The sequence below is a fragment of the Curcuma longa genome, chromosome 20 (genome assembly GCF_044706935.1).
Source record: "Curcuma longa cultivar G26 ecotype Majalengka, Jawa Barat chromosome 20, ITB_CL_G26_1.1, whole genome shotgun sequence".
In the NCBI taxonomy this organism is placed as follows: Eukaryota; Viridiplantae; Streptophyta; class Magnoliopsida; order Zingiberales; family Zingiberaceae; genus Curcuma; species Curcuma longa.
In genome coordinates this window covers 6,719,662-6,773,470 of record NC_133880.1, presented here as the reverse complement: position 1 = coordinate 6,773,470, position 53,809 = coordinate 6,719,662, and the positions used below count along the sequence as shown (strand labels likewise).

The window sequence follows — 53,809 nt, the reverse complement described above, 5'->3', positions numbered from 1 at the left end:
ATTTTCAAATAGAGTTTAAATTCGAGTCAAATTTGAATTGAAATTTTTTTATAATATTTTTTATTAATCATCCATCTGAATTGATACCTCTAATTATGAGCTCAAACAAGTAAAAAGTTCTAGATATATTAGTCAAGGTTATATAATAAAAATATATTTTATTTTTAAATATAAATATTAAATTTGTATGATTCAATTAATTCAATCAACGTGATTAACTAGCTCCATATAAATTTATCATCATCTATTAAAATAAATTTAGAAATATAAATATTTTTAAAATGATCAATTTAATTTTATATATATTTTTTATCGCCCATCAAAATAAATCTGAACCATCACATCGTAGCGGGGACAATCAAATATTCAAGAAGAGAAAAGTAAGATCAGAGTTAAACAATGGAGGATTAGATGACCGTACAATTGTCCATCTTAATATTTATAGAGGATTATTATCTAAGAATTAAGTATTTATTTTTAATTTTGGATAACAAAAGCCAGCGCCAAGCCTACATAAATGGACGCCACGAACTCATTGCGCTTCCCACGTCTTTCTTCCCGCCCTTCCTTTCCTCCCTCCACGATTTCCTTCTCCCTCCCCTCCATGAACTTAGCTATGGATTCTCTCCTGGTTCCCTCGTCGTCTGTCTCCGCCTTCATTTCCCTATTTCAAGAGTTCTCCCTCTTCGCTCAAGCGGAGATCCACGGACCCTCCGATTCTCTGAAAATAAAAAGACCGATGGATTCGGCAGGGAGATGGAAACTTAGGGCTTCGTGCTGACTATTTCCTGCTGGACCGGGTTGAAAGTCGGATCTTGGAAGCATATCTCCTTTCTTTGATTTCGCCATGTCGGTCAGTATCAATCTCCTTTCTTTGTTTTCAAACAATCATTATATTTTTTGGAGGGCCGTATCTATTGAAAATCTACCCTAAGCATTAGGGTTTATGCTTCTTCTCTTGCATCAGATGCTGCAATTAAATTGACACCGCATTATTATTTATTTTTGTCATATTATCGGGCTTCTGACTGAATTGTGCTCTATGTTTGATTGGACAATATGGTTTTTTGTTAAACATTGTTGTGCGTTGCTGATTGCATGCCTATGCTGGTTTAGTTTTTTAGTTTTTACTATTTTGTTTGAAAAAGAGTCAGATAATTAATACCTAAAAGAGTTATACTTTCAAATAGGAGTAAAGTGTTCAAAAGCTCAAAAAAGTTGTAATTAACATCAGAATTAGAGAAAGAAAAACAGATTAAATCTAATTAAGATTCTCACTCAAAGGAGTAGACTCTCACATCTGAGCATCAGTTTGCAGATTGAAGATGGAAAAAAAAAATCTAAATTGGATCCCAATTAAATAATTTCCATAGGATCTTCAAAAAATAGCTAATAAATTTCACATCCCTGTCTAATACTATAGATATGGGTAGTTCTTGCAACCAAACGATTTCCCTAAAAATTTACTTGGCTATTTATGATGCATCATTTGTTTTATTGTATGAAATAAATATGCAATTTCTAAAAACAATCTACTACTACTAAAATCAATTCATGGCTTTGGTTGGTCCTATATATGTAATCTTAAGATAAAGCCCATGCTAATGTCTTTCAATTCATTGCTAATGCTGATTTTAATTTGGTGATATCTACTATTTAAGTCAAGTTCTTGTTGGACTATCTTTGTTGGAGATACAAGAAAAATTTATTAAATTTGAAATTACAGAATCAAAATGCAGCCTTATCTGTTAAGATAACCCAAGCTGATAATCTCAGACTGTCAAGTTTTGCATTGCTTGGTTATCCAGGTGAGTGGTTGAGTTTGAGTGGGTTGCTGCCTTGTATGGCCTAGTTGACTTGGTCGAGTGTTGAGGTTGAGTGTCGAGTCAGTTGAGTACTGAGGCCGAGTGCTGAGTTAGCTGAATGTCGAGGCTAAGTGCTGAGTCTATCGAGTGCCGAGTACCGAGTCAGCTGAGTGCCAAGTCAGCCTAGTGCCGAGATCGAGTCAGTCGAGCTAGTTGAGTCCAAGTGCCTTGGCCGAGCTGTTGAGTATCGAGTTGAGTCAAGGTCGAGTGCCTAGTCAGTCTAGTACTGAGTCGTCGAGTGCCGAGGTTGAGTAAGCCAGGCTACCCGAGTTCGAGCTGTTGAGTCAGCCGAGTGAGGCTGAGTTGTAGGGTCATTGAGCGTCAAGGCCTGCGTGATGCAATTTTCTTAAAATAGATTCATCCTCTTTGGCAGTGCTTAGAGGTTACAATGGGCATCTGTTTTCCAGGATACAACGGCGGACCGTGATCACCACTAAGCACAGGTCAGTTGTGGTAAATTGAAATTGTACTCGAATGCTATCATGGGTTCTGCTTAGCGAAAAAGCATGACAGAGAGGAAAATTTTGGGAGAATGAAGGTGGATGTAGATAATTTGCTTGCCCTCTCCTTCTCAAGATCATGGTCTCCTCTTTTATTGGAGCTTTGACCTTATGAGTTAATGGCCATTTACTACTTTTACTCACTCGGATTAAAACGTTAGTCGTAGTTGGCTATTTGACTTGGGAGGTTACAGATACGCCATTAACATTAGTTAATGCATCCGTTATGCAATTGAGCATATAACAAAATTTATTTGAGTGACAAAATATTAGTTCATTCACTTGGAAATTTTTTTTCCCAACTAATCCGGCATTCGACGTGCGTAGGTCGTGCTCGCACACAAGTTAATTTATGTTAGTGCAATCTGGACTTTGGATTTGCATCCCTTGCACACCCATGAGTGAAAGAGAGCTTCTCTCCTATGCATATGTTCATAACATCAATGCATGTGATGCAATATAAACCAACAATGAAGCCATGAGATTTCCAATGTCGGACTAAAAATCCATGCACAATGGAATCCCCTTCATCTACGTCTTCTTGTTTCCATTCAAATTTCCAACACTCCTACCATCATGGAAAACCTATATTTAATTATAATCTTATTTATGGCATGATTATTTATACATATTCTTCAATAGTCATCTTTTTTCGGAACTAATAAGACAACGATGGTATATTGACTTAACCGAGTGTTGAATACTGAGTCAACTGAGTGCCAAGTCAACCGAGTGTCGAGGTCAAGTCAGTCGAACTAGTCGAGTCTGAGCTACCTTGGCTGAGCTACCGAGTCAGCTGAGTGTTGAATGTTAAGTCAACTGAGTGTCGAGTCAACCGAGTGTCGAGGTCGAGTCAGCCAAACTAGCCGAGTCCAAGCTGCCTTGGCCGAGCTACCGAGTCAACCGAGTGTCGAGGTTGAGTGCCGAGTCAGTCAAGTATCGGTTGTCGAGTGTCGAGGCTGAGTCAGCCAAGCTGGCCGAGTCCGAGTTGCCTTGGCCGAGTTACCGAGCCAACCGAGTGAGGCTGAGCTGCTGAGTCATCGAGTGCCAAGATCTACGTGATGCAATTTCCTTAAAACAAATTCATCTTCTCCTGCGGTGCTTAGAGGTCACGATGGACGTTTGTTTAATTTCCCAGGATACAATAACGAACTGCGATCACTACCAAACACAGGTCGGTCGCAGCGAACTGAAATTGTATCTGAATGCTATCATGGATTTTTCTTAGCGAAAAAGCACGAGAGAGGAAAAATTTGAGAGAATGAAGGTGAATGTAAATAATTTGCTTGCACTCTCCTTCTCAAGATCATGGTCTCCTCTTTTATTAGAGCTCCGACCTTAGGAGTTAATGACCATTTACTACCTTTACTCACTCGGATTAAAGCACCAATCCTAATAAAATCCTTTTGTAAGGGTCCTCTATTCATTTCAATACACTCTAGAAGATTCATATGATAATATGGTAGGTCAGTCAACCAAGGTTTAAAATATCGAGCCGTGCCGGAGTTTCGGTCCCGGACCGGAATGATACAGTTTCGGTATCGTATCGTACCGTACCGATATAGTTTCGGTATTTTTAAAATATAAAATATATTAATTAAAATAAAAAATTTAATCTAAATATTTAAAAATAAAAAATAAATTTTTTTGATAATTTATAGGTTTTAATAAAGTCTATTTAAATTATCCCGAATTATAACTTTGAACTATAGCTAGGAGTTGATTATTAAACCTTAATTAAAACCTAAGTTTTAAAAACAAAAAATGGAAAAATCGTGCGCTGCGCGATCGATGCGCCCGCGTGGAGTGTTACAGAGCCTCGGCAGCGTCGCCGGCCTCGGGCGGCGCCTCCGACGACGCCGTCGGCCCCGAGCGGGGCCTCCGGCGGCGGCGTCGAGGCCCCGAGCAGGGCCTCCGGAGGCGTCGCCGAGGCCGCGCGACGCCTCCGGAGGCGTTCCCCGGTCGGAATTTGTGTGCCGGTGCCGCGGCGGAACGAAATTTTTCGTGCGTATCGAGCGATACGGCACGAGATTTCAATCCCTGCAATCAACTATAATCTTGAGATCAGATCAATGACGTATTAGATCATGCATGTAGATGGGAATTTATTGGGTAATTCTTTATTGATTATATCTTGGAACTCATTTAAAATCTTTTTGACTTTAGGGGAAGGGCGTTAATGAGATCAACCTGACTAATCGAGCTTGACTATTTCTTCCAAATAGCTACCGAGATGATTTCTCTGCAATTCCATAAAACATGTGGTACTAATCGAATTCTTTTGGTTAAGAACTATCTTAGTATTCCTTCTGTTGCTTATTGATAACCAACAGAAAGTATGTATCTTAAGTGGGCCTTTAGATAATTTTAAAGAGAGATTATTTATGCCATTATATTTTAGTAGCATACAATGAAAGAACTTGTAAATCCTAAGCCGCACAAATTTAATAAACTGAATAAGAACTCAGATAATCGGAAATATATGACTATAACTTCAGTTGATATCAAATTCTATGGGTATAAAATATCCTTGTAAACAATCTGGTCTATTAACTTTATTGGTATAAGACTAAAGAGGTCATAATTACTATATATATACTTGTAACAAACCCTAACAATAATCACAATACCAGTGTCATTAATGACATTGGTGAAAATATGGATATGTAGTATAGAAATTATATGAAATGTAATCAGTACATATCAATTTCCAATTGGTCATGAATGATCCAAAAGGGTCTGATCATATTTGTAAATAGTTTATGCTAAATTGCAACAGTAAATCATAATTCAAGTTTTATGATTCCTAAAGGAATTTGTATCATATTTACAAACATCAAATGTTAAACTGCAGTAGTAAATCATGATATTTTATTTTAGAGTGCCAAACAATTATATAAATATCCATTAATATTTTAAACTTTAAGTACGTACAATAATTAAAATAAAATATTTGTCTTTATTAACAAATATAGAGCAATAAAATGTATATAGATTCCTACTAGATGAATTCTTCTTCTATCAGAAGAACTTTCATATTCACAACATGAGCATGAAACACCTTAGGCACCAAGTCCTTGGTGAGTGGATCTGCTAATATGAAATCTGTACTGAAGTGCTCTATCATCATTTGACGATTCTGAACTCTTTCTTTAACCGCTAGAAATTTATTGTCGATGTGCTTGGACTTCGATGAACTGTGGTTGTTTTTGGCATAATGTTTTGCGGCTTTATTATCATAGTTAATCCTCAATGATCAGTCAATACCATCAACGATATGCACCGTTGTGATGAAATTCCGCAATCAAATTTCATGATTATATGCTTTGTAGTATGTTATCAACTCTGCCTCCATAGTAGAAGTAGCTCCTAATGTCTTCTTGACGCTCTTCTAAGATATAGCCCTTTTAGCGAATAAGAAAATATAGCCTGAAATGGACATCTTGCTATCTAAGCATCCAGCAAAATTGATGTCTAAATATCTAATCACCTTCAGATGATTTGACCTCCGATACGTGAGCATATGTTCTTTAGTTCTTTGCAAATATCGCATTACTCTCTTTATTGCTTTCCAGTGCGATGGCCCTGGGTTAACTACAAATCTTAATAACATTCCGACTTTAATTGGTTCTAATTTTGCCGAATAGAAAGAGTATGTTATCGTAGTCTTGGGTCGCATAGACTTCACCGCTGACTAGTGCTAGCACTAAAGAGCAGAGGGTTGAATTTGAAAAGTGGAAGCGATCAAGCATGTGTCTCAGTATTATGAAGCTTTCTATACTGAGACTAACTAAAAACTCTATTCTTAAAGGAGAAGATGTTAGAAGTTTCCTTAGCCAATTAGTAGACCTTTTTGTTGCAAACGAAAAGGTCGAGACTACTACACTTCTTTCAAAGTTGGTAATTATGCGGTATAACAACAAAGGAAATATCAAGGAGTACATTATGGAGATGTCCAATATCACGACAAGTTTGAAAACACTCAAACTCGAAATGTCTGAGTCTATGTTAGTGTATTTACCAATGGAATCACATATCTCTAAAATAGTGTGATATTGTTCACTTTAAGCCTAAGCCCGTATGGTTTGATTTTTGGACTCTACCCAAAAGGTCTCATACCAATGGAGATATTTTTCATCTTATAAACCCATGATCTTTTTCATGTATTTCCAATGTGAAACTTTGATTGTATCCCAACAATCCTCCCCTCATAAAAAGACCACTCGGAGCCCTTACTATTATCCCTATGGTCAGGATCTGAGTCTCCCCTATCTCCTTCACTTTTCCTAAGGGTTCCTCAAACAAAGATCCATTGAAAGCCCCCCTATCATTATCCTCATGGTCCGGGTCCGAGTCTACCCTACCTCTTTCATTTTTTCTGAGGGCCCTCATATAGCTCTACATGGACCATGACTCTGATACCAATTGAAAGAACTTGTAAATTCTAAGCCGCATAAATTCTATAAACTGAATAAAAACTTGGATAATTGGAAATACAAGAACAAGGATTTAGTTTCAACGATTAATATGACCTAACATATTAATATACATAAACAACGACAATGAATTTGATTGGAAAGTCATTGTCCTTGTTCTGCAACATTAACTGCTCAATTCTTGTGGAAGAATATAAAGCGGAAGCAAGAGGATGGTCTTTCAAAGGAATTAGGATGACGATACTGTAAAACTTTCATCAATGGGGAACGAAGGTAAGATGTCAGGAAATCCTAAACCCTCAGGGATCAACCCTATATATAAAAATCTGATTTGTTATCAACTCATAGATAATAACGGATCGGACTAACGTATTCTACATATTGAATCCATATCCGATAATCTGAAACCCAATAAACCTTAGTTAGATCATTTAAAAGGATTCGGTTCGTATCTGTATATATAAATTACAATTAAGCTCTTATTAAGAGATTAAATCCAATATACAAATGCTTGAATGAAATCATATACATTGGAATGCTAGCAAGTGGCCACCCCATTTTCCTTTTGATTGTCAAAGTTGAAGGGGATAAGTCATTCGACATTGATGAGATTGTTCTCTATAAGTCACAACTCATGACAGGGACAATATCCTGTAGTATGGTCAGGTTCCAAAATAGAGATACAAGCTGAGAGAATTTAAGATTAGACCAACAAGATAAGTTCCAAGTTGATGAACATGGATTTCAGTTCGTACTGCAGATGGAGCAGCAAGCGTCAATTAATAGTCACATTCGTCTCTGTTCTTTTTGTCGTCCAGATGTCAAGAAACTGTCAATCTTGTGTACAGTTGAAAGCTTTTTGGTTGTTTCATTTGTTTGATTGAATTTACAAAAATATTTGAAAGAATTAGCTGTTTCTGCTTATTCATATGAACATTGAAGCATCTCTATTATCCATCTCCGTATTTTATTATCCTCTAAAGCAAATAAATAAAGTTGTTAGTTTGAATTTCAGATGAATGCTGAAGCATCATCCAGGAGTAAAAATGCTGTCCCAACTTTCAGTTTCAGGAGAAATGATGACACAATTAGAAGTCAAAGTGGGGGACCTGGAGATGGTCTATCCCGTTTTGCATGTCAAAGTCCTCCTGCTTCAAATACAAAGAAAGCATTTGAGAACTTGCCAAAACACAAGAAAAAAACAAATATCATTTCCAAAGATGACACCAGTTTGACAATGGACTTATGGCCAAGCTCAGGTGTTCATCCTAGCTGGTTGTCCAATTCAAAAGTAGTAAGAGCAGAGGCAATGCCTACCTCAGCATCTACTTCATCCTCGACAAGATCACCATCATGTATGAGGTCAAAGGAGATGAAGTTCAGTGATTCCGAGTGTAACAGTCAAGGTAAATACAGTAGCACAAGGGACGATGTCTTAGATATCAACTCTACTGCATCCACTAGGCGACATACAGGAGAAGATTTTCGCTGGGAAGCTATTCAGAAAGTTAATTCCAAAGGTTCCCCAATTAGCCTAAGCCACTTCAAGCTTGTTAAACGGATTGGTCATGGAGATATTGGCTCTGTTTATCTTTCTGAATTGAAGGGAACTAATACCTTTTTTGCGATCAAAGTGATGGACAAATCTTCCCTTGTTAGTAGAAATAAGCTACTACGGGCACAAAATGAGAGGGAAATTCTTAGCCTTCTTGACCATCCCTTCCTGCCTTCCCTCTACTCTCATTTTGAGACAGAAAAATTATATTGCTTAGTCATGGAATACTGCAATGGTGGTAACCTTCACTCTCTTCGTCAGAAGCAGATCAATAAACACTTCACAGAAAAGAATGCTCGGTAACCTTTTAATTTACTTTCCTTCTTACCAAATTATTTGTACTAAGCATGTAGTGTTTAAATTGATTAAATGACTATCTAAAGTTAGGCAATGCCACTTTTCCTAATACATTTTTCTATTTTTCTGATGGCCTAACAGCTTTTATGCTTCAGAAGTGTTGCTTGCAATTGAATATTTGCACATGCTTGGGGTAGTATATAGAGACTTGAAGCCAGAGAACGTCCTTGTTAGAGATGATGGTCATATTATGCTGTCGGATTTCGACTTGTCATTACGGTGTTCCTTCAACCCAACACTGATCCATGCCTCATCCTCTGATGTAGATGACAGTTCTAGCCCACAAGAATTACAATGGAGTGACAATCTTATCCGTGGTTGCATCCAGCCAACTTTGTTTCTCCCACGCATACTACCTAAGAAGATTCACAAATCCAAATTAAGCTTTGGTTTGAGACACAAATCTCTTGTGGAATTGATGGCTGAGCCAGTAGATGCACGTTCTATGTCATTCGTTGGGACACATGAGTATCTGGCTCCTGAAATTATTCGTGGGGAAGGCCATGGGAGTGCAGTAGATTGGTGGACCTTTGGTGTGTTTCTGTTTGAGCTTCTGTATGGCACAACACCTTTCAAAGGTTCAGGAAATCGAGCTACACTTTTTAACATAATAGGGCAGCCATTGATGTTACCAGACACACCAGCTGTGAGCTTCGCTGCACGAGACCTTATCCATGGCCTACTTGTGAAGGAACCTCACAAAAGAGTTGGATACAGAAGGGGGGCTGCTGAGATCAAACAACACCCATTCTTTGAGGGTGTTAATTGGGCACTGGTGAGAACTGCCACACCACCTCACCTACCTGAACCAGTCGACATGAGTCAATTTTCTCGCAAGGAAGCCATTGATCCAGTGAAGAATGGTGTCACACTCACTGGTGGCAATCCAAGCAGCAAGTGTAAACCAAGTGATTCTTCTTATCCCAACTTCGATTTTTTCTAGTCAGTAAATTTATTAGATTGCATAATCAATGTGCTAAAGTAGTGATATTTGTGCCAAGATAATACCCTCTTTCGTTGTGGTCAACTGCAGCTTCTCAATTTACTTTCTCACAGATGATCTGAGACCACTAAAGTGACGGATTTCATTTTTTTGCAAAAGAATAGAATAGTGATATTTGTATATTAGATTGCTTAAAGATGTTTTGTATTGAATTGCTACTCTTTTTGGATTCTCTTTGTGCAATCTTTAGTTCTTGTGAGTGTGCTGTTATTTAAAGGAACCCTAATGACAATCTATCTTGTGCTGAATGCTCCTCCTAGAATCATCAAGCTTCCTTCCTAGCCCTTTGAACTGATGCAAAGACCTGCTTGCAGATAGCTTCAGCTGTTTGAAAAAGGGAACTGAATTGGTAGGTTTGAGCCTTTCATAGTTTTCATATGGTCCGGTTGAACCGAATGTTGTCCTGATCGAACTAGAATCAATTCATAGATCAGTCTTCTTTGAGTTTGAACTTGCTCCCTAAAATACTTTAAATCAAATGGAATCAATTTTTTCTTACTAAACTGAACTAGAAAATCGTCTGTTCTCTCTTTTCATCACAATGCAATCTATTCTTGATCTCTAGGTTTAATCTTGTGTTAGTGCAACATCGACCATTTGACCCCTCTCGACGATTCTCCGAACCCAATTTAAATGAGACCCAATAAAATCACAAACCCATCTCAAATGCAAGATTATCAAAAAAATGGAAAGTTCCTGCATCGTGATTTACTGTAATTTTTCGATTTATCTCTTCATATATATAGTTGTGGGATGTGAGGTCGATGATGGATTCCACCTTTTGTCCAAGAAATGGAAAGTTCGATTTTTTAACTTGCAATCTACTGTAGGACTTTTTCGGCTGTTGCTGACGCAGACGACACACGTCACTTGACACGTCATCATCCGTCATAGATGACGTGGTCTTCCTAATTGTTTTCATAATTTTCGATGAAAATAACGAAATTAAGGAGACGATGAAAACAAAAAATAATTCTGTCGGGGCATCTCGCACGTGCGTCGTCGATTATGTTTCGAGATTCGTGCTCCTGCATGATTGGTGCCTTTTAAATCATCTCCCCTTTCATCCGTCGACAAAGCCAAAGCCACCGTCGCTGGGGGGAGATAACGACGACACCGCCGCCTCGTCGGCTTCGGTTCAGTGGCTTCTTATCCTGACGCGGTTAGGATTTTTCTGTGAGGTATTTTTCTTCGTTTTTTTTCTTTCTGCGATCTATGGATACCTTGGTGCTGTGCGATTAGGTTAGGGTTCTTTCGGTTGGGAGGGAGAGCTTCGTGATACAGGTCGATAGTTTACACTGATGTGGAATTATTGGGGGAGGGGGAGGGCATATGTAGTTAAAGCTGTCGCCTTTGGTTGAAGCCATGATGATTCGCTGCAAATAGAGGTGGTTCTTAGTGAACAGAGGGGGCTGCGTTTATTTAATGTTTTGGTGGATTGTCTTCTGATCGATGCTTGGGCTTTTGATAGATCTATGAATGTTGTTTTCTCGGAGTGATTGCCAAAGTATATAACTTGCAAGCATACTAACCTTGCAGATGCCTCTTTGTTACTTACTAATTTGATGCTATGATCCACTAATCGCGTTCTTCTTCCCCCTTTGATAGATAGTCTTGAAAATTATGTAAAAGACTTGAAAAAGTGGTTTTGAGGGGCTGTTTGCAACTTTTATTTTCTTGATGACTGATGATTGATTGCCATTATTTGTGATCTATGTATGTAGTTGGTTCTTTTAGAGATTCATCTGCACTGGTAAAGATATTGTTCTCAACAACTCGCAATGTGTAAGAATGATTTTCAGTTCCAAATGAAAGATTCCTATTTATTTGCAAAGAGTTCAATTTTCATGGGGTTCAAGTTTTTTTACTTTCGTATTTCTTTTTTGTTGTCTTTAGTTTGTGTGTTCTCATATAATAATTCTTCTTCTTGTTTTGCTCTTAATTTTGCATTTTAAGAATTTTTGAATTGGTAATCTGTAGAAGTTCCTCAAGTTTCCTGCTTTCCATTTTTAGATGTATATTCTCTTGTAGATATTTTTCCTGAATAATGTTAACTTTGCAGATCCATCAATCTACAGAATAACAATGTATAAAGTATCAAAATAAGCAAAGATAGTTAGTACTTGTTTATTATAATGGAGGATGACAATGAGCTTGAGCTTAGCTTGGGTCTTTCGTTTGGAGGATCTTCTGGCAAACTTAAAGGCAGAGCCATCACTTCAGATTTTAAAGCCGAGGAAGGAAGTACAAATCAAGCAATAGGCAGAGTTGTGACAGTTTCTGATGTTCCATTCAAGAACTTCCTCCAGAATAATGTTGGAATTCCAGACCAAAGTGGGAAACAAGCTCTGTCACCACCACAAGAGAACTTCTGGACTGACATTGGCAAGTCTTCAGAAGGTTATGATATGTCACAGGCTAGTCAGTTGATGTTCACTAAGCACAAAGAGCTTTGGAGTGGAAATAAAAGAGTCGATGAAGTTGAGGAAGAGAATTCATGTTCCAAGAAACCAAGATCATCTGAGATAAATTTTCAGAATCTAGAGAATGTAGTTAACCGTGCTGAGGTAACAGGCAAGAGCTCTAAGGATCACCCCATGAAGAAGTCACATCTTTCAGTTGCTACTGGTGATGGTTCAACTGGTGAAAATGAGGGAGTTGCAGAATCTGAGGCAGAAGTTTCAAGCTCTTGGTTAGTTTCACAGTCTGTCAAGCGCACAGATCTACACAAAGGAACCTCTAAGCATGCCTTAAATGATCCAACTGGAATTGGTTTCCAAGGGCAGAAACAACAATTTTTTTCAGGAACTACATCCAGTGATTTTGTGAAAGCAACATTTGGGGCTTCATCGCCTCTTCAAACTCATACTGCCTTAAATGTAGATTATTCAGTACCTCCTAAGCCAACTTCTGTTGGCACTCCTGCTCCTACAAGCTCTCCTTCACCATGCATCATGCAGCCAACACTTCCATCAAATGGAGATCCTTCTATTTCCAAAGGGACAGATTTTGATGCCGAGAAGCTTGTTTTTGGATACTCAGCAATCCAACTTCCAACACTTGAGACAAGTTCTTCATGGGCATTTGGTTCTCAGCTTCAGGCTGTGTCTTCCCTAGGTCTTGGAACATCGAACTCACAGCTTGCTGAAGATGATGCAAAGAGATCAAACGGTCATACTCTCCTTAAACACCTTTGTTTCTGCTTTTGTTATTGCCATTGCCTTTACAAAATTTCTGTTCTCTTAGTAGTTATCAGTACTATAGTATTTATTATCTATTATCTTATTTTGTATGTTGTGAAGGCAGAAGCTGCTCTTGCCTTCTGCACTGACCATCTTAAATCATCCAAGAAATTTACTTTTGGGTTTCTTATTAATGTGTAAATGCTCTTCTTGAACTGTCACTATAAGTTTTGAGACACTTAAACAATTTTTCTTTTAATTGTATGGTTACAGATCTAGATTGTATGCAAGTAACATCTTCTATCTATTATCTTATTTTGTATGTTGTGAAGGCAGAAGCTGCTCTTGCCTTCTGCACTGACCATCTTAAATCATCCAAGAAATTTACTTTTGGGTTTCTTATTAATGTGTAAATGCTCTTCTTGAACTGTCACTATAAGTTTTGAGACACTTAAACAATTTTTCTTTTAATTGTATGGTCTTTTGTATGCAAGTAACATCTTCTATCTATTATCTTATTTTGTATGTTGTGAAATATTAATGTGTAAATGCTCTTCTTGAACTGTCACTATAAGTTTTGAGACAAGTAACATCTTCTTGTATCTCAATATTACCAGCTTAAATTTAAGGAGGTGCGATATTTGTTTAAATGAATTAGTACTTGTATGCGGATGATCTAAATTCGGTTAATTGTCAAATTTGCTTTAATACGTGGATTTCAAGTAAAGTTCACGTATGAGCCTACATCTATAAATTAAAGAGATAGTTTTATCTTAGTTAGAGTGGATTAATCATTTTTGGTATGCATTAACATCCTTGCCAACATTTTAACATCAGTGGTTGATTACACATTTAACATCCTTGCCAAGTTTATTCTGAGAGGTCCTAAATCTAGTTGCTTGATTATGCATTTATCATCATTTCCAACATTAGTTAAAAAATATAACTTAAGTCACTAACATGTTGCACCTCACTTTCTGAGAGATGCTGCATGCCAAATTATCGTGATATCCCTTTCTTCTAACTTTAAACTTGTTAAGTTATTGTTATTTATAAAGTTTATTCACATGCTTCAAATTCCATCTCATGTCTATGCAGTCCCTCTTCAGATCCATCCATCAAAAGGGAATGGTAAACATATTGTGGAGACTGGAACATCATTCTCATTTCGTGCTGAGGAAGTTATGGGTACCACTACTTTACGGCAGAAGGAGAACACAACCTCTTCTATCGGAGGCTTTTTTCACGAAGGATCCACCATAAAACCTGGTGTCGCATCGAACGTGAGATTTGGAGGTTCTGGCTCATGCCCTGACCTTCCATGGGTCTCGACAAATGGGCCTGGCCCTAAAGGTAAGACCATATCTGGTGTCACCTACAAGTATAACCAAAATGAAATCAAGATTGTTTGCGCCTGCCATGGGTCTCACATGTCCCCCGATGAGTTCATTCAACATGCAAGTGCAGATGCTGCTAACCCTGAAAATAACACAAGCTTGACATCATTCACCAGCACCCCATAAGGTTCAGCACAGAACTAGTGTTGTTGGCACTAAAGTTGAGGAATGTTGTCTCATAAGAACAGGTACAACTTGATTGATAGCAAACAATCGAAGAGGTTGACATTGGGTGATTGTAGTATCATCTCATTACTTTGTTATCTAATGTTCTTTTCGAGTCAGTTCTGCTATGTATTATTTTAAAAAATATATACATCTTGAATTTAATGCAGAGACTTTGTACTGTTATTTCTGTATGTCTTTTTCCTCTACATGCCTATAACTCCCAAAAGTGATCCAAGGTAGGTCTTTTTACTCTGAAGACCCTTTTTTCATGAAAAGTATCTTGAATTATATTGAGAGAATTTGTATATATCATCCTTTCTATATGTTTCTTAGAACTGTATTATCTTTCTAACATTTTGTTTGCTTTCCTATTTTCTTTTCTCATAGGTTTCCTCATGGAAAGCATGCTTTTGAAGTGTTTCAAGGTAGGCTTTTTAGTCTCAAAAGGACATGATTCCTGTTGATGTTATTTATATATTTGGCTTTACTTTTCAAGCTTGGAAGGGAGGTTGGATTGTTGGGAGAGATAAGAGTAGGAGAGACTGGTTGAAGGTTATGTTTTTGGATGAAGAGAAGAGAGGATAATGAATGATTTCATCTCTAGTACTCTTCTACTTCAACTTTAGTTTCATCTCTAGTCATGATTCAATGATGGTTGCCAGTGGTCAGTCGTAGTGGTTCAGTTATTGTTCACCTATTCTCGTAGCGGTCTGATCATGGTTTGGTAACTATCGTTGTCGGTTTGATGGTTGGATCCGGTAGGAGCCTACGGTGGGTCGATGGAAAGGAGAGGAGAGAAGGGGAGGAGGAGAGGAGGTTAGAAGGGTGTGTTTTGGTTGAGCTGAACAATTTCATCTCTACTCTTCCACTTTAACTTTAGTTGCACTTTTGTGGAAAGGTGTTGTAGTGTGGAATGGTGACGGTGGTATTATCGCGATTCAATGATGATGGATGGTCGTCCAAAGATGGCCGGTAGTGGTCCTATCTTGGTTTCGAGTCTAGTATTCAGTGGTAGGTCGGTCGTAAACCAATGAGGGAGTGAATTGCTCGTTTGTTTGTCGTCAATTTTATAGATTTGGATGTGTTAAACTTTGTAGGAAAACAAAGGTTAAAAGGTTTGCTTGGTTTGTAAAAAGTTTTGAAAGTTTCAATTTCTCTTCCTCTTAGTATTTAGAAAATAATTTTCACAAAAATATAAAAAAATTGTCAAACATAAATAGGAAATTGTTATGAAATTATTTTAAGTTACTATAATTGTAACTAAATTCATCAAAGTTACAAGCATATTGTCAATCAACTTTGAACCCTAAAAAATAATAATAAATAAAAATGTTTGTGAACCAACTACCAAGCAAAACTACCAATCTAAATTAAAAGACAATCCCTTGCTATAAAACCCTGATATTTTACATGTTTTTAAGACCATTTTGTAGTTGAATGCTCAATTGCAATTTCTCTCCCTTGCTACTCCATTTGTCATTTGCGATATCTACATTCTACGGTTCTTGCCATTTTAATACTATTTTTTGATAAAAATTTATTATATACTTATTCTCTATCTAGCAATATTTGTCATTTCAATTTTTTAAAATAATAAATAATTTGATAAATTAAATCATCAAAAATATGTTTACGTCTCTGTTTAAAATAAGAAATAATAATAATTCTAATATTTTAAAGTTGCAAGTGAGTGAGTTTTTAAGAAATCCTAATGTAAATATATTTATACAATTATCCTCCTGTAATAATAATATTAGTCATTTAAAAACTTTAAATTCACATTATATTGATGTGGAATATATATATATTTTTTCATTCAAAGCCAAATCGAGAGAAACAAGATTAAATTCATAGCATCCTTATAATATTTAATAAATTAAATTGATAAGTATTGCACTTTTACATATGGGGGAAAAAATAGAAAACTAGTTGATCAAACATTTATATTTAGTTAATTATCTATAAATTTATGTTGTACAAAGTATGTATGATATACTGAAATTTTACAATAAAAAAATACAACTTATTGGGAGATGCCAATATTATCAAAAAATATTATGCAATCTATACTCCCAACAACCATTCAATATTTATATGCATAAGTATGTTTTGATGAATGTATAATGCACTCTTCTGCAAAAAAAAAAAAATGGAATCTGCCACCTTCAGATGAAAACAAATAACTCGAGTGTCAAAATTAGTCGCGATCATATTCCAAGATCTGAACAACCATTCAAGGTTGTCAAGACACCTTATCACTTTAACTCAATGCTAGTAAGCATTTGGCATCCACTTCTACATTAAGTCAATATGTAACAAATGAAATAATTTAACGCTAAACCCTGAAAGTTCAATGGCAGTGACAAAATTGAGTGATCTAAACCTAAAGAACACAGGGAGAAGACACACCATGGAGCAAAAAGATCACAAGAACTTGGGAACTTCATGGTAGCATGGCAGTGACAGTTAAGTTCGTTGAGTCCATGGATGCTTCACTCGAAGCCACAGTCAGTTCCATGGTGATGATGTCAACTGTCATTCAACCCTAACAGTCTCCCATTGCACCCTCATGTTGGTGCTCAACCCTTCCCTTCTATTTGCATGATTTAATTTCTCCTTCGCCATGTTTCATCTTCTTCGACTTCCCTCTCTCAGCAGCAGCAGCATGACCACCTTGGCACTCTCCCTCTCCCTTGTAAGCACTCCTTTACTCGCGTAGACTAGAAACTTTGGTGTGTTTCATGAAAATTATAACACCTCCAATAGGCAGGTGTGTTCAGGAACAGTGCCTCGGAAGCCTCTGAGCCAGAGGAAGGAGACAAAGGAAGCAGCAGAGCTGGAGCAGGTACCAGTGGTGAGAATTCAGGGCCAGCCGACCGGTTGCATCCCGGGTGGAACACATTCACCTACTACATCAAGCTCTGCAGGAACTGAACAAAAGAGTTCATTAAATAGCTACAATGGATTCTTGGGTCTAGAGAAATCAAGAATTCTAGAGAGTTATCAGTGCCGTTGATGAGCTAACCAAGATGTGCACTACCTGTGAACCCTCTGTGGGTTCGAAGTGTCGAAACTGGAAGGGAGATATTAAACTACGATGAGTATGTCAAGGAGTTCTCACATGATAGTCTGAAGAATGGGTGCATTAGGAACATTGAGGCTTCCAGAGAGATTGGTGCTGTCTTCTTCGATGTTTTAAAGCGTGTACAAGCTTTCATGGACTTGGTAAGTTCATCAAGAACTTGTGATTCATTGAAATTACCTTTTTCTTTTCTCAGATAACAAAATGGATTCAGCAAAATTACAGTAGCACTAAATCTGGATTTGCATGCTGTTCATATATTTACCATACGAAAAGAATGAGTGTTTCGATATCAATATGTGCCCTAATATCAATCTACTCCTTTCTTGTTTAGAACCAATGGAAGGAAATGTTTCCTTGCCTTAACTCTGATGGTTCCATCATCAAGGTGATTTGCAGTGGACAGGGTGACAGTAAAGAAGGAACAACACAACTGGTAAGTTCCTCAAACATTCAGATTATGAGGACTCAGAGTTCCTATTTGACATGTTTGCTGGAAATGAACGATGCTAACTTAGACCTGTTCTTTGAGTTCCAGTGGGACACCATGCTTACATCTGGCCGGACAAAAACAATGGTCAACTTAGCAAAGGGCCAAGATCGTGGAAACTCCATTACGGTACATGTAAGTACTTGTTCATACTGCCAGTTCGTTCACAAACATATTTGCTTATGTGTGTATTCTTTGATACACTGCTTGATGTTCCTATACGGGAAACCGCCAACATCTCCCACTCGTCCAAGTGAAGCCACAAAGGCAAATGGTCACAAAAACCATTAAGAGGTATCTAGTCACATAGACTAAATATAACCGGAATGCACAGTCACATAGACTGTAAGAACAACCAATTCATACATAGGAAAATGGTTCGTGCGACAGCAAGCACATTGAGCATTCATTGCTAAGAAAGTTGTTACACCTTACATAGCTGCTCATAGAGCGATCAATGCTAAGAAAGTTGTTACACCCAACTTAGCCGCTCTCCAAATAGTACATAACCATTTTTCTGAATGACACACAGTCATTTATCTGATGGCTCACAACCATCATCCAGGTGGCACCTAGCCGTTCTCCAGTGATACATAAATCACTCTTCTTGTGGTACATAACCATTTCCTGGACTCATTATGTCTTGCTATTTACCCAGATTAAATAATATGTATTTACATCAATATGAACATCTCTAATCCCTCAATTTGACTATCATGTCAAGAGCATGTTTCATATCTCTAATATTCACAATCATTTCTATACATAACAGAAATGGGTCGACCAGTGAATATTCTCAAAAAGATGTAAATATATTTAATCTTCCTTTTTAGCTTGAATCTATTCATTTTAATCAGTCGCTTTCCTAGTCATGCTCCATAGACCGAATCATCCATAGTCATAGGTCTACATGCTAAAGTAGCAAACCCTGATTAAAATTTCAAGTAGACAGCTAAATAGTCACTTAAGGTAAATGCTGAGATCAACATATAATCTCATAGGGCTCACATAGTAGAGAAGCAGGGATCCATTCTCCTACTACCCTAATTGTCGCATTAGCACATGTGGTATGAATCACATGCTACGATGTTATTCTCTTTACCAAAAAGAGTGCATGTTTTTCTCAAATTAACATCGTACAGATTTCGATCTAGACATTCCCAATGCCTAATCCAGAATTTAACACATAAATTCTAATCTGGCTTCTAACAGGTTTAGTAAATGGTGGGATCATTTACTTCGATCATCAAACTTTAAATGATCTCATCTTGATTCCAATATCAAGGCGACCCCAGCTTATAGGAATGTAACAATTTTAACAGCTACATAAGCCATCAGCTACATAAGCTGTCCTATAAGCACCGGTCTTACCTCCATTTGTACTCAACAAATGGAGATGATTGTCCATGTGAGAGGACCAATCACAACCTGCCAACATGCATACCGAGATCTTATATGAATGTAACTCAAACACATACACTGAATAGATTATGGCAAATTACTCAATCAAATCATAATATTTGATTGTCATTGTTACATTCTACGAAGTCCCAAAGACTTTACATGTTCACAAAATGATTCTCTTGGTATTGGCTTAGTAAAAGGATCTGCAAGCATAGCACGAGTAGGGATATACTTAAGAACCACTTTTCTTTTTGCCACAATATCCCTTACAAAGTTATATTTGATAGCTATATGCTTGCCCTTGCTGTGATATTTGGGATCCTTCGAAAAAGCTATTGCAGCTTGACTGTCACAGTAGACAGTAACTGGACTCCCACTGTCCTCAGCAATCTTCAGATGCTTTAGGAACCTTCTTAACCAGACTGCTTCTTGCACAGCCGCTGAACATGCCACATATTCAGCTTCCATAGTTGACAAGGCTACACAAGCCTGTTTCTTGCTGTTCCAGGAGATGGCGCCACCATTCAATAAGAACGCATAGCCTGATGTGGATTTTCTATCATCCAGGTCCCCAGCCCAATCTGCATCTGAATAGCCCGTCAGGCTCATATCTGATCCTTGAAAACAGAGACAATAATCTGTTGTTGCCTTCAGATATCTGAATATCCTTTTTACTGCCTTCCAGTGTCTCGGTCCTGGATTTGACTGAAAGCGACTTACTAAGCCAACAGCATAGCTGATATCGGGACGTGTACACAACATAGTGTACATCAAACTACCAATAGCACTGGCATATGGTCTTTTCTTCATTTCGGCTATTTCATTAGGAGTCTTGGGACACATACTCTTGCTCAGAACAGTACCTTTCACAATAGGTGTCTGTTCTATGTTGCACTCAGACATGCCGAACTGTTGTAACATCTTATTAATATAAGTCTCTTGAGACAAACCCAAAAGTCTTTTAGAACGATCTCTAATGATCTTCACCCCTAAGATGTACTCGGCTTCCCCCATATCTGTTGTATCAAATTGTGATGATAACCACTTCTTGATTTCATTCACAAACCTTATGTCATTTCCAGCTATCAACATATCATCAACGTATAATGATAAAATGACATACTTTCCTTTTTCCCTTTTCAGGAAAACGCAATGATCCTCATTGATCATTTCGAAACCATAAGATAAAATGACTTCATTAAATCTTATGTTCCATTGCCTTGACGCTTGCTTTAGCCCATATATAGATTTTTTAAGTCTACATACTTTATCCTCTTGGCCTTCAGCAATGAAACCTTCTGGCTGAACCATATAGATTTCCTCGTCAAGTTCACCATTAAGGAAAGCGGTTTTTACATCCATCTGATGTAATTCTAAGTCATAATGTGCCACAAAGGCCAAAATAACTCGTATTGATACAAATTTTACTACGGGAGAAAATGTCTCTTCAAAGTCAATACCCTCCAATTGGGTAAATCCTTTTGCAACTAATCGAGCTTTGTATCTGTTAATCGATCCATCAGCTTTCCTCTTTATTTTGAGAATCCATTTATTCCCAATAGCCTTTCGGCCAGGAGGAAGATCGACTAAGTCCCAAACATGATTCTTATTCATAGACTCCATCTCTTCAACCATTGCAGTTTTCCACTTTTCTTTAACTCTACATCCCAATGCTTCCTCAACAGATTGAGGTTCATCATCGTCAACTGGGAGTGTCATCAATGCCTCATTCTCAATATCAAACCTCTTCTTAGGTTTGATTTTACGAATACTTCTTCGTAAGTTGGGCTGTTGAGAAGTCAACTCATGACTAGGCAAATTACTCCCACTCGGTTGACTAGGTTCAGGCATCTCTATAGACACCTCTTTGGTTGATAATGTCTCATCCTCCTCAAATAGAGGAACTGTCTTCTCAACCTCACCTCTAATTGGGAACTCAGTTTCAAGAAAAGTAGCATCTCTCGACTCTATTTCAGAGATAGTTCCATCTTGCTGCTCACCAATGAAAACATAACCTTTAGAAGTATCAGAATACCTTATAAAGATACACTTCTTACCCCTAGGTCCCAGTTTTCCATATTTATGAGAGTTATCATGAACATAGGCAGCTGACCCCCAGGGTCTCAGATTACTCAAATCCGGCTTTCTGCCAGTCCAACGTTCATATGGGGTAGATGGAACCGATTTTGAAGGCACTTTGTTAAGTATATAGGCCGCAGCTAATAATGCATCTCCCCAATAGGAGATCGGCAAATTAGCCTGCGTCATCATAGACCTAACCATTTCAAGAAGAGTCCTATTTCTTCTTTCAGCAACCCCATTTTGCTGTGGAGTTCCAGGGATTGTCAGCTGTCTAATAATCCCTCTATCATTACATATTGTCTTGAACATATCAGACAAATATTCCCCCCCCCACGGTCAGTGCGTAGGGTCTTAACCTTACGTTCCATTTGATTCTCAACTTCGTTCATATAACGAATGAAGCAATCTAATGCTTCAGATTTATGAGAAATCAAATACACATGACCGAAACGAGAGAAATCATCAATAAATGTAATGAAGTAAGAAGCTCCATGTCTAGCCTTCACATTCATTGGACCACAAATATCCGAATGAATCAATTGCAATGGTGACTCAGCCCTAATAGCCTTACCAAATGGTTTCCGAGTCGCTTTTCCAGCAAGACAATGCTCACATATAGACAAATGAATCTTAGCTCGAGTGCCTAATAGACCCTCTCTAGCCAACCGATTCATACGTTCTTGTCCTATATGTCCTAATCTAGCATGCCATATTTCATCAGTTATATCTGCATCACTAGTTAGAGCAATGTTCGAAAAACAACCATCAATGGCATAATTGACATCTGGTTCCACATCAAGAACCATAAAACCATTTGTTAAAAAACCATGTCCGATTGACACTGAGTCAATCTTAAGTTCAACACACCGACTGTAAAAATTAATACAATACCCTAAATCAAGAAGACAAGTTACGGAAACAAGATTCCGTCGAATTTCAGGAGCATACAGGACATCATGTAGAAACAAAACACTACCACCACGAAGGTTGAGTTTGCAAGTGCCGATTCCTTTAACTTCAACTCTTGCATTGTTTCCTACATAGATCCATCTGTTGCCAGCTGGTACCCGACGGTACTCCACAAATGTAACTCGCTCCCGAGCTACATGGTTGGTTGCTCCCGAATCTATAATCCACAAAGGATAAGAATCAGCCAACAACACAGAACTAGCAACAAATTGCTCAGGAAAAGAAGACACACTTGGATTTACCTTTTTCGGCTCAGTGCATTCCCGAGCGAAGTGGCCCTTCTTGCCACAGTTATAGCAAGTCATCTTGCTTTTAGGTTTCTTTCCAATCTTCTTTCCTATCTTCTTGATTGGGCCTTGTCCCACAGCAGCAGCTACCTTTTTATTTCCCTTCCCTTTCTTGAACCATTTCTTTTTCTTGGATCCAGATGATCCAACAGAACCGACAGCCACATAAGCCAGTCCTGAAATCCTTGCGGATTCCACTCTCTCCGCCTCCAATTCGACATGGCGTGAGACATCAGTGAAAGTCTTGATATTCTCACTGTGAGTAAGGGTCTGTTTCATGGTTTCCCAAGAATTTGGAAGAGAACGTATAACTGCTTGAACCTGTTGTTCATCGGTCAACTCATGACCAGCAGTTTTAAGCTCCCGAATCATGTTCGACATCTCCCTGAGATGTTGAACCATCGAAACATTCGGTTGCTTCTTGTAGCTATCAAACCTGATTGTTAGCTGCCGAAGTTTGCTCAGACTTACTCCACTATATTTTTCCTTAAGGGCTACCCAGACTGCATGAGCCGTAGGATATGACTCATACTCAAAAGCTAGGTCATCTACCATTGAACTAATCAATATGCCCTTTGCAGTGGAGTCCTTTTTCTTCCATGCCTTGTAGGCATCAAGATCTCGTCTATTCTGAGCAGTGGAACCTTCTACAGGTTCTATCATAACCTGATTTACAGCCTCCAGAACTTCTTGTTCCTCAAGTACATATTGTATCCTGAGGTGCCAGATTTTGTAGTTTTCACCATTAAATTTTTCTCCCTTATTCAGTTCAGCTATTATGTTCTTGGTTGCCATAACCTAACATAAATAAACAGATTATTTAGCTATTCAGTGTAATTAATATGCATGCAATTTATGATTGAATCAATATTAATTTGAGTTGGTTTACAAAATCAAGTGATAACTACGTTTCCACTCATCATTCGTATCATCCAATCAAATCAACATTAATCAATTTTATTACACACATCCCAACTAATGAACTAATCATTGAATGAACTGATCATTTGATTAAACATGAACTAATCATGAAGTTTAATATTATTAAATGAACTAATCATTTAATAATCTAAATGAACTAATCATTTAATATTATACTCATAATGAACTAATCAAAGAGTATTTTGCATCATGTAGAGAAAACAACATAAAATGAACATATCATTAACATAAACTTGCTGTACTTTGTTAACATATAACAGACTCTACTAGGAATGTAACACATAACATTCATATGACTCATGAACTGACAAGACTAATACTGTTCGTACATAACAACAGTATTAATAACAGGACTCTAAGAAGATAGATAGGTGAACACTGCTCCCACTAGGAAGGACACTAGTGCAGTAGCCAATGTAGTCATGTTCATCCCGGACTCAATGATGGCAATGTCAGCTTTAGAATTGTCCAACGGCCCTGTATTCGGATCCATTTCTGGATCTTCCACGCACTCTTCGGGATCCTCATCTGATTCTTCCTGATCCATTTCTAGATCCTCAGGTTCATTGAGATCTACTTCTATAGGATCCTCCTCGAATTCCATGAGGTCCATTTCAGGAACCTCTTCAGGTTCTTCGAAGTCCATTTCTTCAGGATCCTCCTCGAATTCTTCAGGATCCATTTCTTCAGGATCCTCCTCGATCTTCAGGATCCTCCTCGAATTCTTCAAGATCCATATCTTCAGGATCCTCCTCGAATTCTTCTAGATCCTCCTCGAGGATTTCATAGTGAAGTAGTTCTTTGCACATTTCTGAATATGACATGAGCCCTTCAGAATCATCCCATAGTTCGAGTGCAATATTCCTAAGATGTTCCGATAGTGAATAAACTAGAAAAAATCTTCGTTCATTGTCTGTGATTGGAACATCTTCTTGCTCTAGTTTCCAAAACAATTCATCAAGCTGATCAATCAACCATCTGACTCCCTGATTCGGGTCATAATTAAGCTTCTTAATCTTGTCCCAAAGTTCATTTTGTCGCTCTTCGCGACTAGTCAAGATGTCAGTCGTCCGTGTCATCTGAAAAATTGAAATTAAATAAGTCAGTACAAAACCGACTTAATTCAATTTATTCAGAACCAACAATATTAATCAAGAAAAATAAATCTTCTTGATTTTCAAGAGTTTGAGTCGACTGACCCATTTTGATTAATTTGTTAACAATGTCCTTCCAAATTGGGTCTTTCTAATTGAAAGCCCAGTTACGGAAACCGCCAACATCTCCCACTCGTCCAAGTGAAGCCACAAAAGCAAATGGTTACAAAAACCATTAAGAGGTATACAGTCACATAGACTAAATATAATCGGAATGCACAGTTACTTAAACTGTAAGAACAACCAATTCATATATAGGAAAATGGTTCGTGCAACAGCAAACACATTGAGCATTCAATGCTAAGAAAGTTGTTACACCTTACATAGCTGCTCATAGAGCGATCAATGCTAAGAAAGCAACTTAGCCGCTTAAATCAAATAGAGATTATTTGGATTTTTTGATTTAATTAGACTGTGTAACAACTTTCTTAGCATTGATCGCTCTATGAGCAGCTATGTAACGTGTAACAACTTTCTTAGCAATGAATGCTCAATATGCTTGCTGTTGCACGAACCATTTTCCTATGTATGAATTGGTTGTTCTTACAGTTTAAGTGACTGTGCATTCCGATTATATTTAGTCTATGTGACTAGATACCTCTTAATAGTTTTTGTGACCATTTGCCTTTGTGGCTTCACTTGGACGAGTGGGAGATATTGGCGATTTCCGTAACTGCTCATTAGTGGTTTTCGTAACCGCCCACTACCACCACGCCTCCGCTCCACGAAGTGCACGTTTCTCCGACAGAAGCAATCCCAACCGCCGGAGTCGAGGTACGCAACAGCCGGAATCGAGGCACACAACAACAGGTAATTTCTATATTGGTATCAGAGCATCTCTGTTGTAGATTTTACCTGTTAGAGTATTAGCGTTTGTCCCATCTGCCCGTTTCTGTTCTGGCCGCCGTCGCAAGCGGCAGCGCACAGGCGCTGTCCGCAATTTTTTCCCGATCAGCGCACAGGCGCTTCCAGCCCGCATAATGCCGTGACGCCGACGAAGTTCACGGCCAGCATGGTGCTCCCCTGATTCCAGCGAGGCTGGCGTCAGGGGGAAGGCTTCGTCTTCGGCAGCACGGCGGGGCTGGCGCCGACGGGGCTGGCACCGAGAAAAGATTATTTGGATTTTTTGATTTAATTAGAAATTTGATTACAAGTCTAATTAATCCTTTAAATTGGGTAAGAACGTTAGGTCAACCCAATTAAAGGATACAACCCAATTAATTGAGATTCATTGGAAGCTCAATTAATCAAATTGGATGGGATAATTGGGTTAAATTTCTAATTGGGCAAATTTAGGGCTTTCAATTAGAAAGACCCAATTTGGAAGGACATTGTTAACAAATTAATCAAAATGGGTCAGTCGACTCAAACTCTTGAAAATCAAGAAGATTTATTTTTCTTGATTAATATTGTTGGTTCTGAATAAATTGAATTAAGTCGGTTTTGTACTGACTTATTTAATTTCAATTTTTCAGATGACACGGACGACTGACATCTTGACTAGTCGCGAAGAGCGACAAAATGAACTTTGGGACAAGATTAAGAAGCTTAATTATGACCCGAATCAGGGAGTCAGATGGTTGATTGATCAGCTTGATGAATTGTTTTGGAAACTAGAGCAAGAAGATGTTCCAATCACAGACAATGAACGAAGATTTTTTCTAGTTTATTCACTATCGGAACATCTTAGGAATATTGCACTCGAACTATGGGATGATTCTGAAGGGCTCATGTCATATTCAGAAATGTGCAAAGAACTACTTCACTATGAAATCCTCGAGGAGGATCCTGAAGAAGAATTCGAGGAGGATCCTGAAGATATGGATCTTGGAGAATTCGAGGAGAATTCGAGGAGGATCCTGAAGAAATCCTGAAGAATCCTGAAGAATTCGAGGAGGATCCTGAAGAAATGGACTTCGAAGAACCTGAAGAGGTTCCTGAAATGGACCTCATGGAATTCGAGGAGGATCCTATAGAAGTAGATCTCAATGAACCTGAGGATCTAGAAATGGATCAGGAAGAATCAGATGAGGATCCCGAAGAGTGCGTGGAAGATCCAGAAATGGATCCGAATACAGGGCCGTTGGACAATTCTAAAGCTGACATTGCCATCATTGAGTCCGGGATGAACATGACTACATTGGCTACTGCACTAGTGTCCTTCCTAGTGGGAGCAGTGTTCACCTATCTATCTTCTTAGAGTCCTGTTATTAATACTGTTGTTATGTACGAACAGTATTAGTCTTGTCAGTTCATGAGTCATATGAATGTTATGTGTTACATTCCTAGTAGAGTCTGTTATATGTTAACAAAGTACAGCAAGTTTATGTTAATGATATGTTCATTTTATGTTGTTTTCTCTACATGATGCAAAATACTCTTTGATTAGTTCATTATGAGTATAATATTAAATGATTAGTTCATTTAGATTATTAAATGATTAGTTCATTTAATAATATTAAACTTCATGATTAGTTCATGTTTAATCAAATGATCAGTTCATTCAATGATTAGTTCATTAGTTGGGATGTGTGTAATAAAATTGATTAATGTTGATTTGATTGGATGATACGAATGATGAGTGGAAACGTAGTTATCACTTGATTTTGTAAACCAACTCAAATTAATATTGATTCAATCATAAATTGCATGCATATTAATTACACTGAATAGCTAAATAATCTGTTTATTTATGTTAGGTTATGGCAACCAAGAACATAATAGCTGAACTGAATAAGGGAGAAAAATTTAATGGTGAAAACTACAAAATCTGGCACCTCAGGATACAATATGTACTTGAGGAACAAGAAGTTCTGGAGGCTGTAAATCAGGTTATGATAGAACCTGTAGAAGGTTCCACTGCTCAGAATAGACGAGATCTTGATGCCTACAAGGCATGGAAGAAAAAGGACTCCACTGCAAAGGGCATATTGATTAGTTCAATGGTAGATGACCTAGCTTTTGAGTATGAGTCATATCCTACGGCTCATGCAGTCTGGGTAGCCCTTAAGGAGAAATATAGTGGAGTAAGTCTGAGCAAACTTCGGCAGCTAACAATCAGGTTTGATAGCTACAAGAAGCATCCGAATGTTTCGATGGTTCAACATCTCAGGGAGATGTCGAACATGATTCGGGAGCTTAAAACTGCTGGTCATGAGTTGACCGATGAACAACAGGTTCAAGCAGTTATACGTTCTCTTCCAAATTCTTGGGAAACCATGAAACAGACCCTTACTCACAGTGAGAATATCAAGACTTTCACTGATGTCTCACGCCATGTCGAATTGGAGGCGGAGAGAGTGGAATCCGCAAGGATTTCAGGACTGGCTTATGTGGCTGTCGGTTCTGTTGGATCATCTGGATCCAAGAAAAAGAAATGGTTCAAGAAAGGGAAGGGAAATAAAAAGGTAGCTGCTGCTGTGGGACAAGGCCCAATCAAGAAGATAGGAAAGAAGATTGGAAAGAAACCTAAAAGCAAGATGACTTGCTATAACTGTGGCAAGAAGGGCCACTTCGCTCGGGAATGCACTGAGCCGAAAAAGGTAAATCCAAGTGTGTCTTCTTTTCCTGAGCAATTTGTTGCTAGTTCTGTGTTGTTGGCTGATTCTTATCCTTTGTGGATTATAGATTCGGGAGCAACCAACCATGTAGCTCGGGAGCGAGTTACATTTGTGGAGTACCGTCGGGTACCAGCTGGCAACAGATGGATCTATGTAGGAAACAATGCAAGAGTTGAAGTTAAAGGAATCGGCACTTGCAAACTCAACCTTCGTGGTGGTAGTGTTTTGTTTCTACATGATGTCCTGTATGCTCCTGAAATTCGACGGAATCTTGTTTCCGTAACTTGTCTTCTTGATTTAGGGTATTGTATTAATTTTTACAGTCGGTGTGTTGAACTTAAGATTGACTCAGTGTCAATCGGACATGGTTTTTTAACAAATGGTTTTATGGTTCTTGATGTGGAACCAGATGTCAATTATGCTATTGATGGTTGTTTTTCGAACATTGCTCTAACTAGTGATGCAGATATAACTGATGAAATATGGCATGCTAGATTAGGACATATAGGACAAGAACGTATGAATCGGTTGGCTAGAGAGGGTCTATTAGGCACTCGAGCTAAGATTCATTTGTCTATATGTGAGCATTGTCTTGCTGGAAAAGCGACTCGGAAACCATTTGGTAAGGCTATTAGGGCTGAGTCACCATTGCAATTGATTCATTCGGATATTTGTGGTCCAATGAATGTGAAGGCTAGACATGGAGCTTCTTACTTCATTACATTTATTGATGATTTCTCTCGTTTCGGTCATGTGTATTTGATTTCTCATAAATCTGAAGCATTAGATTGCTTCATTCGTTATATGAACGAAGTTGAGAATCAAATGGAACGTAAGGTTAAGACCCTACGCACTGACCGTGGGGGGGAATATTTGTCTGATATGTTCAAGACAATATGTAATGATAGAGGGATTATTAGACAGCTGACAATCCCTGGAACTCCACAGCAAAATGGGGTTGCTGAAAGAAGAAATAGGACTCTTCTTGAAATGGTTAGGTCTATGATGACGCAGGCTAATTTGCCGATCTCCTATTGGGGAGATGCATTATTAGCTGCGGCCTATATACTTAACAAAGTGCCTTCAAAATCGGTTCCATCTACCCCATATGAACGTTGGACTGGCAGAAAGCCGGATTTGAGTAATCTGAGACCCTGGGGGTCAGCTGCCTATGTTCATGATAACTCTCATAAATATGGAAAACTGGGACCTAGGGGTAAGAAGTGTATCTTTATAAGGTATTCTGATACTTCTAAAGGTTATGTTTTCATTGGTGAGCAGCAAGATGGAACTATCTCTGAAATAGAGTCGAGAGATGCTACTTTTCTTGAAACTGAGTTCCCAATTAGAGGTGAGGTTGAGAAGACAGTTCCTCTATTTGAGGAGGATGAGACATTATCAACCAAAGAGGTGTCTATAGAGATGCCTGAACCTAGTCAACCGAGTGGGAGTAATTTGCCTAGTCATGAGTTGACTTCTCAACAGCCCAACTTACGAAGAAGTATTCGTAAAATCAAACCTAAGAAGAGGTTTGATATTGAGAATGAGGCATTGATGACACTCCCAGTTGACGATGATGAACCTCAATCTGTTGAGGAAGCGTTGGGATGTAGAGTTAAAGAAAAGTGGAAAACTGCAATGGTTGAAGAGATGGAGTCTATGAATAAGAATCATGTTTGGGACTTAGTCGATCTTCCTCCTGGCCGAAAGGCTATTGGGAATAAATGGATTCTCAAAATAAAGAGGAAAGCTGATGGATCGATTAACAGATACAAAGCTCGATTAGTTGCAAAAGGATTTACCCAATTGGAGGGTATTGACTTTGAAGAGACATTTTCTCCCGTAGTAAAATTTGTATCAATACGAGTTATTTTGGCCTTTGTGGCACATTATGACTTAGAATTACATCAGATGGATGTAAAAACCGCTTTCCTTAATGGTGAACTTGACGAGGAAATCTATATGGTTCAGCCAGAAGGTTTCATTGCTGAAGGCCAAGAGGATAAAGTATGTAGACTTAAAAAATCTATATATGGGCTAAAGCAAGCATCAAGGCAATGGAACATAAGATTTAATGAAGTCATTTTATCTTATGGTTTCGAAATGATCAATGAGGATCATTGCGTTTTCCTGAAAAGGGAAAAAGGAAAATATGTCGTTTTATCATTATACGTTGATGATATGTTGATAGCTGGAAATGACATAAGGTTTGTGAATGAAATCAAGAAGTGGTTATCATCACAATTTGATACAACAGATATGGGGGAAGCCGAGTACATCTTAGGGGTGAAGATCATTAGAGATCGTTCTAAAAGACTTTTGGGTTTGTCTCAAGAGACTTATATTAATAAGATGTTACAACAGTTCGGCATGTCTGAGTGCAACATAGAACATACTCCTATTGTGAAAGGTACTGTTCTAAGCAAGAGTATGTGTCCCAAAACTCCTATGAAAATAGCCGAGATGAATAAAAGACCATATGCCAGTGCTATTGGTAGTTTGATGTACACTATGTTGTGTACACGTCCCGATATCAGCTATGTTGTTGGCTTAGTAAGTCGCTTTCAGTCAAATCCAGGACCGAGACACTGGAAGGCAGTAAAAAGGATATTCAGATATCTGAAGGCAACAACAGATTATTGTCTCTGTTTTCAAGGATCAGATATGAGCCTGACGGGCTATTCAGATGCAGATTGGGCTGGGGACCTGGATGATAGAAAATCCACATCAGGCTATGCGTTCTTATTGAATGGTGGCGCCATCTCCTGGAACAGCAAGAAACAGGCTTGTGTAGCCTTGTCAACTATGGAAGCTGAATATGTGGCATGTTCAGCGGCTGTGCAAGAAGCAGTCTGGTTAAGAAGGTTCCTAAAGCATCTGAAGATTGCTGAGGACAGTGGGAGTCCAGTTACTGTCTACTGTGACAGTCAAGCTGCAATAGCTTTTTCGAAGGATCCCAAATATCACAGCAAGGGCAAGCATATAGCTATCAAATATAACTTTGTAAGGGATATTGTGGCAAAAAGAAAAGTGGTTCTTAAGTATATCCCTACTCGTGCTATGCTTGCAGATCCTTTTACTAAGCCAATACCAAGAGAATCATTTTGTGAACATGTAAAGTCTTTGGGACTTCGTAGAATGTAACAATAACAATCAAATATGATTTGATTGAGTAATTTGCCATAATCTATTCAGTGTATGTGTTTGAGTTACATTCATAAAGATCTCGGTATGCATGTTGGCAGGTTGTGATTGGTCCTCTCACATGGACAATCATCTCCATTTGTTGAGTACAAATGGAGGTAAGACCGGTGCTTATAGGACAGCTTATGTAGCTGATGGCTTATGTAGCTGTTAAAATTGTTACATTCCTATAAGCTGGGGTCGCCTTGATATTGGAATCAAGATGAGATCATTTAAAGTTTGATGATCGAAGTAAATGATCCCACCATTTACTAAACCTGTTAGTAGCCAGATTAGAATTCATGTGTTGGATTCAGGATTAAAACATTGGGAATGTCTTGATCGAAATCTGTACGATGTTGATTTGAGAAAAACATGCGTTCTTTTACGTAAAGAAAATAACATCGTAGCATGTGATTCATACCACATGTGCTAAGGCGACAATTAGGGTAGTAGGAGAATGGATCCCTGCTTCTCTACTATGTGAGCCCTATGAGATTATATGTTGATCTCAGCATTTACCTTAAGTGACTATTTAGCTGTCTACTTGAAATTTTAATCAGGGTTTGCTACTTTAGCATGTAGACCTATGACTATGGATGATTCGGTCTATGGAGCATGACTAGGAAAGCGACTGATTAAAATGAATAGATTCAAGCTAAAAAGGAAGATTGAATATATTTACATCTTTTTGAGAATATTCACTGGTCGACCCATTTCTGTTATGTATAGAAATGATTGTGAATATTAGAGATATGAAACATGCTCTTGACATGATAGTCAAATTGAGGGATTAGAGATGTTCATATTGATGTAAATACATATTATTTAATCTGGGTAAATAGCAAGACATAATGAGTCCAGGAAATGGTTATGTACCACAAGAAGAGTGATTTATGTATCACTGGAGAACGGCTAGGTGCCACCTGGATGATGGTTGTGAGCCATCAGATAAATGACTGTGTGTCATTCAGAAAAATGGTTATGTACTATTTGGAGAGCGGCTAAGTTGGGTGTAACAACTTTCTTAGCATTGATCGCTCTATGAGCAGCTATGTAAGGTGTAACAACTTTCTTAGCAATGAATGCTCAATGTGCTTGCTGTCGCACGAACCATTTTCCTATGTATGAATTGGTTGTTCTTACAGTTTAAGTGACTGTGCATTCCGGTTATATTTAGTCTATGTGACTAGATACCTCTTAATGGTTTTTGTGACCATTTGCCTTTGTGGCTTCACTTGGACGAGTGGGAGATGTTGGCGGTTTCCGTAACCGCTCATCAGCGGTTTCCGTAACCGCCCACTACCACCACGCCTCACGCTCCACGAAGTGCACGTTGTGCACTCCGTGGAGGTCGCTTCCTCTCCCTATTAAAGGGAGAGGAAGGCTCTGCGATCGGTGGCTTATCAGAGAGGTGAGACGAGGCTAGAGGTGCTACTGTGCTTGTGTGGTGTGTGCGTCCAAGATCAAAGGAGAGCTACGCTGCCGAGCAGAGACGAAGAACACCAAATCGGAGGATTTGGTTTGTGAAATCGTGAGGGGTTTTCCGTCCGTGATCACTCCTCCGACAGAAGCAATTCCAGCCGCCGGAGTCGAGGTACGGTTAGAGTATTAGCGTTTGTCCCATCTGTCCGTTTCTGTTTTGGCCGTCATCGCAAGCGGCAGCGCACAGGCGCTGTCCGCAATTTTTTCCCGATAAGCGCACAAGCGCTTCCAGCCCGCATGATGTCGTGACGCCGGCGAAGTTCGCGGCCAGCATGATGCTCCCTTGATTCCGGCGAGGCTAGCATCAGGGGGAAAGCTTCGTCTTCGGCAGCACGGCGGGGCTAGCGCCAGCAAGAGGCGGCACCGGAGGAGAGAGGCGGCAGTGTGCTGTCGAACAGAGAAGGAGTTCGGCGGCAGAAATGGGAGAAGCGCCCTTTAATTAGGGTACGGGAAAAACAAAAAGGTAATGAAATCACGTGGGTGATTTCATTATCTGGGCCAATGTTTGATTTTCGATGGATCAGCCCATGATTTCACATGATTTCATTATGTCGGCTAAGGCCCATTGAAAGTTTTTTTTTAAATTAGCCCAATTAAAAATTAAAAAAAAAAAATAAAAAAAAAAGTAGAAAAGATTATTTGGATTTTTTGATTTAATTAGAAATTTGATTACAAGTCTAATTAATCCTTTAAATTGGGTAAAAACGTTGGGTCAACAACCCAATTAATTGAGATTCATTGGAAGTTCAATTAATCAAATTGGATGGGATAATTGGGTTAAATTTCTAATTGGGCCAATTTAGGACTTCCAATTAGAAAGACACAATTTGGAAGGACATTGTTAACAAATTAATAAAATTGGGTCAGTCGACTCAAACTCTTGAAAATCAAGAAGATTTATTTTTCTTGATTAATATTGTTGGTTCTGAATAAATTAAATTAAGTTGGTTTTGTACTGACTTATTCAATTTCAATTTTTCAAATGCCAGGATTTTTATTTTTTATTTTTTATTTTTAATTGGGCTGATTTAAAAAAAAAAACTTTCAATGGGTCTTAACTCATATAATGAAATCATGTGAAATCATGGGTTGATCCACCGAAAATCAAACATTGGCCCAGATAATGAAATCACCCACGTGATTTCATTACCTTTGTGTTTTTCCCGTGCCCTAATTAAAGGGCGCTTCTTCTCCCATTTTTGCCGCCGAACTCCTTCTCTGTTCGACAGCACACTGCCGCCTCTCCCCTCCGGCGCCGCCTCTTGCCGGCGCCAGCCCCGCCATGCTGCCGAAGACGAAGTCTTCCCCCTGACGCCAGCCTCGCCAGAATCAGGGGAGCACCATGCTAGCCGCGAACTTCGCCGGCGTCACGACATCATGCGGGCTGGAAGCACCTGTGCGCTAATCGGGAAAAAATTGCGGATAGCGCCTGTGCGCTGCCGCTTGCGACGGCAGCCAGAACAGAAACGGGCAGATGGGATAAACGCTAATACTCTAACAGGTAAAATCTACAACAGAGATGCTCTGATACCAATATAGAAATTACCTGTTGTTGCGTGCCTCGATTCCGGTTGTTGCGTACCTTGACTCCGGCGGCTGGGATTGCTTCTGTCGGAGAAGTGATCACAGACGGAAAACCCCTCACGATTTCACAAACCAAATCCTCCGATTTGGTGTTCTTCGTCTCTGCTCCAGCAGCGTAGCTTCTCCTTTGATCTTGGACGCACACACCACCACAAGCACAGTAGCGCCTCTAGCCTCGTCTCACCTCTCTGATCAGCACACCGATCGCAGATCCTTCCTCTCCCTTTAATAGGTAGAGGAAGCAACCTCCACGGAGTGCACAACGTGCACTTCGTGGAGCGGAGGCGTGGTGGTAGTGGGCGGTTACGGAAACCGCTGATGAGCAGTTACGGAAACCGCCAACAGATGGCATGCAATCAGTGATGGCTGGGTGTGACTCAAGTAGCTTGCCCATATTGCCATCGGGATTCTCTATTCTTCCTGATGGGTTCGAGACTAGGCCTCTTGTGATCACATCTAGGCCAGAAGAGAGGGCAACTGAAGGAGGATCACTGCTAACTCTAGCATTCCAATTCTTGCCAATTCGTCACCTTCAGCGAAGCTACCAACGGAATCAATGGAGCCTGTAAATGCACTCGTTTCGTGTACAATGCAAAATATAAAGAAAGCCTTTCAATGTGAGGATGGGTAGTCAATGCAGTGTGCGTATCAGTTAACTTGTGACCATTATTCTGTAAAGCAGACAAGTAGAGGGAAGCAGACGTGTAAGGCATCATTGTTAACACATAAAGGGTGGTATAATCATGCAACTTCTTACTTAGTTTCAAACATGAACTGTAGAATCTGAACTGGAAGAAACCAAACTGCAGGGGTTATGTCAAAAAGCATAACAGATGCAGCAAGGGATTCCTATTCCAATGAGTTTCTAGTAAAGCATTTATGTGTATCATTTGGGTATGACAATGTCGTATGATGCCTAAAAATGGGTTTCCTTTTCTACTATGAGATTGAGGAAGACGATAAGTAGAAATATATCATCCAAAGGAAGCTCCATTCGGCAAGAAAGTAGTACTATCTGGGTGAAAAATCAGAAGATACAACCAAACCAACCCACGACAAGACCAATGCTTGGAGGAAAAGGTGCAAATTTTAATTTTGGAACAACATCGAAAGAAAATACGAGAATCATAGCTTTGTTATTAGATCATGGTGAGAATCACTAAATTGTCTAGCAAATTGAGGATGCAGAAGGAAACAGAAAGGGGGCGGGGGAGATTAATCGGCAACCAATACAGAGGAAGATTTCCCTCATGCCTCTCAAAAATCCTCTACGACACCGTGTCATCGCCGGCAGAAGAAACCGCACGCTCATCGTCTCCGGCTCCACCATCGCCGACGTAGGAGAGACTGCGCCCAAATCACCCTTCCACAGACGGCGACTGCTGCCGAAGCCCGAACCCTACATTTAAAATTGGATCTTCCTATCCGGATCCGGATCCTAGTTAAACGGGTACCCAATTTCTGACCTACAATTGCTTGCAAACCAGGAGAGCGTACGTTAGCAGCGAAGCCGGAGAAGACGGCAGCGGCGACGACCTCAATCGCCTCCACGGCGACCGCCGGCGAAAATTATGTACATGTGCCAAAATCTATATATATTTTGTTTAAATTGTATCTTTTTTCCTTCATCAACATCACTGTTATCATTACATCAATGTCTGTTTAGTTTTGTAGAAAATTATGTACATGTTCATCTTTGATCATGTCACTGCTTCAGCCATCTTTCAAGGGTTTGTTCAAGGCAAGATTTTGAGCAGCTTAAGCGTCCCAGTTCACTAGCTTATCGAGGTAGTAGTATCTCTTGTTAGGCGCAACTTTTGGAGATTTCTTTCCCGATTTCGCACCGTCTAGCCCTGGGGCATTGTCCACGGTACCTGAGTCTTCGTTGCTTTCCTGAGCATCTTGATCCATCTGCCAATCCATGAAATCTGAGAGTGTCATGGAATCATTGGATGCAAGTTTCTGAAATTGAATAACTTCCTCTGCTTTAACTGGCTCTGGTTCTATTTTTGGCGACTTTCTCTTTACGTCTTCCTCGGGTGGGTTTCGAGCAAGATTATCTGCGCGGAGAACATCTTCTATCCGCGATATTACAGTGAAAGCTAAACTTTCTAGAACCCTTGAGTAGCTTTCCAGGATAGCTAATCCGACATCCTAGAACATGTTTAACAATCTTAGGAGGTCAATATTGGATCTTTATCAGTGACAAAGTAGATCATTTATACCTTATTGAGCTCGATTTTGCTTATGTCGAGTGCTGATTGAGGGATGCCAGGGAACCTGTGCTTGAGAATGAGCAAGATAGTCTCTGCTCTATCTTCGAATTGCTCCCGCTTACCCTGACTAACACCTGAAACCCCTGCAACTGTAACCCATGATGATTTGACATCCTTGTTGTTCATCTTCCTCTTCCAAATGACCACCGACGCTTCGATACGGTTTTTGAGGTCTAAAATTTTGTGCTCGGTGGACAAATCTAGGGTTTCGAGAAATGCATCTGCATCAAATCCTTCATCTGTGATAACTTTGTAGAGTGAATCTCCAAGGCTTGACCTTCCATTCTATAGCGAAACAAAAAAGGTGAAAAGAATTACTATAAACCTTGAAATAAAGGAATTGAAATGCTACCTTAGGAAGGTTTTCGATGTAGTCTTCTGGAATGTCCATTTCAATTAGAACATTAGCGTTTATAGCCATTGCAGCTTTGAGCACTTGGCTAACAAGCTCTTTCTGATGTTGAATCCATTTCCTGGATTCCTCCGGCAACCCGTTTTCTGGGACTTTCACCGTCGGGAGCCACCACTTATCGTCTGCCCTCTTCCCCTTCTCAGAATCCTTAGCATCCCTCGACAGATACCAGAACTCCTTTTGGTCCTTGAAATTGTCAAGGTACCCCTGTATCATCAAGGCGAAGTGTTAGAATCTCCTCCTCTGCAACTAGTCGGAAATCTTTTCTCGTTGTTCTTACGATGAGCATTGCGTCGAGCTTTCGCAGAGCCGGAATGTTCATGCGAAGATCTTTCCTTTGCTGAGTTGTCATTATCTGTAAACAACATATATCATATGCAAAACACAAAGACTTCAATTTTCATCTGCATTGGTGTTCTTGGATGTTGCTAAAACAACTAGAGGACACTTACCTCCATGGTTCTTCCATCCTCCAATGTTTGTTGGGAGGCGACAAATTCGACAATGTAATCAGTGACCGATAAGAGCCAATCGATTTCTTTTCTCCACCTCGCCTTCCTTTCCGCCGACATGGGTTCTAATCGATATTGCTCTCCCCAAACAGAAGCTGAATGAAGTAGGAGATCAATAAGTAGAGATTTTGTTAGAAAGGAGGTTTAGAATTTTAATAGATGTTGAACCTGCAAGATTGGTGATGGCATTTGAGAGAGCCAAAGCTGAGGGGACTCCAGTGCCTCTCCCTGACATATCTTCCCCAAGCAACAGCTTAGCAAATTTCTCCTTCAACATCTCCACATCTGACCAAAATTAAAATTCAATAGAAGAAATCCCATTGAAAATTTATCTGGCGGCGTCTCACCTCCAGGTTTCGCTAATCTTGATTTGGTTTCAATCTGTTGTCCTTCAGAGGAGTTATTGGGCGGCACCTCGCCCTCCGCCGACGACAACAATTGTTCACCTTCCGCCATGCTTTTAAGATCGGGACTCTATGCTCGGCACCTTGAGTTCTCAAAGATGATGCCTGCTCGCTTCTTCTTCAATATGCATGGTTCAATATAATCCATTGCAGCTAGCTAGCTTCGACACCAAGTGAGATTGTAGATTGTTCTTCGATGAAGATGATGATGATGTTTTAGATTGTAGATTGTGGTTTAACCAACGGAAGCAAAGATTAATTAAAGGGGATGGAATGGATTGGTTGAAGAGAGGTGGAGCGCATGTCTTTGGAGGTGGGGAAGAAAGGTTATGAAAAGGAGAGAGAGGAGGATTGAATAGGAGAATTTAAAAGAAGAGATTTAAGATTAGGAGATGAGTTGTTGATATGAAGTGGATGGTTTAATTTTATGGTGGAAGAGATTTTAGGGTAAAATATGGCCCGGGAAACATGGAGGATCGTTAAGGAATGAAAAGGGCAAAAGGTTAAAGTTTTTTTTTTATTTGAAAAAAAATGTGGGGTGTTTTAAAAAAAAATAATTTAAACAATTTATGTACATTAATTCAAAGTATATTGAGTTAATGCAATGATAGTTAATAAATACATTTAACAAAATATTGTAATTAATACATTGTATTTTTTATTCAAATATTTTAAATCTTATAACACAAAGATAAACAAAATATTTAATGTGTCGTGTCACAAGATAGTTGAATTGGGTGGGGGTTATAACCGGAGGTATAGTTGAGTTGGTTACGACGGAACAGAATTGTTGAAGTAGACAAGAGTCGAATCTCGATAAAGTCGAGGCAATGTCCTCCTCCATCGTGATCAACTACATCTTCTCGATTTACCTTCTTACATATGGTCGTGGGGCTAATCGTGTGGGCCACTAAAGTGGTAGATTCCACCTTTTGTTGAAAAAGGGTGGGGGCTACAAATTAGCACAGTAAGATGGATATAAAAGATAGTTCGTGGGACATGATTGAATTGGTTATATGAACAGACTTACTGAAATGGGCAAGGGTTGAATCTCGACGAAGACGAGACAATATCCTCTCCTATAGTGGTTAATTGTAGAATTTACCTTCTTAAGATGATTGTAAAATCGATCATGTGAGTCCGTCGGATTCGAAGGGTATGAAAGATAGTCAATTTTAATCATTCCTTTTTTATTTTTATTAAAGCACTTAAAAATTCCATTAGAAATAAATATTTTAGGCGAAGCAAAAAAAAACCCTATTTTCATTATCATTAAAAAGAAGTCTCTCTATTTTTTTTTAAAAAAAATCAAAAAATAACAATCAATTTTTTTAAACATCCTTATTAAAGAAACTATAGTTATAATTGCTGTAATGTATAACCACTAAAATTTAACTATTATAATATGTTAAAATAAGTTTATTTTTTCTTAATTAGTCAAAATTATTATATTAAAATATTTTTTATCAACTTAATTAAAATTTATTTTAACTTTTTTATACGTTACGTTGTAATTTTAATTATACTGAAGCATTTATTATATTATAAAAGATGTGACTTACGACAACGTTAAAATAGGTATTTATTGGGGAATATGACAGGTGACCTTTTTATTAAAAAAAACGGGCATTAATAAAAAACACTTTTTCAATTTTACCTTTTTATTTTAAGAATTTCATTTTGCCCATTAGAGTTTCAAAAGCATTGAAACTGTAAGGACTAAGGTGAAGATATGCAATCTATAAGGGTCGAAATGATTTTTCTTTGGTTGGTTAATTATTGGCCATTTCGATTTAACTAGGACGCACTCAAAGGGCGTCGGTCTCTCCGTTCGCTCGATCTTTCGATCGCTCAGATCGCCCGCCGGGAGAGCCGCGGTTAAACCCTAGTCGCGAGGGAAGAGCCACCAACCCTGTGGATTCCAGTTTCAATCTGTGTTACGCTCTATCTATTCCTACTGATTAGATTCCTTGATTTATTTATTTTTTTGGGTGGCTGCCGGTGAATTGCGAGTAGTTGTTTGTGTTTTTCTTACGTTCTTCTGATGTATTTGGTTTGGGATTGCTACGAAGTTATCTAGTTTTTATACTCCGACTAGTTGGGTTTCTGCAACAGTGGGAAATCATACTGTTTTAGGGTTGGAATGGTAGGGTTGTTCTGTGCAGGATTTTGATTGCCTTGTCATCCTCTTCTCGTTCGCCTTCTTCTTTTGCGCTTAGTGTTCAAGGTGTTTTTTTGCACAATGGCGGACCTTTTAGAATAAAGAAGAGAGTGCTTTTCATTTTCTTAAAGGGAATATATGGCGCAGATAGACACCAGTCCGTGGCCTTTTCAAAGCCTGATGGGATAATCGAGCTAAATGAAGTTTCTGTTTTCTCTTCAATTTTGGTAGAATCATTCAAATTCTCTTTGCTTCTTTTCTGAGGTACAGGACGTTTATACTTTAACGGTAGGAATAAGAAATGTGAATGAAGCGATCGCAAAATGTAATTTTATTTTGTTTCTTTCAGTTTCATATACGATACTCAGTATGCCTAGACATAAATTAGATTTCGATTTTTTGTAGGTCCTGTGACAGACCTGACTTGGGCTTTTCAGAAATTTGGATATTTGTGCAATTTGTTAAGAGAATTTCTTCTTCAATTTCGTATTTCTGAAAAAAAAAGCAATGGATGTAGATAGCTGCTTTTATAAACAAAATGTGCTCTTGTATATTGCATTGAAGTGAAACATTGTTGTTCATGACTACAGGGCTGATGCTATTTGATACCTCTTGATCAAGGGTGGGTGACCTCAAATCTCTGATTGATACATTGTAAGGGTTGAAGCCTTTGTCAGTTGATCTATTGTCTAGTTAACCCTTCCTGAAGTATGCCTCGCGTGAAAAAGCTATATGAGGTCTGTAAAGCATCATTCTCTAATAGTGGGCCCATATCTGTTGAAGCTCTTGAAAATGTACACTCTTCTTTAGGTGAGAAACACACCTTTTCTCTACTTACCTGTCTTTCTTACATCCTTTTATCTCAGTCTTTGGCTGAAAGTACTATGTTAATTTGAATTTCATTGTTAGAGGCTGTCTACCCTGCCCATGAATCTTTGTCCTTTTTTATGCCATGTTTTCTTGTAAAAGAAGAATTGAAAATGGCTATCATAGCACCTCCAAAATCATATTTTACAATGACACATTGAATATAGAATGAACCATGCACATCCAATCGCGTCAAAGGAGACTGTTAGAGTAATTGATGAAATTAGTACACTGGTTTGATTCTGTTATAAAAATGAAACTTAGTGTTTTAGCAAGTATGATAACTAGACCGGATGTAGGATGCTTCTTTTACCAAATGATTGCTCCATTGTTTAATGAGATTAAATGTGTAAAATTGAGCTTTCAATTTGTTATCCAGCATTTCTTTCAAATTTCTTCTTTTACCTCTCATTGTCATAGTTAGGGATTCAATGTCTCTGGATTGTAAAGGCACATAATGCTTTTATTATTTTATGCACACATAAAATTATCTCATATTCTGTTTCCTATGTACCAATTGACATGATATGATTATTATGGAGGGACAGCATGATCTGCTTGAGTTTTTTTAATCATTGATGGATTTAGGAGCTGATAACATGCAAGTTAATCTTATCAAGGGGTAGTTTCTGGTCTATCATCACAGAAAGAGAAACTGAGAAAGTCAGTTCTGCACAGGTGGCTATTCAATAATTCCTTGTGAAATTTGGAAAGACTTTTTATCATTATCTAATAGCTGAATACTGAAATGTTGTTGCATATATTTCTCATACAGGTTTTATGAGTTTGATTTCCATTTTAAGTTTTAAACTGTTTTCTATTGTTTGAATGTGGTATCAATATATGAGAATGCATGTGCAGCTAATATCACTCATTCAATGGGAGTTTTAGGTAAATAAATCACAATAGTTAGCACGCTACAGGGCGCTGACAGTCAAAATGACAAATATTGCTTGGTATACATCTGTACTTTAAACCAAAGCGCCATCAACTTGTCACACACCTATGAACAATCTTGTATTTAAGCTAATGATGGCCCCCCTCTCTTTTCTTTTTATGTAAAATTTCAGAGTTATGTTTGTTCTCTCCTTGTGCTAATCTTTTTTGAGTATCTTTTTCAGTGTTCTTGTTTACATGACAATATCCTCGTTCGAGTATCTTTTTTTTTCTTTCATATTTTGTGTAAAAAAAAATCTGAAAATGCCCCAATTTGAAATAAGAAAATCCCTATCTTTCTCTGTATTTGCTTTTGAGAGTATTGCTAATGGATATACAGGTGCTCAATAGCTTCCAATGATTTCATTTTCATTACTTTGAAATACACTGTTTTATCTATTATGCATAACAGTCTAGGATTCATCTTTTATCCTTTTATGCTTATTTTGTTTCAATAAACTAATCTTCCTGCCACTTTCTTCTGGTTGACTTTGCGCTTTAGCACTTGCATTATCCTTGTATGATTTGTCTGCTATCCATTGACCTTTCACTTTAAAGTATAAGGTGACAAAATATTTACATATTCAGTGATCTAACCATTTGATTGCTGTCTAGCAATCTTTGCAAAGCCGTCAATCAAAATATTCATACATATGATGTGAAACACTCCTTGGTATTCTTCATGTTGCTGATGCTTTGATTATTCCAACATTTTGCATGAATAAGAATTCATCCTTCTCTTGCATGCACTTTTTCCATCGGTAAATGTGGATTCTTGCCATTCAACAAGGTCTAGTTGTTGATTCTTAGTCTTTAAAGGTCTTGAAAACTTCATGAATGGATGTGATTATTGCTTGATATACTAGTTAGGTTTTATTATTCTTTCCAATTATAAGAAAATTTGCATCTTTACTTTGTTGAATATTTTTTTCTTGGTAAGTTTGGCTAAATTTGGCAATGATAATCACATGGATTGATTAGAAGGATCTCTCTGATAATTAACCAGAAACTGAAGATTATTTAATGTGGTTTGCAAAGAAGTGACAAAAACGAAAGATTTGATGCCTCTTAGCATATCTTTTGGCAGTATACAAAAAGGCAGGGGGTCTCTTTTTTATCCAGTAGGTGTTTGGATGTAAGTGTATGTGTGGGAAAGAGATTCCTACCAAGTTATACTTTCCAGGATCATCAATTTAATTCATGGCTTCTTTCCTTGTAATGAGTCTTGCATTTTCCTTGTAATGAGTGTTGCATTTTCAACTTGAGTTCTTTCAACCTCTCACTTTTACTATTTCAGATGATATTAAACCTTCTGATGTGGGACTTGAAAAGGAGGCTCAGATAGCACGAGGGTGGAAAGGCGCCATGAATTCTAATGGACGAAGAGGGCATAGTGGAAGTAATCAGTGTCCATCTCCTATCAAATATCTGCATGTGCATGAGTGTGAAAACTTTTCTGTAAGTATTTAATCCTTTGCCATGGTAGGTGTATGAGTTACTTGATTTGCGGGTGCATCATTCCTGCAGCTTTCTAACCCATTCTAATTATTTGTCTATTATCTTGAACAAATGAAGTTAAGATCTATTGAAGAACGAATTATATCTTGATTCTTTTCTAATTATGGTGCAGATTGGGATCTTCTGCATGCCACCTTCATCTGTTATTCCACTTCATAACCATCCAGGAATGACAGTGCTGAGCAAGCTTCTTTATGGGACAATGCTCATCAAATCATTTGACTGGGTTGATACTGAGGAACCCATTGATCCATCTGAAGGTTTGTGCCACTTATTTTGTAAATAGTTTCTTGTTAGTTATGTAGATAAGTCAATTATATTCCTCTTGCTTGACAAGTTTTCTCTTCACCAGATTCATGTTTTTCTTGGGGGGATGCTTTCCAATGGATGTAATTATTTTCTTGAATAGTCAGTTATCTTCTGAAATATTTGGTATTAGTAAATCCTAAAAAGTCTTAATATTCTTACTAAAATCACTTATGCCAAATTCACTATAAGAAATGTCAACTTACTGGAATGAAAGAGAAACTGAGTTGGACAAAAGCTGGCAACTACTTAGAAGTCACATTCTTTTAAGAATGCATATTGCTTTGACAGGAACTGGATATAGGCCTTAGATTGACAAAAAGGAGATGAAATAGAGATCTGAGATACCAGTTTGAACAACTGGAAAGAGAAACGGATGGTTCTATGCTTGAATAAGATGTATTTATACCAACTAGAAAATCAAAAATCATTTTAGTAAGACATTGTGGCATTGCTGCATTTTTTTGTTCCACAAGAGATAAAGGGTTAGCTTTTGGAGTAATCTACTATTTGTCTTTCTCAAATATACTCACTGAAGACCTGATGGAGATTGAAAATGATTTTGCCCCATACAAGGAGAAAAAGATGAAAACGAGATGAGGCAGTGTTTGATTAGACCAGTTGTACATCTTGTGCTTTCTCAATCTAAGCAATGTGTCAAATCAGCTAGTTCACTACTTAATTCAGAATAGTAGAAAATTTGTGAATTCTACTCAGCATGCAAGTTCTAGTGAGTAGTCACAACCAAGAACACCATAGCACTGATTTCTAGAGGTTCAATAATGGCTACATGATCTAGTTCACCACTGAATTGAGGATAGTAGTCAATATGTGAATTCTATTCAATAGTGAGCTAGTTTATTAGATATGATCATGTTAACATGCAAACAATAACAAGTAGACACCAAGTACACAAGCAATATAGTATTCAATTTATAGAGGTTTGGCCATCGCTCATCCTTAGCATGCTCCCTATCTCTGATTTTACACAATAAAAATTTATTATTCTTGAGGTTATAATTACATAAATTGGCCCCCGAGCTTTGTTGTATTATTGTTGACCAATCAATATCACCCCCATGGTCAACCGCACTTGACAATACTCTGTTTTTTAGGCTCTTGATTTGAGTTGATCATCCAAACAATTCCCTCATTGGTGAGATTCATTGTCTCCTGATTCGCAATAAACTTATACTTGTCTCTTCATAAAAAACATACACATCATCATCATCATTGTTCTGTGCTTGTCCCAACTATTTTGGCTCGAGTACATGAATTTTATCCCTTTATTGAGCCATATGTAAGGCAGTATTACTATTAATATTCAAACTAAGTAAATTATGACTATATTGCAGCTTCCACTATAAAAGCTGTAACTTTTTTTATATATTGAATTTATCAATTGTCTTTGAACATGTCCATACCATCTTAACCTATTTTCCTCATTTTCTAATTTATTCAAGCTTCACCTGATTGTTCTTTATTATTATTTTTATTATTATTAATATTTCTCATTTCTAGTAAGTCTACACATCCATCCTAGCATTCACATCTGCTATATCTAACTTTATGTGGTTTTGTCTTCTTTTAACCTATTTTTTGTCCTATCAATTATATACTCATCAATTCCCCTTTTTGTTAGATTGTAGATCTAGGACTCCAAAACTGATTTGATGCTCATCCATCTTAACTATTCTATCAATTATTTTCTTATACTGAGATTACACATCATGTATTCAGGCTTTTCTAGTTATCTTAAAACGTTTATTTTCAAAAGTTTGTCTACCTCAAGCTTTGAATTTAATATAATTACACTCTTATCAATTAACACAATATCGTATAACGAACACCAAAGAATGTGTATATTTTGAATATGATTGGTTAGTTCATATATTAAAGAGATAGCGATAGAGCTGATCTTTAATGAACAACATAATCATAAGAGACATACACTAGTAATAAAAAAACAAAAAAAAATGTACAGAGCTTAAGAATGCTCATTTAGTAGAAAACTTATTTTGATTCTCATAGTGTGCTTGACCATCAAACCATAGATTCTTGAGAGAGATTCAAGGAAACTGGAACTTACAGCTAGAAGTATATGATCTCTCTGAGTACAAATGTTTGACTTACAAAGAAAAAGATTATATCATTGGAGCTTAAGACAATGTAAAGAAAGATATTTAGGTAACCATTTTAGGTTGGTTTGGGTCCTTATACTTGTGTACAGAAGAGCTGCAGTTGAAATGTAGTGTTGGGTTAAACAATAGATAAAATCCAAGGAAAAATCTTAGGTAGTGGGTTTATCAACTGCTTGAAAGTTGGCTCAATAATGTGCAGGTTTTAGGTTATTTAAACATTAATTAGTTAGAAAAAGGCCTATTAATATTTTCTAAGGTTATCTAAATGATTGTAGGATATGCTACAGGTTAGAGTTGGTTGAATTATAATAATCAGGCACATCACATTATTTCAACTCCTAAACCACTAGTTTTTTTATCTTCTTTATCTTTAATTCCATTGTTTTCTTCGAGCTTATCTGTTGACTATCTAATTATCTTTTTCCTTGTATTTCTGATTCATGTTACATATTTTGCACTTTTGCCCAATGAAATTCAAATAAAAATATTATCATCAAGGCATGAGAATATCAAGACAACGGTTTTAAACCTTAGGCCAAAAAAGTTGCACTGAGGAAGTAATTTGACTATACATAAGCAAATATTCATCTTCTGAGATAATCAGGTTGGAACTGAAGAATAGAAAGTTTCACTGTAAAGAAATATCCTGTATTCTTCTACTTTCCCTACATTCTCACCTATCATAAGAAAAACTCTTCCAGGCAAACATACATTGAAATGCTTCTAGCAGTAAATAGACATTATGCTTATATTTATAAGGGTTATACTAAAGGGAGCAAGATGACCTTTTTGTGCTTTTCTTCATAAATTTCCAAGGATCTCCAATTCAACATAGATTCAGTCTATTTTGGTGAATCAAAAGAAGAAGAAAAAATATTCTTCTACTGCTGACCATAAATTGATTCCTTGTGGTAGGGTGACTTAGTTCCATGAGGGAGGATGATTTTTGTATCGTGTGCAATGCAGACAGAATATTCCTATGCAATATAAGAGTGAGATTTTCAACATAGATTGCTCATGTCATTGTGAAGATCACTCCAATTTGTTGTTAGAATAGACCCTACGAAAAGTGTCCGACTTAGAAGTCATGTTTGTGCTGAGGTTTATTACTAAAGACTTTTTGTGAGTGGTTCTGAACTTGGACTATATCTTTACCTTCTTATTTCATTGGTAGCCAATTTGAGATTATTGAAGAGTATATTGAAGAAATGACATCAAACTTTTGTGCATCTATCTTCTAAGAGTTGATTGTCGAAGTAGCTCATTCTAGGATTGTACATGCACTGTAACCATTTTTTTATTGTCAATGATCAATATAGAGGAAACATGAGATAGGTACCTTGGTCTCCAATATGACTAAAACTTATCATTTCCCATTTTCATCTGAGCGATCCCTATGATCTTTCCAGCTATCCGAAAGGTTTATCTGTTGCTTAAAATAACTAGGATTCATTTGGGAGGTTATCAAGCATGAGCAAACTACTTGGCCTTTTAACTTCCATTGGGTTACTTGAGAAGTGTTCTTGGAGATTCTTTCAAAATTTTCAGGTTAAGTAGGATTCATGAATTGTTTGCATTTATAGTTCCACAGTATGATAATATCCATCACAGTAGAGCACAATTTCTTTTTTAGTTAGAGGCCTTAATTTTGATTGAGAAGTAAATGTAGATGATCTTAATATCTTTCAGCTCGACCAGCAAAGCTCATTAGAGATAGCCAGATGACCGCGCCCTGTGGCACAACCATTCTCTACCCTACAAGTGGTGGCAACATTCATTCTTTTAAAGCAATAACACCCTGCGCTCTCTTTGATGTTCTATCACCCCCATACTCATCAAATGATGGACGTGATTGCACTTATTTCAAGAAGTCAAGAAAAAGTTCGTCTGGTACAAATTTTTTATGAATTAATACATACTTGCATCATTGGTAGTCCACAATAATTCGAGATCTCATCACATGCATGTTTTATTTGAATTTCTTGAAGGTGTTTTGCCTAGTGGAATGGATGCTTCAGAAGTGGCTTGGTTGGAAGAGTGTCAACCACCTGAAAGCTTTGTCGTCCAAAGAGGGCCATACAGGGGTCAAATCGTTAAAAATTAATGATTTCCCATTTACTGTATTATATTCTGTTCGAGTAGCTCTTTTAACACAAGGACAGCATCGGTTTGATATCTTTATACCTGCAGAAATATGATTTTTCCCAAAAAAAATACTATGACCTTTCAGCATCTTGGTAGTCAGGAAGCTTCTTATACATCACATATAGATATCTGATAACATTTTTCTTGTTTCTTTGTTTAGTCGAAGAATGGAAGGTCTAGGAAGGAATTTAGTGGGCGATTGCAAAACTAATTCATCCATGCACCATCATTGAAGACATTGTTGATTTGATCTGTTTCAGGTGACATGATCTAATCTTCTTCTGATACGTTTAGTACTTTGATCAGGTTGTTTGCCTATCGCACTAATAGCGAACAAGATTTTGGATATGATATGGTTAAATCCTGGTAGTGACTCAACTTATTTGAGAGTTTGAAGTTAAATGTTGGAGGGTTCAGATAGATTTGGCTGTTTGATGAATAAATATTTTGATTACTTCTTTTTCGCGGTTCTAATATACAGACTTTTGCAGTGTTTATTCTTTCATTATCTCAGTGGAACCGGATTGCTCTTTGGCTTCTCTTTAATTGATTTGAACTGATCCGGTCAAGTTTAGTGTGGGGTTAATGGATCAATTGATCATAATCTATGGGATTTTAAATCTACCATAATGTTTATAGTTTTTGAATTTAGCACAACCTTTTAGAAGCTATGAAATGATAAATTCCAGTCAGTCTTATGGACTCAATCCCTGGGGTGATCGGTTCAGTTCCACGGAAGTTTTCCACCGACCACCAGGGTAAATCGGGAAGCACATACGGCAGCCAATCCAGATGCCTAGCATCCTTTGATTGCGTTTCCCATTTAGAAGAAAATTTTTACAAATACGTCGTACCTGGGGATCGAACCACGGGTCTTTGGGTCACAATCCGGATGTCCTACCGTTGTACCATTGCTTCAGGGACACCTTTTATAAGCTATCATCTGTTTGCATGTGGGTGGCAGTCTGTTATTAAGTTGGTGATGTTACTAACACCGGTCGATTTATTTACATGATAAGAACAGTTTATCATAGAAGTTATAGGTTTCTATTTTTCGACTAATTTTTTTTGTAATTTCAAACTTGGTTATAAAGGAGATAGTTAAAAGATGTGGGAATTAAGGTTCATGGTAAAAAATATATATATATTGGCAATTACTTGTGTTAAAGTTTCTCATAATTATGGACTAGTTTTTGAATAAATTATTAAATCTATTATTTACTTTAAAATTTTACGATAAATATAAATCTATAGCTACGTTAAAAATCTGATTCACATTTGTTAAGTCTAATCATTAAATTATACACTTAAATATGAAACCGCTATTAAGTGTTTACATGTTAGTACGTCTGCTTATCAAATTAAACACTTCATTAGGGTTGTAAACTTGTTATGTTGAATTAAGTTTTGTGGTATTTAAATTTATTTGATTAGATAATTGATTAAAGTTAAAGTTTAAAATGAACAAAGTAGTTCAAATAATTATTCAAGTTTGATTTATTTTTATTTTATGAATTTGATTTTTAATTTGATTTGAATTTAAATGTTATTAAATTCTCAATTAAAGTTTATTTAATTATTTAAAAATTATGTATTTTAAATTTATTTGATTGATTATTCAATTTAATAATATAAATTTATTTATTTATTTAAAATTTATTTATTTATTTATTATATTGTTAAGAATTTATTAATAAATATGATTTATAAATATTGTTTATGAATATTATTTACGGATATTATTCATAAATATTATTTATAGATATTAATAAATTGAATATATATATATATATATATATATATATAAATTTATTTTTATAATAATGAATTATTTAAATTTATTTATTTAATTAATTATATATATATATTAAATAAATATAAATAAATTTTTATTAAATTGAATATCAAATTTATGTATGAATATTCAATTTATTTACTGTTATGCACTTCAGTCCTTTTAATGAAATTAATTAATTAACTATATCGAAACAAATACTTATAAATCCTAAGTGTTCACAAATCGTCGCATAAAATTAGGATTAGCAATTTGCCTTATTAATTGATAGGAATAAACTTATCCGAAACAATTTAAATATGCTAAATTTAACGTGTTGACTTGTATGGTGTAGTTAAATCAATAAATCATTGCATCATGACGGAATGAATGAGTCCGTGAGGGTTCTTATTGCAACTGTATCATTCTATTTTTGCTCAATCCACAGGCCATCAGGCAAGCAAAAGAAAAAAAAAAAATCTCTGTGAGGGTTCACATAGATTTTTTTGCTACATTTTATTTTGTGCTACATCTTACAAATGATCTTAAATAGAGAAATTTCTTATGAGAAATTGTGTTCTCCATCTGCCATTCAATCCTTACAAGACAACAAAGGCCTGTTCACCACATAAATGGAAGATACCACAAAAAGATAACCAAAAGAAAGAAAAGCAAATAATGAAACTCGTAATGTAAAGCAACTGCTATTTGGCGATGTTTCTTCTTCATGCTTAGCTCTTCTTCCCGACTATGTCGATGGCCTCCTGGAGCGCTTGGACAAAAGTAGCAACCTTGTAGGTGAAGAACCCAAGCAGAATTGGTATCAGCTCTAAGTGCATAAAGCCATAATCTGGTACTAATACCCTGATTGATACAAGGAGGAAAAAACTTTTGTTAATAAGAAAATATGGCGTGTACAAAAAATCTAAACCGATGGATATCTTATCTAAAAATTCATAGTATTTTGATGATTAATGTAATGTATTTTGGATTTTAGTTGGATATGGATATCTAACTCAAAATACCAAGTAACTCAACCTGCTTCAAATTTAATTATATAAACATTTAAATAACTTAATTAGTCAGCTCAGATTTACCATATTGGTTCAATTTTTCTTATTCTGAAAATTTTGGATCAGACTAAATATTGATCATCTAAATTTTGATCAATAACTTATTTAATTCAACCAATGATCACCCACAACAAGGTGTTCTTTGTGCTCATAAAAGGAAAACTATTTACATGAAAAATTTGCAGAAATAAAAAATTAATGTAGCATATTGAGAAAATACTTTTTGAGGTGCAGGGAACTTACTCGTTCCACCTGTTATACATCATCACTAGTATAACTGGAACCAGTAGCCGCGGTTGTCCAACGGCTCCTCTGCCAACCAGGAAACATTTTGTTAGTGCCCATGGAAAAACAGAAGGGAAATTATTAAAATATTCTCCAAAGTTTAATGTCTCTTAGTACCACAAGGACCCTAAGATTTACAACCTCATGAATAAGCATGATCACATCCTATTTATGGATAGAGATGTAAGAAGTCAACTACTTTCATGTAGAGGGTTCTTAATTTCTCCAGGGAAAAAAATCATATTGATGCTACATACTTCATTATCCCTTTTGCACCATTTGCCATCGAGTCGACCGTATTGCCTAGCATCCGTATGTACGCCAATGAACCAATCAATCCTGCACCAAAGCTGAAGCAACAAAATTGTCAAATTTCCGATCCTAGAAATAAAACTTGCTAGTAAAAATTTTTTAACGTAATTTGAGATATTGCTAGAAATAGTTTCAAAGAGGGGCATAATAAGCTAAGATAGCAAGGATGAAGAAATTAATTACTGAATTATTCAATGTAATTCCACTCGATACTACAATCAAAACCACCTCTTGAGATCCTCATCTGCAAATGGGGATTCTTGCTTGAATTAAAGGCACCCTATCTAAGGGCCCTGAGATTTTGGATTAGATTGAGCTCCCTCTTGAACTTAAATATGAAATTAGAGTCAGCCCCTCACTTCCTAATGTTGTTGAGCTTGCAGAGGCATCTTAAAGATAATAAAAAGTATGAGGTAAAATTCCACTTAATCTCACATCTCTAAATGAAAGTTCTAATAATATGTTTAAATACAAAAAGGTCTCCACCTAAGCGTCCATTTTGGTTTGTCACCCACATCAATGCATGGATTTTAGGTTGAATTAAGCTCTCTCATACTTCTAACACATAAGAGGCATCACAGTGATGGAGATGATTCATGAACAGATGAAAATTGATGATTGTGATGCTGTCTTACCTAACTGCAATTTCAGGAGTGTAGGTAAAATATGCAGATACAACTCCAATTCCACCTATACTGGCGGTAAGGATTTGTAACTTCTGTTTCAACTGCAAGAACAGCACAGCAATACAATGTCTAGAGAAGGTTAACAGATAACTACCACATCAAATAAAAGTGGATCTAATAAAGAATTAAAGAAACACAGTATGCTTAAAATAAGATTTTTATCTTTTATGTATTCCTCTCTAATGAGTTTTACCTTTAGATACTGCTGTCGTGACTGTGCTGCCAATACCTTTGGATCACCTCGATCCCGTTTTGACTCTCGCAAAATAAGTTCCTGCAAAGTTTTAGGATCTTACAAAGTCATATGCTGAAAACAAAAAAGAAATTTTGATGAAAGGGAATGATCTTTTTGTTTTTTTGCAATTTATGACCTTTACATAGTTAAAGTAGAAATCAGTAACATTTATCTTTCGATGGAAGAATAGAAATGGAATATGGGGCCGAGTACACAAGCATGGATAAAACCTACACGTAAAGGCACCCATCATGTAACAGATATGTGAAGGGTGGTGCCTGCATTGGTGCTACACAATTTTGGCAACATCGATCTTAAAGCATTTTTATTAATTTTTTAATGAGGTGGATGTCTTTTTTCATATTTATTATAGCAAATGCCTTCACTTAATTATAGCAGATGCCATCATTCTGGCAAAGGAAAATTTACTAGAATGCTGATGCACTCGTTTAGTTATATCATTCTTTTGATTTAATTATAGTAGGTGCCTTCGTTTAGTTGCAGCAGATGTTTACATTTAGTTGTAGTAGTGCCTCTTTAGTTATAACAACTGTCTTTGTTCAATTATAGCAGATCTTTTTGTTTAGTTATAGCAGCTGTATGGCAAAAAGAATCACAACGCAGGTGCACTCGTTTATAACAAGTGTCTTCATTTATATATAATAGATGTCCTTGTCTTCATTTTGGGGGGGAAAAAACAACCAAGAATGAACCTACTTTTATTTAGTTGTAACAGATGCTTTCATTTATTTCTTTTTAATAAATAGTATTTATGGCATGAAAAATTGTTCCAAGATTTGTGCATGAATGATGCAGATATCCTTCACATTATCATGCATGCAAGGGTACCTTCACATAAATGTTATCCCTTAAACATATATATTATGTCAAGTGTTTAAGCAACCAAATATTTCAACTCATAGGACGATTTACCTCCTTATATTTTTATGTTATAAAGTTTGTTCAATAGAAGGTCGCGTTTGCTCACTTTGGTGTCTGAAGTTCCTTCATGCAACTCAATGAGCTTCTCCCATAAGTCTTTCGTACTTATAAAGGGACCAATCCGGTTGAGCTCTTCCTT

General features: G+C 37.3%; 4 protein-coding genes and 1 pseudogene across 7 annotated transcripts; 3 read left to right on the top strand and 2 right to left on the bottom strand.

Annotated features, from left to right (window-relative positions):
* Positions 1 to 779: 779 nt before the first annotated feature.
* LOC141813112 (serine/threonine-protein kinase RHS3-like) lies at positions 780 to 9,790 on the top strand. The gene is made up of 3 exons (XM_074701014.1): positions 780 to 853; positions 7,817 to 8,655; positions 8,795 to 9,790. The coding sequence occupies exons 1-3, from the start codon at positions 848 to 850 to the stop codon at positions 9,654 to 9,656; spliced, it is 1,707 nt and encodes a 568-aa protein (XP_074557115.1). The 5' UTR covers positions 780 to 847; the 3' UTR covers positions 9,657 to 9,790.
* A 1,018-nt stretch (positions 9,791 to 10,808) lies between these two features.
* On the top strand, positions 10,809 to 14,654 carry LOC141814042 (protein NINJA homolog 1). 2 transcript variants are annotated; one of them, XM_074702042.1, is made up of 3 exons: positions 10,809 to 10,897; positions 11,779 to 12,887; positions 13,997 to 14,654. In XM_074702042.1, the coding sequence occupies exons 2-3, from the start codon at positions 11,852 to 11,854 to the stop codon at positions 14,419 to 14,421; spliced, it is 1,461 nt and encodes a 486-aa protein (XP_074558143.1). In that variant the 5' UTR covers positions 10,809 to 10,897; positions 11,779 to 11,851; the 3' UTR covers positions 14,422 to 14,654. The 2 variants fall into 2 exon arrangements, with proteins under 2 accessions (XP_074558143.1, XP_074558144.1); XM_074702043.1 differs by lacking the exon at positions 10,809 to 10,897 and adding an exon at positions 10,962 to 11,104.
* A 9,420-nt stretch (positions 14,655 to 24,074) lies between these two features.
* On the bottom strand, positions 24,075 to 24,528 carry LOC141812969 (uncharacterized; annotated as a pseudogene).
* An 11,915-nt stretch (positions 24,529 to 36,443) lies between these two features.
* Positions 36,444 to 40,984, bottom strand: LOC141813371 (rop guanine nucleotide exchange factor 12-like). The gene is made up of 7 exons (XM_074701332.1): positions 40,969 to 40,984; positions 38,054 to 38,167; positions 37,826 to 37,980; positions 37,654 to 37,728; positions 37,314 to 37,580; positions 36,911 to 37,246; positions 36,444 to 36,839 (listed from the first exon to the last, which is right to left on the bottom strand). Coding segments are annotated over exons 1-7 (1,344 nt in total). The 5' UTR covers positions 40,970 to 40,984.
* On the top strand, positions 40,115 to 48,868 carry LOC141813370 (plant cysteine oxidase 4-like). 3 transcript variants are annotated; one of them, XR_012600395.1, is made up of 7 exons: positions 40,115 to 40,225; positions 41,041 to 41,260; positions 43,551 to 43,711; positions 43,884 to 44,031; positions 47,908 to 48,108; positions 48,207 to 48,385; positions 48,524 to 48,868. XR_012600395.1 is itself a non-coding variant. In XM_074701331.1 (6 exons), exons 2-6 carry the CDS (start codon positions 41,161 to 41,163, stop codon positions 48,320 to 48,322), a joined length of 717 nt encoding a protein of 238 aa, XP_074557432.1. In that variant the 5' UTR covers positions 40,115 to 40,225; positions 41,041 to 41,160; the 3' UTR covers positions 48,323 to 48,868. The 3 variants fall into 3 exon arrangements, 2 of the variants coding, with proteins under 2 accessions (XP_074557432.1, XP_074557431.1); XM_074701331.1 differs by having other exon boundaries at positions 47,908 to 48,099; positions 48,207 to 48,868; XM_074701330.1 differs by having other exon boundaries at positions 48,207 to 48,868.
* Positions 48,869 to 53,809: the final 4,941 nt, after the last annotated feature.

What these genes read in the sequence shown, in the direction of transcription:
- LOC141813112 (XM_074701014.1), top strand. An exon ending in TTCACAGAAAAGAATGCTCG is followed by an intron (nt 8,656 to 8,794) that starts GTAACCTTTTAA and finishes ATGGCCTAACAG; the next exon opens with CTTTTATGCTTCAGAAGTGT.
- LOC141814042 (XM_074702042.1), top strand. Translation starts at nt 11,852, where the DNA reads ATGGAGGATGACAATGAGCTTGAGCTTAGCTTGGGTCTTTCGTTTGGA. An exon ending in TGATGCAAAGAGATCAAACG is followed by an intron (nt 12,888 to 13,996) that starts GTCATACTCTCC and finishes ATGTCTATGCAG; the next exon opens with TCCCTCTTCAGATCCATCCA.
- LOC141813371 (XM_074701332.1), bottom strand. An exon ending in AGGATGGAAGAACCATGGAG is followed by an intron (nt 37,729 to 37,825) that starts GTAAGTGTCCTC and finishes TGTTGTTTACAG; the next exon opens with ATAATGACAACTCAGCAAAG. An exon ending in AGCTCGACGCAATGCTCATC is followed by an intron (nt 37,581 to 37,653) that starts GTAAGAACAACG and finishes TTGATGATACAG; the next exon opens with GGGTACCTTGACAATTTCAA.
- LOC141813370 (XM_074701330.1), top strand. Translation starts at nt 41,161, where the DNA reads ATGCCTCGCGTGAAAAAGCTATATGAGGTCTGTAAAGCATCATTCTCT. An exon ending in ATGAGTGTGAAAACTTTTCT is followed by an intron (nt 43,712 to 43,883) that starts GTAAGTATTTAA and finishes ATTATGGTGCAG; the next exon opens with ATTGGGATCTTCTGCATGCC. An exon ending in ACCCATTGATCCATCTGAAG is followed by an intron (nt 44,032 to 47,907) that starts GTTTGTGCCACT and finishes AATATCTTTCAG; the next exon opens with CTCGACCAGCAAAGCTCATT.